The 72089-nt window shown below is 39.7% G+C and overlaps 2 non-coding genes across 2 annotated transcripts; one reads left to right on the top strand and one right to left on the bottom strand.

Annotated features, from left to right (window-relative positions):
* Positions 1 to 46607: 46607 nt before the first annotated feature.
* On the bottom strand, positions 46608 to 46679 carry TRNAG-UCC (transfer RNA glycine (anticodon UCC)). The gene has a single exon. It is a non-coding gene; the product is annotated as a tRNA-Gly (tRNA).
* A 302-nt stretch (positions 46680 to 46981) lies between these two features.
* LOC149141872 (U6 spliceosomal RNA) lies at positions 46982 to 47084 on the top strand. Its single transcript, XR_016265416.1, has one exon. It is a non-coding gene; the product is annotated as a U6 spliceosomal RNA (small nuclear RNA).
* Positions 47085 to 72089: the final 25005 nt, after the last annotated feature.

Here is a 72089-nt window from a genome sequence, read left to right as displayed (position 1 = left end):
TCTAAAAAGCGCACTCTGAACAAACAAGGACCTTCTCGCCTTAAAAATCACACTCTGGGAGCCTGAGCACACTTTCGAACAACAAGGGCACTTCGGGACCATGAGTGCACTCCTTTGACTAGAAGAATTGTGCCCTCCTTGAGTGCATCGCACAAGCACGAAGCATGAAGCTTCATTCTTCTCTTAGAGTGCATGGCACACTCACAAAGCACGAATCCTTAGAGAACATGGCACAATCACGAAGCACAAAATTGCATCCTTCCTTATGAGCACATGGAATAGTCATGAAGCCTAAATCTTGAGTGCACTCCTTTGGCACAAAGAATTGTTCCTTCTTTTAGCACATGAGCACATCCTGAAGGTTTGAGTGTTTCTCCTTCGTCTCTTTGGAATGCACCCTTGTGCCCTCCTTGTTATCATGAGTGCATGAGTGCACATTAAAGGCTTGGAGGCCTAAAGCCTCACTCCTTCATCTCTTTGAAGTGTGCCCTTGCACCCTCTTATTCTCTTTGAGTGCATGAGCACACCTTGAAGGCCTGAAGCCTCACTCCTTCATCTCTTCGTAGTTTTCCTTTACACCCTTGATGTTCTCTCTCTCTTGTTTGAGAGCACAAGTGCACCTTGAAGGCCTCTTGTGAGCTTTGTTGAATTTAGATGTGCCCTCCTAATCAAGCCTTCTTATCTTAACCCTCTCACACACCTATCATGAGAAGATAATTATTTGAGCTAGGTAGTCATAGAATAGATGTTTTAAGACTGATTTTTCCTTTCCATGAATGATATTCTCTCATAGGATTACTATCTCATGATGACAAGATGATGCTCAAAGTAGATAGCAAGAGGAAAGCTTAAATAAATGCCTATGGAGAAGAAGAACAAAAGGGAGCTATTATGGAGACATGAAGCATATCATGGACTGAGACACAAAGAAGACATTGCATGATGACTCAGAGGATTCTGATATTGATCAAATCCCCCTTGGAGAGTGAATATGAGAAACAAAGCAAATATTCCATGAAGATTGATCTATAATGAAACTTGAAGGTGATGGAAAAATTGCAAGTAAATTTTTTATGTATTTTAGGCAATGGATCACTTTGAAAAACACATAAAATATTGGTTTTTAAACTTATTTAACAGCATAAACAGAGACAAAATACCAAATCATAAACACATGACAACAAAAATTATAAAGGATTTCACCCCTCTATTGGGCTACATCCCCTGGTCTAACTTCCAATGTTGGGCCTCTTTCATTAAGTGCTCAAATTTGTATTTATGTGGATTTACAGTGCTTAAAATGTAAAAATTATGTCTCCAATGGCTTCAAAACAGTCAAAAACCCCTAGTTGGGCTTTTGTTGGGATCAATTTGGCCAAAACCCGAAGAAGTTATATTCTCTAGAAGTTTTCCCTCTTAACTAATCTACAAGTTGGACAGATTTTTTATCCATTTGTTGACGGTGCTGGACCCACCAACATGTCAGGGATCTCCCCGATAAAAATTCCCAATTATACCTCATATCGTTTGGTGTAGGACTCCCAACAGTAGGTCGTATGGTATCGCCTTGGCAGCGGTTTCACACAGAGGAAAGTAAGATGTCCCTGTTGGTAGCAAGGGTGTGACGTATGCAGCAAGTCAAGGAAGGTGCATGAGCAGTTCTAACACATGGAGGGTGAGGTGAGTGCGCCCCTTGGAAACCTGTGAAAGCACGAAGTTAAGAAGGGAACACACAAGCTAAGATGCATCACAACATGGAAGGCAAGTGAGACAGCAATCCAAAGTGATGGTTAAACCAACAACACGTTTCAGTGAGATTCATATATACATATACAGAAAATAGCTACACATGCATGCATAAGCAAACAGATACATATATCATTTAGAGGAAACAAGATAGCCGAAATACAATATGACATATGCATGAAACATGTTGGATCTGTTATACTAAGAAGTGTAAATTCCAGTCATACAATACATCCATGTCCAACCACTAGTTCCAATAACGAAACATTACAGTCACTACCGCCTGGTCCTCCAAAGTGATATACTAGCTCTGCACAGTGGAGAAGCCAAGGATCGTTACAATATTGTCCAAGCTCTCTCTAAGATAGTCCTATCGGAAGCTTAGCTTACCAATAGCCTCTACAATGAGTTATGAGGGACTATATATAGCAAAGAGTGGGGTGGCCCTTGACATTCCCCTTTGTGATTGTTCATCTATCCTCATGACTCTTCAACTACTCTATGATTTTTACATTCAACTATCGACACTTGAACTTCCACTAGACAAGATGTTACATTACAATGAACATGTGCCCATGTGAGACAAAATGGCTTGAGCAATCCATGCAAGACATCGCTGACACTCGAACCGTTGGCCAACTCTTTGACATCCTTGTGATGGTCGAAGGTGGTGAGCTGATGCCAAGCTAGGTCGTCTGTGCGCTCAGTAGTGACATCTTGCTGAAGCGAACTCTTACCTTTGTTGCATCCAGGTACACTGATATGGATCCTCCATCCAACTCGTCTGGTAGCATGCGCATGGTCATCTTGGGTGCGATTGGACCGGCAACATGTTGATGCATAGTGTCTGTGCTGATCTCCAAGCATGTGCTGGTGGTCATGCGCATCAACTTGTCAAAATACATGTTCAACTCCAGTTGGACTTGCTTCTTGTCTTTGCCTCGATGAGTGTGCCAAATGGGTGGGATCGCATGCGTGTGCACAATGACATGCATGTTGTTGAATTCCGTTGCATGCAATCAACAACACTACTCACCTTGTCTACTCCATGCCTCCTGCTGGGATGGATCTATAACTTGTACGAGTGTAGTTTCATCTGTCTATGCATGTTGCACCCCATGTTGTACCTATTCCTACTGCAACTCATTCTCTCGTCTTTGCAGCTCCTGTTCTTCCTTGAGTCATTGCTTTAGCACATGCAACTCCTTCTCTATTTTTTTCTATGCCTTCGCACAATCTTCATGTCTCACCGTCACCTCATGGCCTCAATCTCCAAAGCTATTTTCATCATGAGTGGATCTGATTTGAACTTGCAGCTTTGCTTTGCCTCTATGTTGTCAACAACCTTTCTCTTCCATTCGTCGCGTGTGGGTGTGATGCCTTCTGTTGCTGCTGATGGTGCTGCTAATTGTGATGCTACTGCCATTGATCTTGATATCCTTTTCCATGAACAACTTGATGTCTTTGTGGATAGGCAAGTTCATAGACACTTGATCGACTGCATCCCCAGTTGCGCTCTTAACAGTTTCTTTGACTTTGCTCTCCTGGAAGTCATTGTACTTGTGCTGCTGAGAGATGGACAAACACCTGTGATTCCTGAAGACATGGCAACACTCATGGCAAGCAATTTGTTAGTCGAACCCCAAAACAAACTTGAAGACTGACTTGCAACATACCTATGTGATTGAACGTGAAGGTTGTGCAATTTCCACCGTGAGGTCGGGAGACTGACTGCCAAAACTGCGTAAGGCATAGTCTGGGTTATCAAGAGGCTGACTGACTGCTGGAATTGCGCAATGCACAGTCCATCCTGGCCTGCTGAGGACTAAAACTGCATGATGCGCAATTTCAGTCAACAGTGACATGCAACCAGCAAACTGCATTGCGCAGTTTCTGGCACCAGCGGGACACTGCCTCAAATAATTTCGCAATGCATGCCTGGAGGTTAGTGCTGGGCTAGACTTGCGTAATTTCTAAATGGAAGGAAGAGCCTTCGCTTCCTGAAATGCACAGTGCTAGCCGGGCAAGGCACGGTCTATGCCAAGGCAACCCAGTTTGGCCGACGGATGACTGAAAACATAAGAAGTCTGAATGCATGGTGAGATGAGTGCAAATAAGAGTGAATGATCATACATGCAAATATCAAGTGCGGGATTCAGAAAACAGGAAAGCATGTATGTGTGTGAAGCGAGTTGCCGCAACGGCGACCGCCCGTGCAAAAACAATGTCATGCATGAGACAACAATGCGATGCAAATGAAAACTGAAACGATGCGTCTACAAGATAACATACATCAAAATGACAACAAACGCTCACTAAAATCAAGCACATAACACTCACACAAAGAGAAACACAAAAAGTGATAGAAACGCAATGCAAGACATGAAAGGCGGGCTTACCCCAAAACAATTGAGCCGAATGTGTTGACGACTCCTAGATGCAATGTGGGATGTCAGAGCTACAAGGTCAATGTGAGGAATGAGCTCTACAGTATTTGGTTGATGAGTTTTGATAAAATTGAGGTTGTGACGTGCAAGCCACAAATCTAGGAAAAGTGACACTTGGCGAGAGGTTTCTGAAATGATCCTTGCATGTAACCTCCAGCTACTAAAAATAGATCTCTAAATCAAGGAATGCCTTTGCATGCTGCCTTGGGAGAAGCAGTCCATGCATGTAAATAAGTTTTTCTTGGTCCCGGATGGAACTGGTCAACCCAATGGCACATGCAGTAGCCTGCTCAGCTAAGGGGAAAATTTGTGCATTTCTGGGAGGGAGCTAGCCTGGCTTCCCAGAAGGATTGTGTAATTTCTGGGTTGAGCAGCTAACTGCTGCCCAGAATTGCGCAATTTTTGGGCTGAGAAGCTGACTGCTGGGACATATTGCGCAGTTTTTCCAATGAAGGTTGACAAGAAGGATTGTGTAATTCTGGAGTCCAGTAGGTTGCCAGTCAGGATTGAACAATTTCTGGAGGGAAGGCTGGTTCCCCTCCATAATTGCACAATTTCCTGAGGAAGTTTCTCAACTTGCAGCTGGACCAAGTCCAGAGGAACATCCTATGAGGGGAATGTAACAAGCTATCATGCACAGGCTAGCAATCTACTAGAAAACCACTGAAGCTTGTGTACTTGACAGGGAAAGACATGTTGCTGAGGATGGTTGTTAGGGAGGCTCCAAAACAAAGCTAAGGCAAAATTTTAGAGGGTGGTTGTAGCCACTACAACACCATCCTATGAATCTACCTTTTTCGAGGCTCGCTAAGTGCCGATTTCTCCTTGCACCGACGAGATTCGCGTCGAATGGGGTGCAAAATGCCACTTACTTTAACTGCCCAATAAGGCCTGTGGTGGAAAAATTGGGCCACATGGGGCCATGCACCCAAGGGCTGGGGCTAACCGCCTGCCCCTATCGGCATAGCCCTCAAATATTCTGCAATTAGTTCTATGGCCGCCATATAACCAATGACGTTCCTGTTTTTTTGTGCACAAACAATGAACTCTGCCAAGCTCTCCGTTGTGGTCATATGGTAGCATTGAAATCGTGGGTTGGTCCTTATTTCTCTATGCCTGATGGTCGAGCCCTCCTCTACGAATGTGATGTGGTTACATGGTGATAAGGTGACTGAGGGCTAGTCCCCAAACTCTACCCAGCAATTGTTTGCGCTCTAGGTGTGTATGTTGTGGTCTGGTGATTATAACATGTGGTGTCGGAACCTTGGGCTAGGGTTAAGCCCAATCCCTTGACTCCCCTGCCTATTGTCTCATGGGCATGGGGTGATTAGGGACCAAGGCTTAGCTCCAACCCTGTCCCCCAATACCAAACTACATTCAATTTAAATATAATTCTGCCACTATACATAACAATAAACACCATGTGCACAAGCGGTAAGGCATTGCATTGTTTGTTCAAAGATCTTGTGTTCAAATTTCCCTAAGGCAGTTTGGATATACAAAAAAATTATTGAACCCTCAGGGTGCCACATGGCAACCCATGAGTGGTCCACTTGGCATCCCACCATTGGTCCAACTCAAAACTTCATTCACCAATCAAATGCACTGAAAATTTGACCAATGCGGTGAGGCCAAGTGGATGCTTGCCACTGGCCCAAGAAACATAGTCAACCTGTCCAGTCACCCTGCTCAGTCAAAGTACGATATTCCAAATCAGCAGTTCTGCAACCAACTTGCAAATTTTTACCTGTTTCGAAATATGATCAGAATGCGATATCGAGAGCATACAATATCAGTTTTGAGTGATTCAAGTTGCGTTGGATTCACGAGAGTCACATAGTCATATATGGACAAAATGTCTTTAGGATAAGTCCAAAAGTCACATAGAGAAGTCAAAAGGTCATTTATAAGTCCAAGAGTTGTTTAGAAGTCCAAAATACATATTGGAAGTCCAAGAGTCATGTGGATAGTTCAAAGTTCATGAAGATATCAAAGGTCATTCCTCTTGTTATAAAAGAAACCTCATAACTCAAGGAAATGGCTTTTTGGAGGCTAAGATTTGGATATCTAGTCATGGATTCTTTACTTGGCATAGGAGAGAATAACTATTCTTTGGAGAAGCAAGAAGTGACTTAATGTTCCACTGTTGGAACTAGTGCCTCATCATTGTAACTATGTACTTGGATCTTTCACCTAATTGGAGCTCTATAAGCCAACACATTTTCATGCATGTATTGAAAATTTTTTAGGACTATCATTGGGATGTTTACGATGTATGTTGTGTTCATACGTACAAGAGAAATTGAACTACTTCGATGGCTTGACTACCCATATTATTGAATGTGTGTTGTATTCACTTTAACATCACTATGTGAGCTATTTTTCTAATGAATATTTGTATGCTCTCATGTGTCTCTATTAGTTTAGTACTATTAATTTCCTTCTATAGCCTCATTTTTCTCTCCCCTCGTGAAATTCTCCTTTTACACATTACAGTTGGTGTTTCACAATGTCAACTTATTTTCTTATTCAAGGTTTATGTATATAATCTCTTATGTTATCCATTGAAACCAAGATGAACCTTTGTGTTATGTTGGCCGGGTTGATACTCTAGATGACTCTTCGATTCCAAACAGTGTGAGGTATAATTGGGAGTTTACATTAGGGAGACCTCATGTATGTTGGTGGTATCTAGCACCGTCAACATTTTTGCGCTAGAAGGAGGGCCAGATGACAAGATGTTCCCTTTGAGTTTGTTTTGAATCTCTTATCTTTAATGCCTCATTCTCAAATCATAACCCTAGAGTGTTTTTCTAATCTACCTGATGGTAGAATTTAAATCTCCATGAAAATTGTTCATGTCTTGTCTCAATTCAGGTTTTATGGCAAGGGTGGTACACTTTTGTCCAAACACATAAATGATTTTCTTGGTTTTTGTAAATCTCTTGAAGTCAATGATGAAGATGTTATTTGTATTCTATTCACCCTCACCCTTGAAGGTTGTGTTAATCAATGGTTTCATACCTTACCATTTGTTTCCATTCATTATTTTTGCTAATTTCTTAAGGAAATTCATCCAGATTTTGATAGTTATGATTATCAAGAAGTTTATAAAATAATTAATCGGCGTAGAATGGATCCTAATGAATCAATTAATGATTTTTCTAATAGATTCCTTCAATTATGTTATGAGCTTTGTGAAGATATGGATTGGGATTACTTAAAGAATTTTTTTAACATTTATCTCTTTGAATTAGTGTGAATATAAACCACCAAATGTTCCTATTCTTCCTACTTTCAGAAAATTTGAGACACCCCCAATCTTAAAGGAATAACCTATTGTTCCTTTTGTTCCTTGTCCTCCTCTTTTTCTCATACCAATTTGGTTGCCTCCTTGTGATAATGTTGAAGTTGGGAAATATGCAAATAAAATTCCTAATCCATCTTCTCAACGATCATCCATTTCCCCTTGATTTGCTTGATAAGGCTCTTCTAAATCAAAGTATCGATCAAGATCAAGGCAGCCAAATTTCACAGGTAGAGGAGAAGCAAGGTGAGGATCCATTCGATATTTATTTTCTTTGTTAGAATCCTCCATAGTTGAATTGAGGCTTCTGTGATCCATGTCAAGATTAAGAGAATTCTTCGACTAAAATAAAATGATAGAATATTTGTCGACGTGTTTTGAACCAACCAGTGTGGTTCATCATCAGGACAAGTTGAAGAATCAGATCTAGAATGCATGTTAAATAGTTAGAGCAGAACTTCCAACAGCTATAATTATTGACCAGGTAACGGCTAAATTGACTACCTAACAACTATATTAGACTAGGAAACGGCTAGTTTGACTGGACACAAGGAAAAGGGGGCAAAAGACCAAATTGTAACTGAATTTGACCAAACTAGCCATTTCCTTGTCTAATATAGTCGTTAGGTAGTCAATTTAGCTGTTACCTGGTCAATAATTATAGTTGTTGGAAGTTCTGCTCTAACTATTTAACATGCATTCTAGATCCGATTCTTCAATTTGTCCTGATGATGAACCACACTAGTTGGTTCGAAATGTGTCAAAAAATATTCTATCATGTGATTTTAGCCGAAGAATCCTCCATGTCGATATTACGATCTCTCATCCTTGGTGAACTTGAACCTAGCAATCTTGGTTATGTATTAAATGAAATTGATTTTTCTAATCAATCTGAATTCTTGGACAACCTCCATTATGTTGATTATGACTATGTTATTGTGTATAATGATGGTTTCCCTAGTGCACCTTTTGATCTTTCAGTTTCTAAAGAGAACTTTGTTTCAAAATATTTATATGTTTAACATAATTTATTTACAGAAGATGTTCTTATTAGAAATCCCTCTTCACCTCACTATCCCTTGTGTCCAACCTTTTGTAAGGCATTAACTTGTGATGGAGATACTCCATCGAATGAGTTGGATTTTGAATTGACACATGGTAGTGAGATCATTCGTGATGAAGAGGAAAGTAAAGAAATATTTGAGTCTCGTTTCCATCCCTTATCATATTTAATTTTGCATGAATAAAATTCTTCCATTCGGGTTACTCATGAGATTTGTTCATTCTATCCATCTTTGGATATGCAATTGGAATAACCTTATGACTTGGGTAATTTGTTTCTTGAAGATGTAAGTTATGACCAAATCAATGATGTAAATGGATACCATTTGGATAGTAGTGGTCTTAATGAAATTACTGGTAATAGTTTTCCCTGCACCATACATATTCTAATTCAATCCTCAAAATGCAATATTCTTGAAAGTCTGGGAACTCACCAAAAAGTTGAGCCTCTTCAACTTCTGTTGATGGTTATGTCAGGTTCTCGCAACTCTGGTAAGGCCCCCTAACCCAAAAATCTAGTGAGTTATTGTTAGTTGAACTTAGTTAATTGAGATGTAGTCATTAATTGATCTAATTGAAGGTAATTTGAGTAGTTAAGACTGTTGTTAACTCGCTAATCTCTCAGTTAACTACTCAATCAACTAAAAATAGACACAATCATGCATGGAATTCGAATTTCCTAGTGGAGGTGGAGGAAAAGGCATGCTTTTTTACTGTTGAGTGTACATTTATTTTGCACTAAGCAGGTGATCATTTCCTCAAACTATTGCACAATAGGGGCTAATTCCTCTAGGATTGCACAAGGAAATAGGAGATTAGTTGTGGGTTGAATTGGCTGAGTGTTGGCTAGAGAAGGTCAGGAAGCAAGAGAACAAGATTACAGTGCAGGGTGTGCTTCAGATTTGAGGCAAGACATTGCATATTTTTTCTCTTTTCATCTGAATTAATGCAAAGCAGCGGAGGGGTTTTTGCCAATTGGGTTCCCCTAGAAATCATGGTGTACTTTTGGTTTTTCTTATTCCATGTCTATGCATGTTGTTCTAAATAGTGATTTTCATTCCGCAGATTAATAGAGTAGAATTTATATCTCCTGATTTCAGTTTGATTTCTTGAGCAGTTGAAATTTCTATCAGATTTCTACAGTTCAATATGTATCATATTCTAATCATATCTACCAAAAATAGTATGCACAACTTAAAATTATTTTTCACCCCTTTTGAAGGGTTTTTAAAGTTTGAGCTAAAGGGATATTATAAAGAGATTAAAAATCAATATAATAATAGAAACTTTAACCATTTCCTCCAATTTCAAAACATATATGGACATTTGGAAGAATAATATGAAATTGGTTATTTACAAGAAAGAATATTTGCATGTGTTGGAAATGAAGGGAGCGAATAGCTTATAAAAATGTAGTTTTTGTGAACTAAGGATTGGAAATTTTTTGTTAACCAAGATAGGAGAGGTGATAGCAGAAAAAATAAGGGAAACCATGGGATGGATTGGAACACCAAACTAGTGGATCCATTACTTTTCTACAAGCTTGTATTGTGGCCTCTCTTTCCTCCTAGATATGGAAAATGTAGCCACATATTCTTGGGAAATTTTAGATGGAATGGAAGGTTTCGTAGATTTCCTCCCTCACTAAAATTAATTTGAGTATTTTTATATTGGTGCGATCAAAACATTATGTGAATTTTTCCTACTTGTTTATATGTTTATATATCTCAAAAATATATTACATATTTCAAAAGTTTGCAATTGCTTGTTGATAAATGGATATGTTGTTATTTAATGCCTTGCACATTTATTATTTTCTTCGATAAATTTTCTTGAAAATGGTTACATGCTTTTTTATAAATCCCATCGCATTTTATTTTTCCAATTCTTAATATCTAAGATTATCTCTCTTTAATATTTCCAACATTTACAAATATTTACATTTTCAATGTAACAACGCTCGTTAAAAAACTCATGTGAAAATATATTAGACCACGGTTGATGGGACACGTATTCCAAGTTGAATGTTGGGAAAGACATCCTAGGGGGTGTTAATTTGGTTTTTTATGGCCAAGGAAAATGGAAAAGGAAATGGCTAAGGATTTGGAAAGGAAAAATGGCATTTTTGGCACATTTATTTATGAAAATAATGGAAATTAGGAGAAAAGGAAGGTGAAAGGTCACAAGTTGCATGTGAGGAGGAAAATGAAGGAAAATATTGGAAAATGAAGAAAATAGAGGCCTCATTGATAAAAAGGATTATGAGGATCAGTGGGCAGGGCTTGATCAATTTAGTTTTGGATCTCTCTCATTACTCTCTCTCTCTCTCTCTCACTCTTGGACACTTAGAATTTTCTTGGAGCACTTTGGCATTAGAGCATAAAAGGAAAAGAAGGCAAGAGGAATCAAATATCAAGCAGGGAACGTCCAGATGAAGCAGCTACAATAGGCTTCATTGCAGGTATCGACTTGCATGTGTATTTTCCTTACTAGATTTGGCAAGCATGGGATTGCATGTGTTTCTTTTCTACGATGGCATGGGTTTTTCCAGGTGTGACAGTGTTCTTAGCCTAGCCTTGCCATTTCCTGATAGCTTTGATGAGATGGGTTCTCTCGTTTGGTTTATGTTGGATGGTCAGTTTGGATTCGAAGATGAGTGGGGTGGATCTCCGAATTGACAAACACATGGTCTAGTGGTTCCTGAATGGGACTATAGATCACGAAGCCACTGGCCTAGTAACCCTTGAATCGGACTTTGAGTTGTGGTAAAGCTAGATTGTGTGCCTCGGTGGGCCTAGGAATCCTTATCGGTGAATGGTGGGATATACGGTAAAGCCAAGAGGTGGATTTTCTATCTATTAGGCCTAGTGATCCCGAGATGGTATGCAACGTAAAGCCTAGAGATTATGCCTCAGTATAGGGTCTAGTGATCCCTGGATCAGATTGTGCATGCATGGTAAAGCCTAAGAGACTATGAGGCACTCAAATTCCTCACAGTGTAGGTGGAGAACTCCAATGGCATCCATGTTGATTGGTGTTTTTGGTGTCTTCTATGACTCCCACATTCATGCTTGGAATATGGCACGGGGGTGATTGGCTGAAGAGAGACTTGGCTCAACCAATCTATGGTTGAGTGGAATGTGGTAGTACCATCTCCGATTGGTTCATTGCATTCATTAACGAGAAATGAATTCCCTTGATTTTCATGTGTAAATTTATTGATGTATAAGTGGATTTTGATGGCTGATATGTTTATGGTAATTTTATTCCTATTATGCTAGTTATATGTATATTATATGACAATAGCTATGTATGCCTCTCAGCATGTTTTTACTTGTACATGAATGGATAATGTGTCTATGACCTAATAGATGATAATGCAGAAATTTACATGAGGGAACAATGGTTCGTAGCGATTCTCAGATAAGTATGAGATCCCTACACTTAATTATGTTGTTTACACCTGTAGGTTACATGTTGATGATATGTTTGATGAAATGCATGTCATGACTAGTAGGGGTATAGTTATGGTCTTGCTCAGTTTATTGCTTTTGCATTATTATTTCCATGTATTTTTACTAATTCTAAGTTATCACTCCATTTTGGGCAGCGGTCTGGGCTCTGGGCCTAAAAAAGTGGTTTAAATCCTGAGGTCCCTGGCACAAAACTAGAAATTTTGGTCCCTGGTCACTGGCAGGCAAGCCCGTGAGAGCGATTTTGGGTTGTTGGTCTCTCCCTTTCCCATAGCATGAGAGAGAATATGGCCTAAGAGAACCAGAACAACAGTGGGACCCAGGGATAGGCTGTCTGATTAGTTGGCTTGTCTCCTGAGTGTTTTGTTGATTATTTTGGATGACTATGTGTGATGTTCTGTCAATTCCACTTTGTTAAGGTCACATAGGAGGTTGAATCTGATCATAGTAGCCTCTTGTCTCATGTTTACCTCGGTTGGCATGGTTACTTGGGTGGATGTGGGAGGAGTGTGTTAGAGTGGTATCAAAGCGTGGTTGCACTCTCCTTGGGTTATGTGTTGATCATGCATTCATGTTAGTTGCATATGTGTTCCTTATGCATGTAGTCCATTTGCTTGTTGCATTTTCATGGTGTTGATCATGGTTGTAGTGATGTATTCATGTGAAGATTGAAGGCATTGTCATGGAGTATGTCTTCATATGTGTATGGTTGATTATGCAGTGTTAGGAACGTTAGTGTTCACATGTTATCAAATGCATGTAAGGTGGCTGTTGTTGTCATGCATGAGGTCATGGTTTGTGTAGTTGATATGGTCATGCATTGATGACTGGACTCTAGCTAGAATGATGTGTATATGGTTTTGTACTCATGTGTTATATGTCCATATGCAGTTGTTATGCATGTATGGCCTTGGTTATAGTTATGCATGAAATATAGGTCCAACATGCCTTGTGAAGTCATTGTATGCAATTTAGGTCATCATGTTGATATTGATTGTTATGATGCCAATGTGTTGGTTGAGATAGAATAGGAGATGCAGATCATCATAATGAGGTTGCAGTATTGGACTTTGGTGTAAGAGCAGATCGTCATATAGGTACTGTATGTTTGGCATGCAGGTATGTAAGTCAAGGATTGTTATATATATTAGGTTTATGTACATGTCTTTTGATGTTATGGTTACATTCATGATAGATGTTAGTTGATTAGTATAGTTATATGCACATGTGTCAGATAGTAAAGAATGATAGTAACATGTAGTTGTATGCATTGCTATTATTGTTTTATATTAGATAACTTGATGATTATGTTATATGTTGTTGAGGCAGTCTCTTATAGGTTAACGTGTTATTGTTAAATGATAGTTAGCTTAATGATTAGGGTTATATCATTTATATGTTGATGTTATATGTATCACACTAAGTTGGATCGGCCTATGCAGATGGTTAGGGTTATGACATTCAGGTATGAATCAACTTATTAGGTTGCATTGTGTTGTACTAATCTGGATTGATCGTACATATGTGATTGCTATGCATAAATGATAATTGTGTATGAGTTATGAAGTAAACATGTTAGCTAGTGACTATTTTGGGTATCATGATCTTATTTATGTTTGATTAAATATCTCGCAAAGCTATATCATGCTAACTAGATTGATTGTGCAAACAAAATTGCCTCCCCTGAGATACATTAAGGTATGAACTTGTTTATGTCATCTACCTTGTGCTTGACTTTTTGATTATGACATCTATTTGGTGTTTGAGTGTTTGGTGTCAAGTTAATTTAGTTAACATGGTATGTTTTCAAGTTGGTTGAATTTTCGATGAATTGCATAATATAAGTATGTGTTTATAAGGTTTCTTTCCAAAATGATCTTGTTTTAAGAGGATTGCACTAACACATATGTGTTGATACAATTGATATGTACTTGAGTATAGTAGGTGATAGTTGTAGCATTATGTCTAATGACTATGAGTTGACTATGGATTATGACATGATTGTTAGTCTTGGTAAAGGTTAGTTTAAAATTGATACATATGATTGTCTTGATGTTTGGAACATGTGGTTGACATGTGTGAGAAGTTGCTGGAAACATGCTTGGTATTAGTGTGATAAGGTAATAGTTGATGTGTTTATATAACTAACAATTGGGTGATGTGGCGGTGCATAATAAGCCTCGATTGCAACAAGGTAAAAAGGGAAAAAGAAGGGATTCGGAAAAGAATTCCTTTGGCTCTGTTTGGAAACCCTAATTCCAAACAAATGAGTGCTTTGTATACAGGGATTCTTCTTAACCTTAATCTCGTCTGACATTATGTGGATATGTGCTAGATTCATGAACATGTACTTGATAGGTATATTAGCTAGTATTTAGTTACAGGTGGATATGTCAAAGGATTGGAGTCCCTTGAGAGATGGCATGAATGTGTTCATTTGCAAGCAATGTGCTTGGCATAGCAAGGTAATGTAAGTAGTATGTTGTTATGTTTATTTGTGCATTGATAGTTTTGTGTTTATGGTAGTATGATGCAGGGGATTGCATGGCAAGACACTGCCATGAAATATTGAAGAAGGTTCGGGTTGAGCTTTCTGTTTGGTCAATTTAGTGTGTCCTAAATTGCTATTTAAAATGTCAATCCGGGATTCGTAAACTGATGAAGTGAAGTGCACTATATGTGCAAGATAACCATTTTCTTAGTCTTTTGTCGTTTTTGAGTTTATCTTCTGTGGATTCCCTAGTGTGTGATGGCGAAATTGAAGGTTAAGTATGGATGGTAATGGTGATTTCTACAGTGATTTTCCAAACTTAAAAGTTCTCAAAAAGAAAGTTTCAAACTGACTATAATGAAATCAATTCTCAAAAGGAAGTAAATGCACCAAAACAGTGAACTAGTGACAATGGCCCAATATCCTTACTGTTGTATGAAAAAGAAAATAAAAACTGAACTTAAAGCAACTCAAAGATTGAAAGCAAAGAAAACCAAATCACACTACTTCAACCCACGTTCTGACCCTTCACCTTTCGACTCACTCCGTCTATAGGAAGTAATCATAAACAAGCTGAGTAATATGATATCTAAATTGCAGGAAATTAAATTGCATAAAAGGAAATTAAGATTTAACTACTCATTCATATTTCAACTCTTGAAAATGACATAAGTAATCCAATCTCTAACTTGCAGGAAAGCAAACTAAATCATACTACAACAAGTAATATTCTGATTCCTTACTAATTGAGTCACTTTGCTATAGAAAGGAAATCATAAACAGATGATTAATATGATGTCTAAGTAGCAGAAAAGTAAATAAGCAAAACAAAACTTGAAAGAAATGACAGTGCTGGAATTAAAATCAGGAAATGAAAATCAGCAGAAAGGACAAGATGATCTCATGTCAGTAGTTATCAAAAATACGTAAATTTGCCCGGGCTGCCTAAAAAAAACCTGTAAAAGAAGCACTTGATCAGCTAACAGTTAGAAAAGAAAACATAAAGGAAATATGGACAGCAATGAACATCAGAACAGCGCAATATATATATACAAGCAATGATTATAAAAACAGTAAATGAAAGCAAGTAAGAAACTATACAAAGCTTTGGTGTACAGGGGCCCTCTGCAACCTCGGCCAGTCAATCACTTAGTCACAAATCAAATTCAGGAATGTTGTATTCTCATGTATTTAAAGTGTAGTAATAAAACAAAGTAAAGCACAGTACAGTGGGTTGATAACAACAGTCAGAATTACATCTCAAAAACTAACTATCCAGCGTATATCAACGCGTTATTTATATGTAAAAGTGCTGCAACTAATTCCTAGATTTTATGCTGCCAAGAGACACGTAAATCTCCTTGACCTGAGATCTAGCGTGATGGTCATCATGATAGTTGAATCCATGGAGTGGTGACTGCTCGATTCAGTTCACGGGCTACTCTACAGGTGTGCCAGTACCTCCGGAAACTAAGGATCGTGCCATGCAAACCTTCACATGGGCAAAACAGAGTCGTGCCACCGCAAAACTCCTCATTTGGCCCTTCCTTTGACCGTCGTAGACCACGACCGTTTATGAGCGATTTGGATGAACTGAGGGGACACACTCCATGTACACGTCACTTGCAGCTTACCCATGTGGCCGGTTTCTCCATTGGACATCTCTAACATAGCCTTTAACAAAATGGCTGCGGAAACTTGGGCTGGCTACGGAAAGTGACAAGTTTCCGCAGCTGTTTGAACAAAAATCTAAATCAAACAACAGTCATAAACATAGTTAGGAAACCATTTCATAAGCACTTTTTAGACTAATATGAAATGATTTGACAGCTTGGTGGATGAAGTAAACGGAAAAAGAAGGCTGAAAGGGTATATAGGGAAGTGCGGGTTTGGGACTCAACATACCCACACTGTGAAGGTGTTGCATGTCCTCATGCAACCAAAATTTAGTCACTCCCCTCTAATCCATATGTTCTAATGCTTCTGCTAGGACATCTAGCCCTCTTTTCTTCTTCTTTGGTGCTACCACCATCCTTGGTTTCCTTATTAGACATCTGAATTTGAGATTGATCAATGCTCTGCTCAAATTTTTGCACTTTTTCTTCAGTTTCTTGTTTTTCTTTTGCCATAGTCCTAAATGGAGCATAGTGTTATCATGAATAATTTTATCTACTTTGCTCTGCTCTTTGAGTGCTTCATTTTCCTGCTTGATATGCCTATTTAGGACCTCTAATTCAAATACCTCCTGCTTTAAGGACTGAACTTGTGCATCTAGTGGCAGAGTGGTACTTGGACCTGCAGCTGATTTTTCTAATGATTCCAAGTAGTCATATACTTCCTGTTGATTGGGATCTACTTCAGGTGTCTTTCTTGGACTGAGTTCAAAATCTGGTGGAGGAGGAGGACTGCTCTCTAGCTCTGGCCGAGAAGGGCTTTCATCATGTGGAGGACTAGTTTCAATGCTTGGTTGAGGACGAGGTGGACTACGGCCAGCTGGAGTTTTCTCAGGTGTCTCTCCACCCAAGTCGATGAAGTGGGGCTGTTTTATTTGTGTTTTACTCCCCTTTCCTCTTAGCCTTGTGCTTCTCCTTAAGTATGGTGGACTAGTACTCTTTTCTTGTATACTTTGTTTTCCTTTTTCCTTTTTATTTGCTATAGCAGCAGCCTGAAGATGTACTAATCTTTCTGACAGTGGTTGATAATCCTCCTCTATGGATGGCTCAGGTGATTGGTAGACTTCTTGGATGGTCCTTTTTCCTTTTTCTTTCCTCTGTTTCTTGTCTTTAGTTCTATCTTCTTCTTCTTTTTGACCAATTTCTTGAGTTTCTGTAGTAGGGGAGTCTTGGACTATGGTGCTCTTTTCTCTTCTCCTACTTTTTCTTGGTGTCTTTGGTGTACTAATTTCAGAGGCCTCAGATGGCTCTTGGAAGTAGTTTCTTATCAAGAATTGTTCCCATGTATCTTTGTTTTTCTTTAGTTGGTCTTCAATAAGAATTTTTATAAGTCCATGATGGTATAGATGAGGGTCTATATTGCCTATGTGTTTTTGGACTGTAATACTCATCTTCTTCAAACTCAACAGTAAGAAATAAGGAAAATTAAGAGTCTGATTCTCTAAGAAATTCATCAACAGTCTAGCATGGTACATGTACATCGAACCAAAGCGTCCTTCACAAGTGACAAATTTTTGGATAACTAACAGCAGACTAGCCCATTCTTCCTTCAATGCATGAACAAGAATTCCTTTAGTAAACACAGTGGTGTCCATACCTGGGTTTCTTAGCATAATTCTCCATGCATGTTCATCCACGCTTTTATTTTTGAACTATCTCTCACCTTCCTGAGGAAATCCTATGGTAGTTGCTACTGTTGTTTCCGTCACCGTGAGCTTCAAATCTCCAATCTCCACCATTTGACCATCGAAAGACCGTGCAAAAGCCTTGGTTACTTCTTTGTTATAGCCTTTAAACTTTTGAATGAAGCGTAACCATTTGGCTTTCTTCAGCAAATCCTTGGCTTGAGGGTAACCTTCTAAGTATTTCGGTCCTTCTGGCTCTGCCCTTAGTAGTTTTCCCATTCCTTTCTCTGTTTTAAATTTCAACTGAGGATGCAATTGCGTATGAGGATTTTAGCAGAGGGAAGGTAGCTCGGTTGCAGGGTTTATGGTAAAATGCAGTGGCTGCAATCGGTAGCAGGTAATGGGAATGCTTCAGATTATAGGCGGAACAGAGGATAAGCAATAGTAAATAAGTTCACAAATTGAAATGCGTGTGTATGAAAAGGAAGATCTTTAATGAAATGGTAAGTGAATGGTAGTGGAGGCGAGATCTTTTTTTGAATTAATGGCTGCGTACGGGAAATCACACGTTTTGATAGATGGCTGCAGGAAATACGGTGGAGAAGAGCCGTAAAGGGATTGGTCACATCTTATGAGCACAGGTGGCAAATGAAAGTGCAGTCAACTTGAGTTTAAACCCGAAAACCCGTCATGAGACCGTTAAGAAATGAATGCATTATGTATGGAGTAATATCGTGGAATAGGAGTGGGTAATGGAGCTATCATATCGAATCATTGCACATAGTAGAACTTTTTATGGTTTGATAACTATGCATAATCATGACTTTAATTGCTATTTGATAAAAAAAATTGCTCATACCTTTGGAAACTTTGTCATTTCTTGCTCATAGCTTTTAACCAACTGTTCTTTCTTGATGTCTTGGAGATGCTCCATGTCTTCATGGCATTTGGTCACTTACACCTGCATTTTCATGATTTTTGTACTAATTGTTATGCTCTTAACCTGAAAAACGATACCCAAATACAGAATATGCGAAGGGAAGATACCCAGAACACAGAACAACAATGATTTTATTATTCAGAGAGTAATGTTCACTTGCCTCTTCAAGGGGGCAACCTCCGATAGATCAGAGCTCGATTACAAAATAAGACATGATACTCCTCGCAGGGAGTCTCTATCATTTATATATGACTCATACATGCAATACCACGGATCAATACCGTGGGTTTTATTAATACCATCTATCTAATACTACGGCCCATTTGCAACTAACTGTGGTCCCGTCATTAATTGCGGGTTAACCACTTACAATTATTAATATGGGCTTTATTGACTCTTGACTATGACGTGATCCCATTACATAAATAAGGGGGTTAGGGTGGGACCCTAACATGACCTCCCCCTTAAGACTAGCCTTGTCCTCAAGGCTGAAGCTGCGGAAACTGCTGAAGAATAGTGGTTGGTTCCCAAGTTGCATCTTCTGGAGAGGTGTCTTTCCATTTGACGAGGACTTCCTTAATCATGTGGCCACACAGTTGCTTGTCTCGTGTGTCTAGGACCTGTTCGGGTTGAAGCCAGATGGACCATTCTTCGTCCAATTCAGGTAGACTGGTCTGAATTCTGCAATTGTTCCCAATCACTTTCTTGAGGCATGAGACATGGAAAACTGGATGGATTTTTGCAGTAGGTGGCAAGACCAACTTGTAAGCCACTTCTCCAATGCGCTGAAGTACTTGATATGGTCCGTAGAATTTGGGAGATAGTTTCTGACACCCCTTGTCTTTGAGTGATGTTTGTTTATATGGTTGTAGCCGTAAAAAGACCTGATCCCCTTCTTGAAATTGGCGCTCTTAGCGATGCTGGTGTACCTGTTGCTTCATGTGGTTCTGAGCTTGATGAAGATTCTCTCTAAGATGGGCGAACATGGTTGCGCGGTGTTGTAGGAGTTGATCCACTGCTTGTACTTTTGAGCACCCCTTGAGATACGAAGTAGGTGAAGGCGGGAGTCGACCATATACTGCTTCATAGGGAGTCATTTTGGTGGTGGCATGATAGTTGGTGTTATACCACCATTCAGCCAGAGGTAACCACTGTACCCAAAGGTGTTGCTTTTCTGAAGTGAAACACCTAAGGTAGGTTTCTAGACATTTGTTGATGGCTTCGGTTTGACCATCTGTTTGCAGATGATAGGAAGTACTGAGTTTTAGTTGAGTGCCTTGTATCCTGAAGAGTTCCTTGCCAAAAATTACTGGTGAAGATCGAGTCACGGTCGGACACAATAGAAGTGGGCATGCCATGCAATTTGAAGATCTGATCCATGAAAGATTGAGAGACCAAAGTTGGTGTAAACGGGTGGGGTAAGGCGCAGAAATGAGCATACTTCGATAGTCGGTCCACAACCACCATGATGACTGACTTGTTCCCTGACTTTGGAAGACCTGTAATGAAATCCATAGAAACCTCCGTCCAAATTGATGCTGGAATAGGCAATGGTTGTAATGTGCCTAGTGTGTTAACGGTTTCCCCTTTGTGGCGTTGACAGACATCGCATTCTGCTATGAAAGTAAGGATGTCCTTTTTCATGCCTATCCAAAAAAATGATCTTCTGGTGCGAGCATACGTCTTCTGAAAGCCCGAATGTCCTGCAATGGGAGATGAGTGCAATTCTGCCAAAACGCGACTTTTGAGGGTGGATGTTGGTGATATTACAACTCTGTCCCTGTAGCGAAGAATATCATCCTACCACGAGTAGCCCTTGGTGGAATTTAGATCTACCTGCAATTGAGAAATGAGTTGGGAGAGCCCGGGGTGTGAAAACCATTCCTTGCGAGCCTCTTCAATCCATTCTGGAATGGGGGGGGAAATTGCTAGTAGAGTACTTTCCTCCTCAAATTGGCGAGATAATGCATCTGCTACACTATTGTCTTTCCCTTTCTTGTAAATGATGTCATAATCATATCCCAGCATTTTGGCGAGCCATTTATTTTTCTGTGGGGAGGATAGGCGTTGCTCCAAAAAATATTCAAGACTATGATGATCTGTGCGGATTTGGAAACGTCGCCCCAATAAGTAAGGTCGCCAGGTCTTGATTGCATGTAAGATGGCCATAATTTCCTTCTCGTAGGTAGATTGGCCCAGATTCCTCCCACTTAGTTGTTGGCTTGTGAAGGCCAAAGGTTGCCCTTCCTGCATTAAGACCGCCCCAATACCTGTACCCGAAGCATCACATTCAATGACAAAAGATTTGGTGAAGTCAAGTAGTGCTAAGACTGGAGTGGAACACATGGCATTTTTTAGAGCTGTAAAGGCCTGTTGTGCTTCCTCATTCCAAAAGAATGAATTTTTATTTAGGAGTTGGGTGAGGGGCTTCGCTATGCGACCATAGTTGCGGACAAATTTACGATAATAGCATGTGAGACCCAAAAATCCTCTCAAGCTCTTCAAGGTCTTAGGTTGAGGCCATTCCTGCATTGCCTGGATCTTTTTGGGGTCCACCTTGACACCTTCACGCCCCACAATGTGGCCCAAATACTCAACTTCTACCATGCCAAATGAACACTTGGACATCTTGACAAATAATTTATGCTTGCGGAGCAGTTGCAATAGTAGATCTACATGCTGAAGATGTGCAACCCAAGTGCAACTATAGATGAGGATGTCATCGAAGAAGACAAGGACAAATTTCCTGAGATATGGTTTGAGAATGTGGCTCATAAGGCTCTGAAAAGTAGAGGGGGCATTACGAAGACCAAATGGCATGACCAGGAACTCATAATGGCCTTCATGAGTTCTGAAAGCAGTCTTGGGAATGTCGACTTCCTTCATGTGAATTTGGTGGTAGCCTGAGCGAAGATCTAGCTTAGTGAAGAATTGAGCCCCATTGAGTTCATCCAGCAAATCGTCAACCACCGGGATGGGAAATTTATCTTTGAATGTCAACTTATTGAGGGCCTTGAAGTCGGGACACATCCGCCACTCCCCATCTTTCTTGAGCACCATGACCACTGGGGATGAATAAGGACTAATGCTGGGACGAATGACACCTGCTTGCAAAAGTTCCTTGATTATTTTTTCTATTTCATTCTTTTGGGTGAACGGATATCGGTATGGGCGCACATTTGGGGGTTGGGCCCCTGGAACCAAGGTGATGCTATGATCATGTTCCCCTCGCGAGGGTGGAAGCTCATGAGGCTTGTCAAAGACCGGCAGATGGTTATTTAAAATCTATTGCATCTCAGGATGAATTGGCAGAGGCTTGCTTTCGACTGCCTGGATGGCATTAAATTGAGCTACAACTCCATGATTGCCCCTTTTTAACAATTTTTCCATCTTATGTGAGCTGATGATAGAGGGGGCTCCCGCCTGGAGTCCACGGAGGGTATGTGTGTAGTTGTTCTGCTTAAAACTCATATATAACTCCTGGAAATCCATTGTGATTGGCCCAAGAGTGCGGAGCCATTCAGCGCCGAGGACAATGTTGCAACCCCCATGTGTATGACAAACATGTGGGTTTTCAATTGATAATCCCCCATTTGAAGTTTAACATTTTCATAGCGGCCTTCACATTTCATGGTGCCTCCATCCGCAATTTGGACTTGGAAGTTAGAAACTGCTCGTACAAAACAATGCACTGCTTCTGCGACTTTTTGATGGATGAAATTATGTGTACTTCCACTATCAATCAAGACTACTACTGGGCGATGTTTAATAAAACCTCTGATTTTGAGAGTTTGAGGGGAAGAAATCCCTACCAAAGCATGCAACGAAATAACTGGTTCGTCAGAGACATTGTCCTTTTGGTTGTCTTCTTCTAGCGGCTCATGTTCCTCAAGTGGTGGATCTTCCTCTGTTGAGCTGTAGTCAGTGGCATCAATTTGAAAAAATTTGGGCTCCTCGCATTTATGACCTGGGGAGTATTTTTCATCACAGTAGTAACATAGGCCTTGCTTTCTTCTTTCAGCCATTTCCGCAGGTGACACCTTTTGGACCTTAAGTGTTTGAGTCGTGTTGTGAGCCTATGGGGGGCGACCTTTAGCGGAGAAATTTGGGTGACTGTATTGGGCTGCTAATGCACGTTCCACGTTACAAGCTACCTTGCAAGCCTCCGTCCATGTGGGAGGGTGGTGCAGTAGGACTTGGGCTTTGATATCTTCTTTAAGACCGCTGATAAAACATTCCGTGTAGAACACATCTGAGAGACCCCAAGTGCGGAAGGCTAAGGCTTCAAAAGCTGTAATATATTCATACACTGTACCAGTCTGTCGGAGCTTAGTAAGACGACCCAAAAAAGAAGATTCCTGGTCAAATCAGTCTTGAAGAGCTTTTGTGAATTTGGGCCAAGTCCTAAAAGGTCCATTGCAACGTTGATGCCATTCCCACCATTGCCACCTTTCATTGTCCAAGTACATGCTCCCCACCATAAGCTGAGTCTCATCATCTAAGATGCGATTCAGATTGAAATACTGCTCCATTTGGGCTATCCATGCTAACAGGTGAGAACTGTCAAATTTATGCATATCCAACTTGGGAGGTCGCTGACGGGGTTTTTGGTGGGTGTGCCAGACGTGAGGAGAGTGGCTAGACTCACCCTCATTGTGTCCATTTCCATTATACACCTCCTCGTGGGCTTGCTCCTTGCCGTTCTGGATCATGCCCTCGACCAGGCTATTTAGTCGGTTAAGCTGAACGTGGACGGTTTGCATGGATTCTTCAAGTCTGTCCATCCTTTCATTGGCAATCGCTTGAGCTCTAGTTTCTACCATACACCAACCTGATTTTTTTTTAAAGTTGGGACCGCCTAAAAAATTTTCACTAAGAACTAAATGGTACCACTGTGCTCAGCTCGTCGTCCTGATTCTGATGGGCTAGATCACCAATAAGCGCCCTGGAAGATTTCAGACTTTTTTTTTTTTTTGAAATCTCCCAACGGAGTTTTACTCCTTCCTTATCAATACTGCAGTTGCCAATTCCTCAAAATGTCAATGCGGTTAAAATTCCTGCGAAAATTATACCCCAGTATAGGAACCCTTCACAACGATTCTGATCTGGTGGATCTAAGATATCTGACTGGCGGATCGGATAGCTCTGGGCGGCGGAACAGACTGTTGTTGCGGATCTGATGGATCTAATAGATCGGAATGGCTAATCTGCGAACTCGAGACTGTGGGACTGATGTCTGCTGTTGCTGCACCCCTTTGCACAAGCGGATCTGGAAGAGATGATGTGTGATCCCCTGATAGAAAAGGGAACTATGGTCTTGAGGAGTGTCAGGTGCTACAGATCACAATATACATAAGGGTCTGGCAGTAGTACTCGGCCCAATGTTTCAGGGCTCTAACTAAGGAGGATCGATCGTACCCTTAGCCGTACAAGCCGACTACCCTATCGTATGGGCGAGTAATCTCTCCGAGAGCTGTTCTCGGTGTATTGTAGCCGCAAGACGGCCGATGGTTTATCTATGGCGAGGTTTCAAGGGAGCCTAGGGGGCTTCCGATATACCCAGAGGGTACGTGGAAGACAGTCCGTGCGCGGTTCTATCTAATGCGCTACTACTCGAAGGGGTACCCACAGGGGTTACAAGGGAGTCCAATAGACATGACCACCTCTTGTATTTCCTGCATGCATGCCTCCCTAAATCCGCAGGTTTATGCGCTCAACGACAGATCCCGTGGTTTAAAGACGCCGGAACACGTCTCTAGCCAAAAAAAAATTGCTAAGAAATGGAGATCCCACCGGCCCTGGAAAGTGCTCTGATACCACTTGTTATGCTCTTAACCTGCAAAACGATACCCAAATACAGAATATGCGAAGGGAAGATACCCAAAACACAAAACAACAATGATTTTATTATTTAGAGAGTAATGTTCACTTGCCTCTTCGAGGGGGAAACCTCCGTTAGAGCAGAGCTCGATTACAAAATAAGACACGATACTCCTCACAGGGAGTCTCTATCCTTTATATATGACTCATACATGCAATACCATGGATCAATACCGTGGGTTTTATTAATACCATCTATCTAATACTACGGCCCATTTGCAACTAATTGTGGTCCCGTCATTAATTGCGGGTTAACCACTTACAATTATTAATATGGGCTTTATTGACTCTTGACTATGACGTGATCCCATTACATAAATAAGGGGGTTAGGGTGGGACCCTAACACTAACATTTTGACTGTGAATTTGAAAACCAGAGTGGTGGTATCTACGGAAATCGTTTCTGGCTGCGGAAACTGTTTCTGGCTGCGGAAACTGCTTCCAGCTGCGGAAACTGGGACAGCACCCACTTAGCTGAACAAAGATAGTTAGAAAAGAACTAACTGAGTGAAAATAGTCCTGAAAGGAACTTTTATTGATGAAATGAAAATGAAATGAGTGGAATGGAGTGAAAATGAAGCGGAGTGAAGTGAAGCGAAAATGTGAATGAGATGGAGATGGAGTGGAATGGCAAATGAGGTGGAGTGAAGATGGAAAAAGAAGGAGAGGAGATTTTCATTTTTGGAAAATATAGAGTGTCAAGTGTCCCTAACTTTCACTCTATATTTTCTATATAAGACTGCCAATCTATGATTGGTTTTCAGGCTTATACAATTTTTTATTTTATTTTTTATTTTTTATATTTTATTTATTTTTTTATTTTTTTAACTGAAAGAAACAAAGGCTAGGCTGGTGGAGAAGAAGGATTCTTCTCCACCAGCCTTATTGCAGAATTCTCTTGGAACATCTTGACAAATTCTTCTTTTGAGAGTGGCTTATGATAAATTTTCAATCAGTGGCCATTCACAATAAGAGAAATCCGAAATTCATCAATGGTCTTGATTCTTACTGCTCCATTGTTAAAGACTTTGTCAATTTCATATGGCCCAAGCCAATGGGTCTGAAATTTACCTTTAAAGTCTTTGAACTTGGAATCAAATAATAACGCCCAATATCCCTCTTGAAACTTTCTCTCTTTGATATATCTGTCATGCCACTTAGCTCTTTGATGTTGAACTAGATCAGTCCTTAAAATTGCTTCTTGTTTGATCTCATCTAGCTCATTAAGCTGCTCTATTTTGTGCTTTTGGGCTTCTGATAGATTCATCCCCAACTGGACTGCCATCTTGAAAGTCTTGACTTGAAACTCAATGGGGAGCAGGACTTCTTTCCCATAAACAAGTTCATAGGGAGAATGTCCTGTTGTATTCCTCTATGTAGTTCTGTAGGCCCATAAGGCTTCAGGAAACCTTTCTGCCCAATCTCTTCTGTGTAGATGAACAGTTTTGGTGATGATGCTCTCAAGAACTTTGTTTGTAGACTCCACTTGGCCATTTGCTTGCGGATGGTAAGGAGTAGATTTTCTGTGCTTGATTTTGTATTCTTCCATCAACTTCTCCATCAAGTTAGATGTAAATTGACTTCCCCGATCTGTCACAATTTCTCTTGGGACACCAAAACGAGTAAAAATATCCTCAAAAAGAAATTGAACAACTGAATTTTCAGTGGCAGAAGGCAATGCTTTGGCTTCTACCCATTTAGTGACATAATCAGTGCATACCAATATATACTTTTTCTGTTTAGATGGTGGATTAATGGGTCTAATGAAATATAAAGCCCATTTTTCAAAGGGTTCGATGAGTACCTGTGGTTGTAATGGCATTTCATTTGAAAGAGTCGGTCTCCCAACTCTTTGGCAGCTGTCACACCTTCTGACATATTGTTTTGCATATTTAAAAAGGGAAGGCCAATAATATCCTAAAGAAAGGATTTTATAGGCCGTCCTTTTGTCAGCGAAGTGTCTACCGCATGGTTCATCATGACATGCCTTGAGGATGTCAGGCATTTCATCTTCCCGAACACATCTTCTGATCACACAATCTAGCCCTATTTTAAACAATTCATTAGAAATCCATGAATAATTTGAACTCTCCTGAATAATTCTTCTTTTTTCACTAGGAAATAAATGTGGAGGTAGCTTTCCTATAACCAAATAGTTAGCAATATCTGCATACCAAGGAGTCTTAGTAGTTACTGCAAATAAATACTCATCTGGAAACTTATCCTCTACAGGAGAATCTTCATTAGTATTTTGGATTCTAGACAAGAAATCAGCTACTGTATTTTGTTTCCCTGGTCTATCCAACATAGTAATATTGAATTATTGTAAAAGTAAGAGCCATCTTGTAACTTTGCCATTAGTAACAGGTTTGTTCATGAGATATCTAACTGCAGAATGATCAGTATGGACAAAAGTTTCATAGCCTGTTATATAATGTCTAAACTTATTGATTGCATGAACAACAGCTAAGAACTCTTTTTCAGTCACAGTATAGTTTAACTCAGTGGGAGTCAAATTTTTACTGGTGTAGTAAATGGCATAAGGAACTAAATCCTTTTGACCCAACACAGCTCCTAGAGCTGTATCTGAAGCATCTGTGGAAATATGGAAAGGAAGTTTCCAATTTGGCCCTCTCAAAATGGGTGCTTCAGATATTCTTGTTTTCAAAGTTTCAAATGCAGATTGACAATCAGGATCCCATTTGAATTCACAGTCTTTTGTAAGTAATTTGAAGAGTGGAGATGCTATTTTGGTGAAGTTTTCAATAAATCTTCTATAGTATCCAGTAAATCCAAGAAAACTTCTAACATATTTTTGAAAATTTGGAATAGGCAACTTGGAGATGACTTCAACTTTTGATCTATCAACTTTAATCCCATCCCCTGAAATATGATGTCCTAAAACAATCCCTTCAGTAAACATCATAAAGCATTTTTCATGACTCAATGATAGGTTTGTTTCTTTACACCTTATAAGGACTTTTTCCAAATTCTCTAATGCCTCTTCAAACGAATTACCATAAACTGTAAAATCATCCATATAAACCTCTACACAATCATGGATTAGATCAGAAAAGATTCCTAGTACTGCCCTTTGAAATGTTTCGGGTGCATTACATAATCCAAAAGGAAGTACTCGGTAAGCAAAAGTTCCCCATGGATAGGTAAATGTGGTCTTATCGTGATCTTCAGGTGCTACCTGAATCTGATTATAGCCACTGAAACCATCCAAAAATGAAAAATACTTTTTGCCTGATAAAGTATCTAATACCTGATCGATAAAGGGTAAAGGAAAGTGATCCTTCAAAGTTGCTTTGTTCAATTCCTTGTAATCAATGCATACCCTCCATTTACCATTCTTTTTAGGTATTATAACCAAAGGAGAAACCCATCGGCTATCTGAAATTGGATAAATGAAGTTTACATTGAGTAGTTTTTGGAGCTCTTCTTTCACTATCTCCCTAAGGTTTGGATTCATCCTTCTCTGAGGTTGTCTGATTGGTCTACTGTTTTCCTCGATGTAGATGTGATGAATGCAAGTCTTAGGGTCAATACCTTTCATATCAGTATGCTCCCATGCAAATGCAGTAGAATGTTTTTGCAAGATTTTGGTTAGTTCTTCTTGTTGTGATCTTTCCAAGTTTTTGTTGATATTCAATGTTTTACTTGGAAAGATCTCAATGGCGGAACTACCAAACTCTTCCATAGAGAAAAGAGACATTTGTCTAGATGATAGATACTCAATGTCATAATCTAACTGAAATTGTGTGTGGTCATATTCTGAAGATGTTTCAAAGTTTTCTAATGTGTTCAGAATTTGACTATCTTCACTGACTTCAGAAATGGTAAAGACAGGTTGTATAGTATCCTCATCATCAACCCACTCATTATCTCCTATTTCTGTAATTGCTTTTGCTGGAGGATACAAATTGAATTTCTTTGTCGAATTACCATCAGAAATATACATATCCCCAAACCTACAACTAATAAAAGCATCAGCTGTGGCTAGCCAAGGTCTTCCTAAGATGAGAGGGTGTCCTCCTAAATTACTCTTGGGAGTTAAAATCATGAAATCTACTGGATATTCCCAAGAGTCTAAGGAGACCGAAATGTCTTCTAATACACCATCTAGTTTGATAATTGATCGATCTGCAAGTTGCAGTAAAGTAGGTGTAAAAAGAAGATTAGGAAGTTTCAGCTGTTCCATAGTCTGTCTACTCATAATGTTGATAGCAGCCCCTAAATCAATTAAAGTATTTGGAATTTCTACCCCATTGATATGTGTTTTGACAATTGGACTACCGGGATCTACATACTTCTGCATAGTAATTTTTCCCATCATGATATATGCAATTTTTCCTACCAGGTGGATTCTTCTTGTATCTCTAGGTTTCCTTCCTGGTCTTTTAAGACTCAACTCCTTTATTGTTTTTGCTAGAATAGGAATCTCTCTAATGGCCTGTAACAAGGGAATCTTGATACAGACATTCTTCAATTCATCTACAAAATCATAGTCAGGCAACAAGATTTGTTTTTCCACCCCTTTGTCAATTTGTAAGCTTTCAGGAAAAGGAGGTGTGGATGAAGATGCAAGTTGCTCAACTATAGGAGTTGTGGGGGTTAACTCTTTTTCTTTTTCTTTCTGAGTGCTTGGGTTTTGAAGAGATGCTTCAGAACCTTTATTGGCTTCAAGAGAATCTTCCTCAGAAATGCTTTGCTTTTGGGCATCTATAGAAGGTTTATCTAAAACTCTACCAGATCTGAGTTGTACATCATTGAGAGGAACAATCATATAGGTAGGAAATTTTTGACCTTCTACCATGTAAGCATTTTGAGGGTTTTTATTATTGGGGTTTGGCAATGGCTGGGAAGGAAGTTGATTTGACTTCTGTTGGAATGGAAGCAAGAGTTGAGAATTTGGATTCTGTTGAGAAGGTTGTTGTTGTTGTTGTGGAAATGGCAATGATAGTTGTGGATTTTGATTTGGAAGTTGTGGAGCTTGTTGGTTTTGAAAAGATGGAGGATATTGATAAAATTGAGCAAATCTCCCATAAGGATTTTGCATGCCTTGTACCCATGATTGAAAAGGATTTTGAGGTTGGGACCAAGGTTGTTGCCAAGGATTCCAATTTGGTGGGGTTTGAAAGTTCATAGAGTTGTTAAACCCTTGGTTTTGTTGCCCCTGCCAAGGTCTCCTTGCAACAAAACAGAGAGACTCAATTGTATTTGGATCTTCTTGAAAGACAGCTTTGAGCCTAGGAATTGAAGGACAATCCTTGGTCTCATGATTTTCTGAACAAATCACACATGTTTCTACAACTTTTGCATCCAAGGGACATTCCCTTAGAGCATGTTTCTTTCTACATTTTTGGCAAAAGATGGCCAAAGCTTCAGCTTCTGCTTTCTACTTATTGTGTATCTTAAGAGTGTCTAGTTGCTCACTAAGACTCCCTAAGATATAAGTTTTTAATTCATCAAGCATATTGCCAATCTCAGCCCTACTTACTGATCCAGTTGCAGATTTGTTTGCTCTGATGAGAGAAGGATCTCTAGGCCCTTTTCCAGTTTTAGATTTTCCCCTTGAGAGATGGACACATAGCTCTGCTATATCATGAAGTGGAAGTTGAGATATATCTCCTTTTCCCATCATGTTCAAAATATCTATCCATTCATCTCTAATGGCTTTTAATAGAAGGGCTTTCAGGGTTTCCTCATCTAAGTTACTCATTTTTGCTCTTTTCAGGTTGTATTGGAATCTTTCAAGTAAATCCTCCAATTTTTCATCTTCTCTTTGCACCATTTTGAATACTTCATCCTTGTGATTGGTGGGCATACAATATTCCAGGTATCTATCCAAAAATGTTTGTTTCATATCATTCCAAGTCCTAATGGATTGAGTGAGTAATCCCATGAACCATTTCAAAGTAGCTCCTTTCAATGTTGAAGGAAACAGTTTGAGTTTTTGAGAGTCTTCTAGATAATCATAAGTTTGACACACGACCTCAAACTCAAATAGAAATGTTTCAGGATCCTCATTTCTTAACCCATGAAAGTTTGGGAGGACAGATGGTGAAATATTTTTCATTGTTGCTCGAGAATCCTCATCCACTATAGGAAATCCGAATGAGTTATCTCCATCCCTATTTCCCCCATTGTTACCTCTACCTCCTCCATTGCTTCCTCCTCCCCCTCCTCTACCTCTACCTCTACCAAATCCGTTAACTACCTCCTCTGTCATGATAGCTTCCTCAGAGATTTTAGAGTCCTCTGGTTCCTCTACTAATGGTGAACGAGGAGGAATTTTTCCCTCTTCTTCCTTAGGTGATTCTACTTCTTCAATTACAATGTGTCTCCCTGTAGAAGGAAAGAAAGGATCTTTTCCTAATTCAGATTCGATGGATGGTGTGGGAGAGTCTCCTAATTCAACTACTGCCTCTTGAATTCCAGGAATCCTAGGGCTAGGAGTGTGGGTTGGAGATGATGGAGGTGTCCCTTGTCTATTCCTTGAAGTAGATGGAGTTGTGAAAATCGAACTCTTGGCTCTAGCTAAAAACCTTCCCCTAGAATCTCTTGCTCTATGCATGTCATTTTTATTTTTCTTCAAGTCGGGCTAATAATTCTCTTTCTGATCTTCCAGGTCACTCTAGGTGCAAGAAGAGAGCATACTCAAGAAACTATTAAACCAATAACTTTCTCTTTTCTGATCCTCCAGGTCACACTAAGTGCAAGAGGAGAGTATACTTTGAGAGGTTAACAATTTTCCTTCCTTGAAATTTTTTCTTTTATTTTTTTTTTAAGAAATTGGCTACCTAGTTTCACTTCCCTGGCAATGGCGCCAAAATGTTTGGTCAATTTAGTGTGTCCTAAATTGCTATTTAAAATGTCAATCCGGATTCGTAAACTGATGAAGTGAAGTGCACTATATGTGCAAGATAACCATTTTCTTAGTCTTTTGTCGTTTTTGAGTTTATCTTCTGTGGATTCCCTAGTGTGTGATGGCGAAATTGAAGGTTAAGTATGGATGGTAATGGTGATTTCTACAGTGATTTTCCAAACTTAAAAGTTCTCAAAAAGAAAGTTTCGAACTGACTGTAATGAAATCAATTCTCAAAAGGAAGTAAATGTACCAAAACAGTGAACTAGTGATAATGGCCCAGTATCCTTACTACTGTATGAAAAAGAAAATAAAAACTGAACTTAAAGCAACTCAAAGACTGAAAGAAAAGCAAACTAAATCACACTACTTCAACCCACATTCTGACCCTTCACCTTTCTACTCACTCCGTCTATAAGAAGTAATCATAAACAAGCTGAGTAATATGATATCTAAATTGCAGGAAATTAAATTGCATAAAAGGAAACTAAGATTTAACTACTCATTCATATTTCAACTCTTGAAAATGACATAAGTAATCCAATCTCTAACTTGCAGGAAAGCAAACTAAATCATACTACAACAAGTAATATTCTGATTCCTTACTAATTGAGTCACTTGGCTCTAGAAAGGAAATCATAAATAGATGAGTAATATGATGTCTAAGTAGCAGAAAAGTAAATAAGCAAAACAAAACTTGAAAGAAATGACAGTGCTGGAATTAAACTCAGGAAATGAAAATCAGCAGAAAGGACAAGATGATCTCATGTCAGTAGTTATCAAAAATATGTAAATTTTCCCGAGCTACCTAAAAAAACCTGTAAAAGAAGCACTTGATCAGCTAACAGTTAGAAAAGAAAACATAAAGGAAATATGGACAACAATGAACATCAGAACATCGCAATATATATATATATATACAAGCAATGATTATAAAAATAGTAAATGAAAGCAAGTAAGAAACTATACAAAGCTTTGGTGTACAGGGGCCCTCTGCAACCTCGGCCAGTCAATCACTTAGTCACAAATCAAATTCAGGAATGTTGTCTTCTCATGTATTTAAAGTGCAGTAATAAAACAAAGTAAAGCACAGTACAGTGGGCTGATAACAACAGTCAAAATTACATCTCAAAAACTAACTATCCAACGTATATCAACGCGTTATTTATATGTAAAAGTGCTGCAACTAATTCCTAGATTTTATGCTACCAAGAGACACGTAAATCTCCTTGACCTGAGATCTAGCGTGATGGTCATCATGACAGTTGAATCCATGGAGTGGTGGCTGCTCGATTCAGTTCACGGGCTGCTCTACAGGTGTGCCAGTACCTCCAGAAACTAAGGATCGTGCCACACAAATCTTCACGTGGGCAAAACAGAGCCGTGCCACCGCAAAACTCCTCATTTGGCCCTTCCTTTGACCGTCGTTGACCACGACCGTTTATGAGTGGTTTGGCTGAACTGAGGGGACACACTCCATGTACACATCACTTGCAGCTTACCCATGTGGCCGGTTTCTCCATTGGGCATATGTAACATAGCCTTTAACAAAATGGCTGCGGAAACTTGGGCTGGCTGTGGAAAGTGACAAGTTTCCGCAGTTGTTTGAACACAAATCTAAATAAAACAACAGTCATAAACATAGTTAGGAAACGATTTCATAAGCTCTTTTTAGACTAATATGCAATGATTTGATAGCTTGGTGGATGAAGTAAATGGAAAAAGAAGGCTGAAAGGGTATATAGGGAAGTGCAGGTTTGGGACTCAACACTTTCCATGGGAACCATGGGGATTGAGTCATGATGTTTTTTGTTAGTCTTTTTCTTTTGGTCTTTGTGATTTTCTTATGCTTGATTTTCAGTTTTGTTATGTCTAGTGCATGGTCATGCCACTTTTTTTTGGTGTCATATTGCTTTTGGTTTTTATGGTTTTCTTCTTGCTTGGTTCTTGTGCTTGCATTTTAAGTTTTGAGTCTTGGGAATTGGTCAGGAAAGAGGAAAGTCGATGGAGCTCGAGGAGAACTGTGTGGTACCAAACATGTAATGTGATATTCAAATGAAGCTTTGTGCGTGAGTATGTGCAATGGAAGGTAAGACTATGACAATCGATTAGATTGGGTCAATCCATTGGTGTAAATCGACAGTGGAAATATAGCCATGAGAAAGGTAATAGGAAAGGTGAAGTGAATTGTTGAAATTTATAATTATTACCCATTAGAAATTTAATCTGTATTCTATGGTTTATTTCTCCTACTTGTTAATTAAGAACAAGTTATTTAAACATATAAATACTGAAATAAACACAATACAGTCTCAACCATCTACAGATCAATAGCTAAAAGAAATAGCAAACACACAAGTGACACCATTATTTTTGGACAACTTGTTCCTGGAAAAACCCAACTTGGGAAAACCGGTGTAGCAATTCTAAGGGTTATTTTATTATGCAGTGTTTCTGAGTACAACTGGGTGCTAAACTGGCTCACCTGACAAAGAAAATAATCTAGCAGTAATACCTCTCTATTCGAAAGCAAATATTCGGAAAGTCTACCCCAAGAAACCCTCTCCAGCACAATTTGAAGCTCAACGTCAGCCCTCCTAGCCTATGCGTCAGCCTGAAACCCTCTGCGCCAGCCTTCTTAGACTTTGTGCAGCCTCTACCACCCTCTATGTCACTCCTGCAGCCTCTGCGTGGATGACGCGGGCCCTTCTGGCCTCTTCGCAGTCCCTACTACCTCTGTGTGGCTCCCTCTAGCTCAGCTTCTGCCTCTCTATGCTTCTATGTTGGTCTCTCGACACTATCTCTGCCTCTCTGTCTTGTACTCACTGCCTCGCGCTGCAACTGATCACTGATTTGATTTCTTTTAGAAAACCCGCTCTAGAAAATCGAATCACTAATCACTCTGGTGTGTTCTCCAACTGACACTCAAGCCTCCTCTTATACTTTTCTTGTTGGTCCTTCAACATCTGAGATTACATCTCTAATCAACTGCTAAGATTATATTTGGCTTGATCCATGTCTTTTAGAACATTCTAACCCAGTTTTATATTAATACCCATTAATATTTTATTTTTTCTAAGTTTAGACTTAGGAACTCCATTAAAAATATTAATTATTTTAATATCTCCTAAACCATGTAAAATCTACCCAAACCATTTATGGGTCTTGTAGATCTCATGTGTTTTAGGCTCTCCACCAATTTTCATGGCTAGATATCATCTGATGCTACCCAAAATCAACACTCCCTCTTAGCAAGGACTGTGCTCTAGTAATACTCCAATGGAGCATCACTCTGATTATACAGCATCGGTACATGTGTTGATGCTATGCCTCCCCACCCAACATCCTCTGCACTGCTGCATCCTATACTGCTACCTATGGATCTGCCACTGCTACATATGTACGGAAGCTCTCTCTGCATTCGTGCTGCTGCTAGTCCTTTCTCCCAACACTACAACCCCTTCTCATCATGCTGCATCATCCTACTACTAACTGCAACTCAGTTACTAAGAAGTAAGTAATTGATCCACCCAACTACTGACATCCATATCAGGCTAGAAACACTCCCGATGCTGAAGCTCCCTCTGATACTATCTCGTGTTCCCTCTACTACCTCTACGCTGCTGCAACAACTCCCTGCCTCTCGCACTATTGCAACCCTCTCTGCGCTGCCAGGGACTTCTATACCTCTAGCACTCTCTGTCGCTTCATCTGCAACTGTTTTTACCGACATCTACCATCATGCTACTTCTCACTTCGGGGCTCCCGCAGCAAGGTATGATCCAAGAGTTTCGGTACCTCAAGGATCCTTCCCCTCATTGCATGCAGTCCTCCTGACTACAGATCGATGTCTCCCCACCTCTTCTCTAGAGGTACATGAGCACTCATGGCACAATCGTCATCCTCCTCTACCTCCTTTTCCACCTTCACTGACACTACCTTGGAGTCAGATGCCTCTGCCTTATTCTTCTTCCTCAGACACTGGTTCGTATAATGCCCCAATTCCCCACAGTTGAAGCACTTTATCTTGGAGAGGTATTTCTTCTTCCTCTTCTCCCGCTTCCCTGCAGTTGCCAGAGTTGCATCCTATTCCTCCTCTTTCTTGATCCGAACTCCTTTGTTGTTACTTCCTATCTTGGACAGTCGTCTGATCTCTTCTTGGCAAAGAGATGCCCACAATTCTTCCCAATCTGGAAGATTAGCCCTGCCCAAAATACTCTAGACAAATGTCTCCCACTCCTCGAAGACTACATTTAGGGAAGTCCTCACCATCAACTCTTGATCCGACGTGGCCCCTATGGAAGTCAGTTGATCATGAATCTCCTTCAATTTGTTGAGGAAGTGATCTATCTACTTCCCCTTCTGCATCTAGTATGACCTCAATTGATTCTCTAGTAACATCTTCCTCTACATAGAAGTATGCTGGTATAACGTCTTCAAGGTGTCCCACATTTCCTTTTCCGTCTCCTTCTCGGCAATATGTTAGACCACATGATCCTTGACCCCATCAATGATTATGCATTTCGCCTTGGCCATTTCTTCCTTGTACTTTTCATTGTCAGCTGGGTCAACTGGGATAGCCATTGTTCTCAAGGCGAAGGCCTTGATGCGATGTTTATCTAGAATGGACAGGATCCTAGCCTTCCAGATGACAAAGTTGGACACCTCGTCCAGCCTGTCCTAATCCCTCTGTCCATTCATGTCCATCTCTCTGCTCTTCCTTTCGACTCCTCCGAGTCTCTACTTCCCTCTGGAAGTTCTCTGCTAGACTCCCTCTAAGTCTCGATTTACCTCCTGGAAATATGCCTGCACACCATCAAGTCGCGCCTCTTCGATCTGATATGCACTTGCAACACTGATATGGATTTCTTGGCTAGAAATCCACCTAGGTAGAAACTCCCTCTACCTTGGTTTTTACCCATTAGGTATTGTTCTGTCTCAGCAACAACAATACCCCACAAGCTTCACTCCTCGAAATCCGCCACAACTTCCAATGCCCTAACAACTGAAGGACTGAGCCTCTAGGCTCTACAAAATCTCGGCTCTGGCTGAAATGTTCCCCTAGCAAAATCCGTCAACCCTCCTAGTCATTGTGTGGCTCTTCGTGAGCCTTTTTTGCCCTCCTCAGCCTTTGCGTTGACCTCTCTCTGGCCCGAATTGATGACGTAGTCCCTCTACGTCAACCATTCTCCACCGCTTTCTACTACGAATAACTTCTATCACTCCGGACAGTTGTTTTTGTTCCAAATTCTCTGCTTTAGCTAGTGCCTTCATATCTCTTGTGATCTGCAGCCATGCTCTGATACCATGTTGAAATTTCTAATTATTACCCATTAGAAATTTTATATGTATTCTGTGGTTTATTTCTCTTGCTTTTTAATTACGAACAAGTTAATTAAACATATAAATATTGAAATAAACACAATACAGTCTCAACCATCTACATATCAACAGCTGAAAGAAATAGAAAACATACAAGTGACACCGTTATTTTTGGACAACTCGTCCCTAGAAAAACCCAACTTGGGAAAACTAGTGCAACAATTCTGAGGGTTATTTTATTATACAGTCTTTCTAAGTACAACTGGGTGCCAAAATGGCTCACCCGACAGAGAAAATAATCCGGCAGCAATACCTCTCTATTTAGAAACAGATATTCGGAAATTCTACCCCAAGAAACCCTCTCCAGCACAATCTGAAGCTTAGCGTCAACCCTCCTCGCCTCTGCGTCAATATAAAACCCTCTACGTTAGCCTGAAACCCTCTTTGTCCACCTTCTAAGGATCTGCACAACCTCTATGGTCCTCTACATCACTCCTGTAGCCTCTGTGTGGATGGCGCAAACCCTTTTGGCTTCTTCATAGTCCCTTATACCTCTGCGTGGCTCCTCTGGCTTATCGTCTACCTCTCTCTACTTCTGTCTTGGTCTCTCTACACTATATCTGCCTCTCTATCTCATACTCATTGCCCCTCGCTGCAACTGATCACTGATTCGGTTTCTCTTAGAAAATCCCGCTCTAGAAAATCGAATGACTGATCACTCTGGTGTGTTCTCCAACTAACCCTCAAGTCTCCTCTTATACTTTTCATGTTGGTCCTTCAACGGCCGAGATTACATCTCTAATCAATGGAAAATATTAGATTTGGCTTGATCCATGTCTTTTAGAACCTTCTAACCAAGTTTTATATTAATACCCATTAATATTTTATTTTTTCTAAGTTTAGACTTAGGAAATCCATTAAAAATAGTAATTATTTTAATATCTCCTAAATTGGGTAGAATCTGCCCAAACCATTTCTGGGTCCTGGAGATCTCATGTGCTTTATCCTCTCCACCAATATTCATGCCTACATCACATCTGATGCTACCCCAAATCAATATGAATGGACCTGAGACATCAGATGCCTTAGCTATGTTGGGAACGATTGTTCTCAATGTTGTGCATGATGGGCATGGATAAAGGGAGTTCTCTTAACCTTGACCTTGGTATCTAGTAACTATGTAACTATGATTATGATTAGGTTGATGCTTATATATGTATACATGTAGGTGTGTATGTGTGTCATGTTGGATAGGGTCGTCATGGATCATGACTATTAACGCTAACATTTATGTGTATATATATGTATGTATGCATATCGTTGTCTGACAGGATCATGATCATTTATGCTAATGTTTACGTATATGTATGTATGTATCCATGTATCTATGTCATTATCTGACATGGTCATCAAGAATCATTCTTGTGGAGGAATGATTTGCTTACGCAAGCAGATGACATGAAGAGGTTCCTGGTCTTACTAGGAATCAATAGGGAGGAGTAGCCCTAAAAAATATATGAGGTCAGTATCATGTGTTTATGATTTGATATTATGTGATTATATTATGTCTATTCTATGGATAGGTAACTTGAGGGATACATTAGCAAAATGAAGACAGTGTGGTTTGTGACATGTTAGGATAAGCATGGATAAGACACTGGAAGCTAGTTTTCTTAGTAAGGACAATGTGATTTTGGATGTGTGGCACTAATGTTGTGCATATGGTGTATATGTCATACATGTTGCATTGTGATGTTTTTTGCATGCGATGTGGTGTATATTTAGTGTGTGTACATGTTGTTTATGCAATGTTATGTACAAGATGGTATATATAGTGTTGTGTGAATGTTGCATATATAGTGTTGTGTACAAATGATGCTATGTACATGTTGGATATGCAGTCCTATGTACATGTGGTGTTTCGTGCATGTTGTACATGTGGTGCTATGTTGTTGTGTGCATGAGTGTACAAGTGGTGATGTGTGCATGTGGTGTTGTGTACATGTTGTACAATTGAAATTATGTGCAGGTGGTGTTATGTACATGTCGTGCATGTGGCGTTGTGTACATGTGGTTTCACGTACATGTCATGTATGTGGTAATGTGTACATGTGGTATTGTGTGCACATTGTATAGGTGGTGTGGTGTATATATGGCGTTGTGTATACGTTGTGCAAGTTGTGCTTTGTACAAGTGGTCATGTGTACGTGTTGTACATATGGTAGTAGTGTACATGTGGGATTGAGTGCATGGCATACATGTTGTATTTCGTGCATGTGGTATTATGTATGTGTATTGTGTAGTTGTGGTGTCATGACATGCGTACTTGTTGTGTTGTACTCTGTGTGAGTACATGTATCGTGTGGCATTGTACATCGGGTACAAATGTATAAGTTGTGTTGTATATCGGGTGTATGTATATACATTTTGCAGTGTCACACGTTGTGTGCAGGTGTATGTCTTGTGATGTACATTATGTATGTATACGTGTTGTTTTGTGTCATACACCGGACGTAGGTGCATGTATTGTGTTGTGTTGTGCACTGGGTGTAGGTGTATGCGTTGTATGTCAGGTGTGAATGCATGTATTGCATGGTGTGGTATGTCGTGTGTGGTTATATGTGTGGGATGCACACTATGTGTGTGTGCACATGGTTGAGGAAAATTCATTGGGTTTTGTTGGGTGTGGCAATTGATTCGGTGTGCGTACAAAAATAACAAAGGTAGATGTAAGGATCGATGAAGGAAAAGTATCATTATTGTATGTAAGTTTTATTATGCATGTGATCTATGGTTCTGGTTTATGATGATTACATGTGATTTATGATTATGGTTTATGATGGTTACATGTGATTGTGATGTTGATTTATGATGGTTGTGTTTGAGCTAACCTAATGTGATATGTTTATACATGATGATTTGGTCAAAGATGCTAGTTTGACTTGTTGTGGCAGGAAGTAATAGGATTGAAAGTATACCTTATTGACGAGCTACCAATGAGGTATGATTTGAAGTTATTTCAATTTATTTTGAATCTAATGGAAGTTATGTGATTGGTACAAGAAGCATGAAATGCCCGGTTGGGTGGTTGAAACTGACTACAAGAATTAACAGTGTCGGCAGAAGGAATTGGAAAATACAATAGTATATCGGTAAAGAACTTCAGGAGCAGGGCCATTATGGGATACTGGTACCCAATAGTGTCCATTGATTTCCATGAGAATCCTATGACCTGTATGATGGTTTTAAGGCAGGGATATGCCTTGGTTTTTGTATCTTCCGATGCGAGGAAGGCTTGCCAAGGGATGGACTTCCCGGGATGGGAGTGGCAACAGAACTTGGAAGGTGAGTGACTACATGGAAGGGGTGATCGGATTCCCGAGGGAATGTCTAGCAGAGAAGGGAAGGTCATGGATATATTTGATTTGGTCATTGTCATTTCCATATGGAATCAGATGCACATTGGGAGTGTGCCCTAGAACAATGAGTTGGTAATTGTTCGCTAAGAGGACAAGTGGCACAAGATTGTAGTGCTAGACATTAGATGCAACTTTGAATGTGGTAGTGGATTATGGAGTTCCTGGGAAGGATGTGAATCCTCGTATTACTTTGATGGTGGAGGTGTGAGCCTCTGGATTCCCTTGTTGCGGATGTAGGCATCATATACTTATTTGTTGGTTTAGCAAATGTGCATATGTGTATATGTGGTTATTGTAAATATCGTAATGAGTTGTGTTATAAAGCTCCAGTATGCGGTATGGTTGTTAGTTGGTCATGTTGTCATGATGTTTTTCTTTGAGAAGGCCATTCATTATAAATATTGCAATTAGATTTGTTATAAAGCTCCATGGGCAGTATGTTTTGTTTTCAGCGGCCTTGTTGGTTATAGATGTCATTGAACACTGAGGATGGTGTTCCCCCAAGGGGGAGGGTTTTGTAAAAACCCTGGTTAAAAAACCCATGTAAAAACATATAAGACCATGGTTGACAGGACATGTATTCCAAGTTGAATGTTGGGCAAGACATCTTAGGGGGTGTTCAATTGGTTGTTTATGGCTAAAGGAAATTAGCAAAAGCAATGGTTAAGGCTTTGGAAAGGCAAAATGGAAATTTTGGCACATTTATTTATGAAAATAATGGAAATTAGGAGAAAAGGAAGGTGAAAGGTCACAAGTTTCATGTGAGGAGGAAAATAATGGAAAATGAAGAAAATAGAGTATCATTTATAAAAAGTCTTATGAGGATCAGTGGGCAGGGTTTGATCAATTCAGTTTTGGATCTCTCTCATTATTCTCTCTCTCTCACTCTTGGACACTTAGAGTTTTCTTGGACCACTTTGGCATTGGAGCAAGAAAGGAAAAGAAGGAAAGTGGACGAAAAGATCAAGCAGGGAAAGACAAGATCAAGCATCTATAGCAGGCTTCATTGCAAGTATCGACTTGCATGTGCATTTTCCTTGCTAGATTTGGCACGCATGGGATTTCATGTGTTTCTTTTCTACCATGGCATGGGTTTTGCCACGTGTGAATATATTTTCAACCTAGCCTTACCATTTCTTGATAACTTTGATGAGATGGGTTCTCTCATTCGGTTTATGTCGGATGGTTGGATTGTATTCAAAGTTGAGTGGGGTGGATCTCCGAATTGACAAACACATGGTCTAGTGGTCCCTAAACCGGACTGTGGATCATGAAGCCACTGGCCTAGTAACCCCTGAACCAGATTATGGGTTGTGGTAAAGCCAAATTGTGTGCCTTGATGAACGTAGGAATCCTTTTCGTTGAATGGCAAGATTTACGATAAAGCCAAGAGGTGGATTTTCTCTCCGTTGGGCCTAGTGAGCCTAGGATGGGATACATGGTAAATCCTAGAGAGTATGTCTTGGAGTAGGGCCTAGTGATCCATAGATCAGACTGTGGATGCACAGTAAATCTTGAGAGACTACTAGGCACTCAAATTCCTCACGATGTAGGTGGAGAACTCCGGTGGCATCCATGTTGATTGGTGTTTTGGTGTGTTCTATGAATCCCACATTCATTCTTGGAATATGGTTGAAGAGAGACTAGGATCAACCAATCTATGGTCAGGTGGAACATGGTAGTCCCATATCTAGTTGGTTCATTGCATTCATTAACAAGATATTCATTCCCTTGATTTTCATGTGTAAATGTATTGATGTATATGTGGATTTTGATGGTTGATATGTTTATGGTATTTATGTTCGTATTATGTTGGTTATATGTGTATTTTATGAAAACAACTATGTATGACTCTCAATAGGTTTTTACTTGTACATGAATGGATAATGTGTCTATGACCTAATAGATGACAATGCAACAATTGACATGAGGGAACAAAGCTTCATAGCAATTCTCAGATAAGTATGAGATCCCTACACTTAATTCTGTTGTTTACACCTGTAGGTTACATGTTGATGATATGTTTAACGAAATGTCTATCATGGCTAGTAGGGGTCTGGTTATGGTCTTGTTCATTTTATTGCTTTTGCATCATTTTTTCCCTGTATTTTTAATGATTGTAAGATATCACTCCATTCTAGGCAGTGGCCTAGGCTCTAGGCTTGAAAAAGTGGCTTAAATCGCTGGGTCATTGGCATGAAACTGGAAATTTTGGTCCCCGGTCGATGGCAGGAAAGCTTGTGAGAGTGACTTTTGGGTTGTTGGTAACTCCCTTTCCCATAGAATGAGAGCAACTATGGCGTAAGAGATCCAGAACATCAGTGGGACCCAGGGACAGGCTGCCTAAGTGGCTCACTTGTCTTTTGAGGGTTTTGTTGATGATGTTGGATGATTGTGTGTGATTTTCCGTCGATTCCACTTCCTTAACGTCACATAGGAGGTTGAATCTGATCATAGTAGCCTCTCGTCTAATGTTAAATCCGGTTGGTATGGTTACTTGGGTGGATGTGGGAGGAGGGTGTTACATTCAATTCTACTGGTTCAAACCAAATTTAATGTTGTGTAGATGGGCAGAAAGGTGTGTGGCAGGTAAGGTTTTAAATTTTTTGATATCACTCTCTTGCATACTTATATTTCATTCTTTCGTGGTCCTTATTTTTCAAAATTGGAACTTTGAATAACCTCTTTTTTTTTTTCCTTTTGAGATCATTGAAAAATCTATAATTAGATATTCACTTAAATATGGAATTTTCAAGTCTGAATAGTGAAGTTTCTGTTGCTAAGGTGAAAATGGGTAGCAATATTTATAGAAGTTAAAGTATTAAACCATCATCCCAAGAGCTAGCTTGAAGTGTACACTAGAATTTGGATCACATGGCATCATTCCTCACTCAAGGGGAATATAGTAGGAGATATCATCTAAATTGGTGCCATTGTTAGGGAGATCGATTTCCATCGTAGGAAGGAGTGAAAGTGAATGATAGTATTGTTATTCATGACATAGGAGGAAATATTATTTTATAATACTTTTAGATGTTTAATAAATATATTTTTAAGGAAATAAGTTTCTTTAGGTCACCTAGAGACTTCAATTACATCAAGTTGGAGGATAGTGGAAGACATAGAAATTCCTATTTTGATAAAAGAATTGATAGAAACTTATTTAAACATGGATAAGTATTTCACACATAAAGAAATCATATTTTTGAATCATAATTTCTTTAACATGGAACCGACTTTCTAGATTTGCAGTAGGTCCAAGCTAGATTCAAGTCAACGGATATGGTTCATTGTGGAAGATAGATTGATATATGTTTAACAGATATTTAGTGGTTAAGCGTCAACTTGCTTCATTAATTTAAGACATGACTGAGAGTTTGGTTTTATTAATGAGGATGATGGGGGTAAGTTTATCGATGTAAATTTACTACCTCCTTGTTAATTTACTATCGCCCCACAGCTAAATTTCTGGATCTGGGCCACTGTCATCTGTAGGATGCCTCGATTGTGACCTAGAGTGGGCAATTGCAGGGGACGACCAAGAAGAGCCCCAACGGATTCATCCTCCAGCGACTTGAATCATCCTCCAAGGAGAGGCCTCTCTTCTCGCAGTAGAAGAGGAAGGTCTCGAGCCTCTGACTCTCGACCCAGTCCAATTCCTGCCATAGGCTCCGCCATATTCACCTTTGACAGTGCTCTAAACAGGCCCAGGATCACAGCCTATTTTATAGTGGCTTTTCAGGAGGAAAGTTTAGCTGTTGACTTAAGGACTCAGGCAGAAAATTCGAGGGCAATCCAGGACCCCTCTTCTTCTTTTCAGCTGGCTACGGAGAACACTCCTCAACGGGAAACAAACAAGCAAAGGAGCAGTGCGCGGGAGGCGATGATGGTAGATCTGGGTCCTGATGCTCAGAATGTGACACAGTTAGAGGAACCTCCTGATATGGGCTGGTGTCGAATTACTGAAGAGCCCATTGATGAGTAGAAAGGCCATCCATGCTTCTCTTTTTGTAGAATGCCCCTCTCCACTGGGCAAGGTTGTAAGGCGACTCGGTCATGGGTTTCTGGTATTGTCTTGTGTTTCAGTGATCATTCCCCTCTGGTCTTTTTTGAGTTTTTTTATTTGTCTCATGTTTCAGAGATTATTCCCCTATGCGGGAAACAAAAATAGACATTTTTCAAATATGCCTGTTTTGGATAGAGCTGCCTCCCGCAGGAGCAGAGTGCTTGACCACGGTCATGATGTAAGTTTACTATCTACTTGTTAATATAATAGATATAGCTTTACGTAGAAAAAATAAATAAATGTGCCGGTCGATGTGAATATGCTTGTTAGTAAATACATGAAAGAAAGATATGGAGATACAAGAATTTGATTCTTATCTAGAATGATTGCTAAAGGATAATCTCCCAATGCTGAATTATGTACCATATGATTCTTTAGAACCTCCTATGGCGAACTAAGAATGCACCTCCATTTCCTTAGCTAGTTTGGGTGATTTCCATAAAGCATATGCTTTTGTCCTATTGTTGGTAAAAAGAGCAAGACTCTGATCATTTTGTTTTAAATGTGTTTGTTAGTTTAAAACAGTAAAAGTAACGAGGCCCCGAGAATTTGGTTTTAAATGCATTTGTTAGTTTTAAATGTGCTTGGTTTGTTGACTTTGAAATTAAAATTTGTAATTAGGTCAACGCCATTTTGGAAGTAAGAATGCATTGAAAATTGTCGTGGTCTAATTGTTCTATGTTTTGGATGTTTTGCGGGCATATCTTTTTCTCAAATTTGTCTGAAATGTGACAAGAATTTGTTAGAGTCACGGGTTTGAGCTGTAAACTCTACACAATCCAAGTGCCCCATGTGTTTTCCAGGACGTTGAATCCATTTATTAATTCAAAAGTGCATTTTAAATAATAAAAAGTCATTCCAGCTAAAAAATCCAAAGTATAAAATAGCTAGACAATGCCTTTAGAACTCCAAAACATAGAATAGCTGAACAATGCCTTTAAAATTTATAAGTTATTAAAAAAAGCTTTGTGTTAATAAGTGAAATTAAGGTTTTTCTCAGTTTGATTGATTGTGTGCGTTTGAGATTACTTGAACTTGCCATCTGGTGAAAAGTGACTCGGGAGACACCTTTGGCAAAGTTTTAACAAATCTAGTCGTGACCTGTAGAGCCTTGTCATTTGTTTCATGCTTGAGATCAAAACCTTCGCATGCCTCTTGTATATTTCTTATGAAGTTTTGGGTGATTGTATCTAGCATAGACATTGGAGTGTGCTTGTGATTATCTCTACCAATATCATACAACCCTAAAACTGCATAAGTTTGTTGGTTTGGTTTGTATCTTGTTTTTGTTTGATTAGATTAAGAGAACATTTGCATTTTAGAAGCAATATAGCATACAAGAAATTGAGTGCCTCTTGAGAGGTTTCATTGTTGTAAATATCTTCTTTTGTGGGTTGCATAAGAATTGTTCTGACATATATGGGATGGTTATTAAGAGAGTGCGAGGTCGTTGTGTTATTATACAATGTTGAATATGCAAAATATCTCTTCCTCCCTCTATATAGTTTCCGTTGAAAGAGAAAGTTGTGTTATTTGCATTCATTATTTTCTTCATTCTGGATTGGAAAGTGTCTTCACCCCAAGAGATTGCACAAGCAACCCCAAAGCCTCCTTCAAGTGGACATAAAGATCGAAAATTAGCATAGCTCCCAAGAGACCATGGTAAAAACCCCGAACAAGTGAAGTCCCACCTCCAAGTGACTCAATATTGTGACTCTAGTTAAGAGTTGAAGAAGTCAAAAGTAACCACTAATTAGATATCAAATTGTGTTATAACCAGGCCACTAATTAGGTATCATTCATAAACTTTCGTATTGTGAAAAAATCCATTTATACTAAAATTCAAAATTTTCATATTGTGAAAAAAATCCATTTATAATAAAATTCAAAATTCAAAATTCAAAATTCTAATCATATTGTGTATTCATAAATAAATGATTGAAATTCAAAATTCTAATCATTTATTAAAAAATGCACTTGAAATTCAAATTTGATTAAAAAATGCATTTTGTATTCATAAATAAATAAATGATTGAAATTTAAAGTGGTGTAATTGTTTAAATGCAATTCTATATCAGATAATGCATTCACTATTAAGCAAAGTTTCGTTTCGGAGGATAATGCATTCACTATTATATTAAGCAAAGTTTCGTTTCGGAGGTTATACATCTGTAGAGTTTCGAAAATTGGAAATTATGAATTGCGGAAAGAGAATGAGTCGAACCGGGTCTGTTTCGGAGGTTATTATACATTTCGAAAATTATTATAAATTGCGAGAGGGGTGCGTCTGCCGGGAGTCGAACCCGGGTCTATTGCTTGGAAGGCAATTATCCTAACCGTTGGACTACAAACGCTAGACACGAAAGATGGAAGTACTAAAGATGAACACTGGCAGATATATACATAGACGATTCGCCGGTGGGAAAAGTAATAAAATTCCGTCCATCCTGTAAACAAATAAAAGGAAATCACAATGGGAGTGGTGGTGGAAATGTCGTCCAATCGAATCGGAGGACTCCACTCACTCACTTACGGTTGACGTGATGGGGTATGTGGGCAACGGAGGGCGTGACGTGGACGTTCCAATTCCTTCCCACATGCATAACGCGAAAGATATACAAGCCGTTTAAATACGAATTCCACCACACTTGCTATTGTCTCTTCGTAGACATCCGATAAAATTGGAACGATACAGAGAAGATTAGCATGGCCCCTGCGCAAGGATGACACGCACAAATCGAGAAATGGTCCAAATTTTTATCATCTTTCCGGCTTTCACAGTTTCCGCTTAAATTTGCAATTAATTTCTTTTCCCGCTACAATTTTTCCCATTTTTGTTCCCCGCCACAAAATTTGCAATTAATTTCTTTTCTCGCTACAATTCTTTTCATTTTTGTTCCCCGCCACGAAATTTGCAATTAATTTCTTTTCCCGCTACAATTCTTTTCATTTTTGTTCCCCGCCACGATATTTGCAATTAATTTCTTTTCCCGCTACAATTTTTTTCATTTTTGTTCCCAGTTGTCGCTGGGATCTGCACTTTTCATCTTTGTTTCACAACTTAAAATGGCGTCACTATGTCAATTTTCCATTTTCTTTTGAGCAAGCCATTAGTGTGAGAGATGGTAACTCTTGTCAAAATGCATCTATCTCTATATATTGGATGGGTTCCTGTGGTGACATAAATGATTTTTCATTAGAAATTGGCAAGAATAATGTTGAAGGTTTTTTCTTTCAATGAGATATAATCAATTCACGAAACAAGAAAAAAGCCAATGCGATATAGGGAGATCATTCAGACTGGATTGTATTTCAAAATTTCTAATTTTTGAACCAATACCCCTAACAAATGAGAAGACACATCACACGAAGTTAGACGCATTGTGTGTAATTGGAAACTTGCGAGGAAATAAAATTGTTGTCGTTAGATATAGTAGACAAGCATGCATGAAAGGCGTATACTTTTCATAAATGGTGAGAATAAATATATTTATCAAATGGAAATATTATGAGAAACCTTGACATCTAAAGTTTGTAGATGAGTATAAAAATACTTAACAAGGATTCAGTGAAAATTTGAGGAAAATAGAGCATCCATTGCATCTTTATTATACTAAATTCTCGTGCACGTGCAATTTGAAAGGTGCGGGGATGCTTTAGATCCATTAGCAATGCAAGAGCAAATAGTGCGAAACATGAATGTTAAACAACAAAATAAATCAATCAATTATGATTGGATCTTTGTTGTGTTGAAAGGTGCTTTCTACATCCTAGTATGAGGGAGATGTGTAATTCCTTCCGTGCTCAACACGGAGTTCACATGCAACATCTACAAAATATTTCAATTTTAGTCATAAATATAACATTTTGATGTCCACCTTAAGGGAAATAATTCTCTCTCCCCTCCCCCCCACCCCGCCCCTCTCTCTCTCTCTCTCTCTCAAGTAGAGAGATGATTATTAACATCCATTGAGACCATAATTGCTTTATCAGGCTTTAAGAACGCTGAGGGATTACTTGGGTTTCTTTAGAATTTATTTTTTGTGCTCAAAAAACATTAACAAAAGCATTTCTAAACCACCATACTTTTGACAACTTTGAAGATTAGGAAGGTCGATATTGTGACAAATATTTTGAAATTGTAATCGAATGTAGGTATACACATGATACTTTAAGAGAGTGCTTTTAATCTTCAACCCTCCTAATGTTACAAAAATGATGGATTCATTCATTCTGTGGCATTTTACGATTCCTCCTTAATGTTTTGTATTTGATATTTTACTAACAATGACATGATATCCATTCTATTAACGAGCTTATAAGGATGATTTCATGGTCGCACCAAAGGCAAGCAATCCCAAATAAGCTACCAAAACAACAACAACAACAAAAGGCAATGAGGTTAAGCAATCAAAATAAAGTACTAGAGCCAACCACTAATGATATGTTCAATCATGAGATGTTGAATTTTATTGCTTAATGTCCCATTAATGCACTCAATTTAAACAAAAAGTAATTGAATGGGAAGTCTTATTCAAATATGTGTTCATAAAGGATTTTAATTCTTATTGGTGTCGTAATGAATAATTTATGCAACAATTCTATGCTTGTTACATTTCCTTCCCATTGAATGAAGAAACTAGGATCAACGTGCAGTCATTCAAAATTCTACCTAATCGAAGAAATACATAATGCAAAGGAAGAGTAGCTTATCTACCCATGGAGACATATTGGAGCACCCATCTAAAGGGAATCAAAGAGATGGAAACAAAATAGAAAGCAAGAAACCTTCAAATGACCACAGTTTGTAGGTGGATTTTTTAGGAAAACCATTGGGAAAGTGGCTTGTTCTTACTAAATCAATGTAGTGACTGTGCAGGGGAAGTTTGGACTTAGAAAAAATATATGTGAAGGACCAACGTTACCAACTTAACCAGAACTACGACCTCAAAACAAGAACTCTAGCCCTAGAAACCCATGTTTTTGCATAAAAAAACATGAAACATGCACCCCAAAATGAAAAGGTTGTGATCCAACATCACCCTTTTTCCACTTTGGAGTTAAAAATACAACATTAATCCACCATGACATCAAAAACCAAATCTCATGTCTATGAAAGACATGTAAAAAACATTTTGAAATGCAAAAGTAGTAAAGCAACATCAACTCTTTTTTAGTGTTAAAATTGCCACAATTTTCAACCATGGCATTGAATGACAAACATCATGACTATGAAAAACTTTTAAATTCAACACCTAAATTAGATAGCAGTTCTACTATGAGTAATTTTTTTTTTAAGGTTCGAATTTATAGCTCATTTGAAATCCCACCCTAGAACAACTTGACCCAATTTTCAATGAACCATTAAAATTGCAACATTTTTTTAACTTTGTTCTATAAAACTATCCAATGTGAACTAAATCATAAAATACCCATTTTTCCGAAAAAAAACAAAAAAACATAACACAAATTTTTGAAAATTTTAATTTTTTTAAAAGAAAATTCATATTAATTAGTTTTTAAAAAATGCTAATTTTGAACAAGAAAAAAAATCAATAAAAAATGATTTAAAAAAAAAAAAAAAAAAACAATTTATGGAAAATTTTGATAATAAAATACATTAATCTAAAAAGGGCAAAAAAACAATAGTTAAAAAATCTATATTGAAAAAATAAAAATATAGTTAAAAAAACTAAAGTATACCATAAAAATAAAAAATAATGATTAAAAAAATGTAAGGTAGGTTAGGAAGAACATATACTAAAGCATGTCGGCTAGGGAAACAAGAGATCAAAGAGCTTAGAGAAGAACCCAATAAAACAAAAGTTGCATGGCTTCAAGAGAATAGATGTTATTAAAACACTAAACCTAATTGTAATAATTTATTATAGATATGTAATAATAAAAGATGATATATTATTTTTGTTATTCTAATTATGATTAACAGTTTAATGCTTCATAAATGTAAAAATACTAATCAATGTATTATAACATTAATAGGGAACCTTTGAGAAATAATATACTATGTGTAGGAACATTAGTAAATTATAAATGTTAAAATTATAATAGAATATATTAGTTAATATTCAGTGACCTTTAATTAATGTATTATATAAGAAATAATGAACTTTTAAAAAGTAATACACAATATATAGAGATATATGTATGTTAATGACTTTTAAAATGCTAATATAGTATATTAATTAAAAGTATAATAAGATGTATAAATCAATACTTAGAAATGCCCCTAAGGGATGTAGTTCGATTAGTGATCATCGTATTAGACGTTGTGCAAATTCGAGGTTCAAATCCCTTGATTTATCGTGTAGACTATGTGTGGGGGTGTGTACAGGTTCATTTAGAGGTATAGTGGTAGTAGTCAAAATCGACCATGCGTCATGTGAGTAGGAGCCTAGCCCAATTTTTATTCCTCTAGACAAAAAAAAAAAAATTATTTAGAATAGAATATAAGTTAATGTATAAGGGCCTACTACAATTACTTGATCAAAAAAATAAAAAAGAGACAAGGGAACCTACAAGGGGAAACCTAAAGAGAAAGCTTAAGGAAAAAAGAAGTTCAGGGAAAGGGGAGACAATAGAAAGAAAGTTAAGGGATAGTAAGGCAGTGGATGAATAGATAATGACAAAAAGACGGAAAGAGAAGGGGGGAAACAAGGAGAAAGAAAAATGCAAGGGAAGGGGAGGAAATGTAAAAGGAGTGGATACTAGAAGAGAGGGAGGGGGAGAGGGAGGAAAGAACAAAGGGGAATGAATGAAAGAAATTTGAAGACAATCGAAGAGAGTAAAGGAGAGAAAGGAAAATAAAAGGAGAAGGAATAAGGTAAGGATAGAAATGCATAAAGGTGGGAAAGGTGACACAAGGCAAGGAGGAAAAGAGGAAATGGGTGGAATCCTAGGAGGAAAGGACAAGAGATGAGGCATAGGAAAGAGATGAAAGGAGGAGAGGAGGGGGGAAAGGAGGAGGGAGGAAGGGGTAATGCAATCAGAGAGAGTCAGGGGGAGGGAAGGAAGAGGGGGGCAATGGGAAGAAGAAACCAACCACCACAACTGGCTTGGCTTGGATTTCCTTTCGAGGCCCTGTCGAAGTTAATTTTTATGAAGTACACTTGGGTGGGGGGAGGGTAGAAGGAAGGGCTAGAAGGGAAGAAATTAGGGACAGAGGGAGTCTACCATAAGGAATAGGGGGAGAGACCCATTTTGGTTAGAATGATTTTTTCAGGTTGATTGCATTCCCAATATTTGGAGGACCAAGGAAGAGAAGAAATTGTTTCCCTTATTTTATTTAGGATAGCTTGCCAAATAAAATTTATGGAGGCCCTGATATTCTTAAATGTTTGTTTATTACGCTCCTTCCAAATATCCCATAGGATGAATCCTGGGATTAGTTTCCATGCTCTGTTGACAATGGTATTAGTAAAAGGGGAGTCACACCATAATTGTAGAGTGGAGAGGACATTATTTTTTATTGTGTTAGTTTGTCATAAGAGCATAGCAAGGTTGTCCTAGATAGAAGTAGAGAAACTACAACTATTGAGAAGATGATTGACATTTTCTAAATTGGAGAGACAAAGAAGGAATATTAAGGGCCCCCCAAAACCATGACTTTGAAGCTTGTCCCATGTCAAAGGTTTTCTCCATAATAGAAGCCATAAAAAAGAGTGATTTTGGATCAGTGTTTGAGATTTCATATTTTATACCATTTTCCTAAATCACACACCTCAAAGGAGCTTGTTGATTTTTGTAATCAGGCTAGGATTAAGAGAGATCTAATTGTACCCTATAATCCACAACAAAATGTTGTGGCAGAATGAAAGAACAAGTCCATTAAAGAATCTGTCAAGGCCATGATGCATGATTTGGACTTGTCATTTTTCTTATCGGGGGAGGCATTGCAAATAGATGTGTACATTCAAAATGTAAGTCCTCATAATTTTTTTTAAGGTATGACTCTTGAAGGAGAATTCTCTAAAATGAAACCAGAGGTTGGTCACATGAGGATCTTTGGTTGTCTTGTATATAGTCATGTTCCTAAGTATAAGAGGAACAAGTTTGAGCCTTTATGAAGGAAAGGCATATTTTTTGGATAGAACAAATCATCGAAGGCCTACATAATATACATTCTAGAGCAAGAAAGAATTGAGTTTAGCCAAGGTGTCATCTTCGATGAGAAAGTGGTATATTGGACGTCTAAGGAAGTCTCCATAGATTGCGTGGATGAAGTGAAGCAGGAGACCTCAAGGAAGGAGCATTATCGTTCTATAGAATATAACAGAAGGCTAGAAGGGACTTAAGATCCAACAGAACCACTCATAGTTCCAAAGATCAAGGAGAGACCAACATGGTTTAGATTCGAATTGGAAGAGGTAGAAGGACATGCAACTCCTGATGGCACATCTAGAGAGCTGAAGAAACCTAAGAGGTTTTCTAGCTATGCAGCTCTCATGAAAAAAATTATTGATGAAGAACCTTCCACATATGAGGAAGCAACTAGCCAGCAAGTGTGGAAGGGAGCGATGGATGAAGAGTATCAATCAATCAAGAAGAATGATCTCTAGGCAATTGTGCCAAGACTTGAAGGGAACTCAGTGGTAATTCCAAGTGGATATACAATATTAATCATGTTGCAGATGGCAATAACGACAAATACAAGGCACAGTTTGTGGATAGTGGATTCTTCCAGAAATAGGGAGAAGACTATGATGAGGTCATTTCTCCAGTTGTCAGGTACACCTCTATTAGATCCATTACTTATCTTGTTTCTTCATTGAGGAAGAGGAGTACATAGAATAACCTCAAGGATTTGAGGTATTTGGAAAGGAATCTCATGTTTGTAGGTTGAGTAGGGCCTTGTATGGACTTAAGCAAGTTCCAAGAGCTTGGTATGCTCATATTGAAAGTTATCTGATGAGATTGGGATCACCAAGAGTGATGTTGATCCAAACATTTACTTTAAGGTTGTGAATAATTCACCTATGATATTATTATTATATGTTGATGAATTTTTTATGACAGGTGTTGAGCCTCTTATAATTTAGTGCAAGAAGAAGTTGACTTCTAAGTTCGATATGGGGGACCTTGGGTTGACGCATTATTACTTGGGATTAAAATTATTGTAGCAACCTGGTGAAGTCTTCCTTGGTCAAGGAAAGTATGTGTTAGAGATCCTTCAAAGATATGGTATGATGGATTTCAAATCCATGGTGACTCCCACGGTGACTAACTTGAAGAAGTTAAGAGGCTTTGACTCTTGATTGGTAGAGCCATCTATGTATTGGTGGTTGCTTGGCTCATTGATGTATTTGGTTAATACCAAGTTGAACGTATTCTTTGTTGTGACAAGTTATATGTTTAACAAAGACATGAGCATTAAAATGCAAAAAATCACATTTTGATATATTTGTGTGGAATAGTGAATTATGGCTTGATATTTATTTCAAACAAGGATGTACAAGGTCAATGATATACAAATGTTGATTGGGCAGTAAGTGTTGAAGATAGGAAGAGAACCTCTGGAGTATACTTTAGTTTGGAATCTATTATCATATCGTGGATGAGAAAGAAGCAGAGGTTGGTTTCTCTCAGCACTTCTGGAGCAAAGTACATTGCAGCCAATGAGGCTTGCATCGAAGTTGTATGGACCTGGAAGTTGTTTGCAGGATTGTTCTTCGAAGAGTTGGAACCAACATTGATATGTTGCGATAATCAAAGTTGTGTGAAGCTCCCAAATAATCATGTGTTCCATGATAGGTCAAAGCATATTTAGATCAAGTACCACTACATAAGTGACATGGATTAGACGAGAGAAATAAGGATAAAATACATCTCCATGGATGAGCAGATAACTGATGTTCCGACGAAGTCGTTTCCGAGAGACATGTTCATGTACTTTAGAGACAAGCTGGGTGTAAAATTCCTACTAGGAATTTAACATTGATAATCAAAATAAAGTACTAGAGCCAACCACTAATGATATGTTCAATCATGAGAAGTTGAATTTTATTGCTTAATGACCCATTAATGCACTCAATTTAAACAAAAAGTAATTGAATGGGTGTTCTTATTCAAATATATGTTCATAAGGGATTTTAATTCTTATTGGTGTTGTAATGAAGAGTTCATGCAACAATTCTATGCTTGTTACATTTCCTTCCCATTGAATGAAGAAACTAGGATCAACGTGCACTAATTCAAAATTCTACCTAATCAAAGAAATACATAATGCAAAGGAAGAGTAACTTATCTACCCATGGAGACCTATTGAAGCACCCATCTAAAGGGAATCAAAGAGATGGAAAAGAATAGAAAACAAGAAACCTTCAAATGACCACAATTTGTAGGTGCGTTTTTTAGGAAAACCATTGGGAAAATGGCTTGTTCTTACTAAATCAATGTATTGATTGTGCTTGAGAAGTTTGGACTTAGAAAACATGTATGTGAAAGAATAATGTTACCAACTTAATGAGAAATATCACCTCAAAACAAGAACTTTAGCCCTAAAAACCCATATTTTTGCATAAAAAACATGAAAAATTCACCCCAAAGAGAAAAGGTTTTATTGCAACATCACCCTTTTTCCATTTTAGAGTTAAAAACAACATTTTTAAACCATGACATTAAAAACCAAATTTCATGTCTATGAAAGATGTGTAAAAAACATTTTGACATGCAAAAGTAGTAATGCAACATCAACTCTTTTTTGAGGGTTAAAATTCCCACAATTTTCAACAATGGCATTGAATGAGAAATATCATGACTATGAAAAACTTTTAAACTCAACACCTAAATTAGAGAGCGGTTCTAGTAGGAGTAATTGTTTTTTTTTAAGGTTTGAATTTATAGCTCATTTGAAATCCCACCCTGGAACAACTTGACCACCTTTTCATTGAGGTATTAAAATTGCAGCATTTTTTTAACTATGTTCTATAAAACCATTGAGTGTGAACAAAATCATAAAATACCCATTTTTTTTAGGAAAAAAAAACAAAAAAACAAAAAAACACAATTTTTTTAATTAAAAATATGAAATTTTTTAAATTTCAAAAGAAAAATCATATTAATTAATTTTTTAAAAATGCCAATTTTGAACAAGAAAAAAACAATAAAAATTATATTTTAAAACAAAAAATTAAAACAATTTAGGGAAATTTTTGATAAATAAAATGCATTAATTTAGAAAAGGTCAAAAACAAATAATTAAGTCCGCTTGGGGTAGCTCAAGTGGCAGTGGTCGTAGAAATGAAGTCTCACCAAAACGGAAGGTTTGGGTTCAAATCTTGTGCTACCCTCCCCCCGTAGTGGGGTGAATAATGGACATGTAAACACGAAAATTGGAGAGTCCTACCAAGCTTATATATATATATATATATATATATATATATATATATATATATATATATATATATATATATATATATATATATATTAAAAAATAAAAATATAGTTTTTTTTTGTAAATATGATTAGATATATTACTGTAAAAAATAAGTATTTACAATGGTAGGATTGTGCGAGACATAGTCTCCAGCACTAGAGCCTTCTACATTGTCTGTTTTAACCATTAACTTGACCAAGATACATTGAAACTTTACAAAATATGGGTTCTGTTTACTTTGAGAATTACAGAGATCAGTACACGGAAAACCAACAGAAACCAGATCTGCTGTAAACTCCAAAAAGAGACCAGAGGACTGGGTCATGCTTGGGAAGACAACGCTGAGGGCCTTTATTCTCTGCGTCAGTAATGTAGCTGCATTATCTACCACGGCCTTGCATCCACGGGGGATGTTGAACAAAAAGGTACTTGCAACAATCATTCCATATTTGCAGTGACTTGGTCATCATCTAGACTAATTGGGCATTCCTGAGTGCTCCCCTCCTACAGTGCTAAGGTGGACGGGCGGCTGGAGAAGGCACCTTTCATCTCTTTCTTGATACTTGGAGAACAGTCAACAAGTGAATGGACCTTGGTCGTGGACTTCTTTAATACTGTGTATTACAGATATTCTCAGGTTATGAAGCAATAGTGGTGAACTGCTTCGATGAAAATGATAAATTGTTTAGTGAGGTTGTCAATTTTATTTTCAACCACCTTGGAACGCTCTGCCTGCTCCTACAGAGCTAGGCCCAGTATGGTCTTCATCTACCACCAGATATCAATGGAGCGAGCATAGAGATTCTCTCTAGCTCTGGTGAGAGTGGGGTCAGGTATCCAAGCAAAGTCGACTTACACTTCCTCCGAGGGAATGCCTCTATGAAGAGATCTAGCTTGAGCCTCAAGGCTAGCAATTCTCTCTTGGGTTTCAGGGTTCACTGCCATAGTGTAATTTAGAGCAGCTCGCCTCACGAAGGACTCAACACGGGTAATGGAAGGTGAACCTAAGGAATTCCAACGAGAAGTCGCTCTACCTCCCCTGCACCCCTAACTGGGAGTCAGGCTGGAGCTGCACTTAGGAGCCATGAGAGATGGCGCGAACAACAGACTACGAACAGGGGAAAGACGAAAAGAACAGAGAACATGAACATAGGAAATGACAGGAAGGAGAGTGCGAGGGATGATATTCACAGGGGCAGGTGAACCTCGGGGGGTGAGGAGATGAGGAGAGGGGAGTTAAGATTCCACGTGAGAAGTATGGGAGTTAGGTGGTAGAGAGGGTACTACAAAAAGCTGATTGGAAAGGAGGGTGGTGTCCCCACTTGTGAGGGGGGTATGTGTGGGTTATCAAGCACGGTTGTCAAATAGAGGACGACCCTGGGCATATAAACGTCAGAACCATAATCCTCCCAATTCCTAGAGCCATCATTGATGTGACTTGGGATTCTCGAACATTTATTGTTCATTTTTCTGGTTTTCCTTGGCATTGATAGCTTTACAGTGCTGACGTAGATCTCCTTCTTCATGATCGCGCCTTGACCTGGATCTTAGACGTAGGCTTCCTGTTATCCCCTTATTGGCCAACCTATCTACCAACTTGTTCCCTTCCCTTCTGATTTCCTGGAAATGTACATGCTTTCAATGTTATTTTTAATTTTCTGCAGGATTTTATTTAGGCGCAAATTATCTGAAACTTTGGTCACTTCCATCCACTGTTGGAGTTTCCTGTTGACCTGTGTTGCTAGAGATGAATCACCTTCAATGATCAAAGGGCTTAGATTGTAGCTTTTCGTGATGGTGATTCCGTGTTCCAAATCATTTAATTCTATGGTGTTATCCATCTACACAGAGTTTTTGCTCCCAAGGCCTTTCCTAAGAGCTTAGTGTCCTTGAGTCCAAGGCCACCATATTTTTTGGGCCTACACATTTTTTCCCATGCGACTAGAGCCCATTTCTTCTTTCTCTCTGCTCCTCCCCATAAGAATTTCCTTTCCAAATTCCGGATTGCGTTGGAGATTTCTTTTGGGGAAGCCAAAGATGAATATAAGTAGTGTGGGATCACCTATAAGAATGATTTTACAAGAACTAGACGATTTTCTAGATTTAGCGATTAGAAGGTCTAGTTAGACAGCCTCTTTTCTAGTTTGTTTATCAATGATTCCCAAGTGGAACGGGCTAGTGGCCTGTCTGTGGGGGGAACGCCTAGACATTTGGAGGGGAGAGTACTTATGGGAAAATCAAGGATTCTTGCAATGTTTCTTCAAATGGCCAGAGGAATGTTGAAGAAGAACAATTTAGATTTTTCTTGATTGATGGAGGTGCCAGAGGCTGCAGAGAAGTCAAACATAATGGTCTTGAAGGAGGAAGCTACTTTAGCAGTAGGGAGACCCATGAGCAGGGTGTCATCCAAAAATTGTTGGTGCATGGAAGGAGGAGTTGAAGCATAAGTCTTAAGACCAGATAAATCATTGGAAGATAAGGGAACAATAATGGGGCCACTAAGCCCTTCAACCATTATTACAAAGATAAAGGGAGAAATTGCGCCCCCCCTGCCTGATGCCTCTTGAGGGTTGGAAAGGCTAAGAGGGGGAGCCATTTAGGAGGATGGAGAAGAACACTCCTAACACCATCTCCATTATCCATTTGATACTCTCTTTTGCAACCCATAAGCAACTATAAATTATCTCATGTAGGGCCAACTTATTTTGTCAAAGGCCTTGGAAATATCTAATTGGATCATCATAATGGGTTTATTTACCGTATTGAGAGAGTGGATTAGTTCATGGGAGAGGATAATACTATCCATTATTTTCCTACATTCCACATAGTCAGATTGATGATGTGAGATGAGAAGAGGCAATAAAATTTTCAAACAATTGGCCAAGACTTTGGAGATGATTTTGTAAATGAAATTGTAGAGGGTTATGGGACAAAACTTGTCTGGGGAGTTTGCTGAATCACCCTTGGGGATAAAAGTGAGAAAGGTGGCATTGAGGGATTTTAGGACATACTTTTGGATTATGGATTCTTCTACTATGGCATGGAAATCATGTTTTAAGATATGCCAACATACTTTGTAGAAATCGATGGTAAACCCATCCGATCCAGGAGATTTCCCATTGGGCATACTCATGACTACTTCCTCCACTTCCTGAAGTGAGACCTTTCTCAGAAGAATTTTGTTATGATCCTTGGAGAGGATCTTGGGAATGTGATTGGTAATTTTTTTATGTCCTCTTCCTGATCATTCCTTGGCTCTTTAAGGAGAGAGATGAAGTACTAAGTTAACTCTTCTTCCATTTCCTCTTGAGAATGAATGAGGTGTCCCTCTCGGTTCTTTAGAGCCAAAATTATGTTATTCCTTCTATGTTGGATCATCGATTTGTGGAAAAAGGAAATTTTCCTTTGTCTACATTTTAGCTAGTTTATTCTGGATTTCTGTTGCCATAGCTTCTCTTCCTGAGTGGCTCTTTCCTACCTCATTTGTTCTAATTTTTTCTCTTCTTGTTTGATGTGGTTTGTGATACCTTATTCAATGATATATTGTTGGAGGAGAGCCATTTTGAGCTCCAGAATTATTATTATTTTCCTCTTTTTTATTTCCTTTTTGATGTCTTTTAGTTTTTATTGAAAGATGTACATATTGTTTCCAGATCTGGTTATTGATTTATTCGACCATTGTCTCATTTTTCCCAAGAAATCCGGGTGATCCAACCAAAAGGCCTCAAATCTAAAAGGCTTGTTTTTGGGACCAGGAGAGATATGAAACTTAAGTGAGATTGGCCAATGATCATAGCCAACTTGTGGGAGAATGCAAGATTCCGTTTCCCAGGAGGTAAGGTAGGCTTCCTTTGAGAGAAGGAAACGATCTAGCCTGGAATCTATTTGACGATCACCACCTCTTCTGTTATTCCAGGTGAAAGTACCATTGTTGGTAGGGATGTCAATGAGATTGAGGCTTTCAATAGTGGATAAAAAGGCTTCTGAGTCCTTGTCCAGTTTCTGGATTCCTCCCCTTTTTTCCCTCAAATTTGATATCATATTGAAGTCCCCAACAATGATTTTGTAAGGTGTGTGAATGGAGTCCATCAAATTAGAGATACATTGTAGCATCTTGATTCGGTTGATCGCCTTATAGGAGGCAGGGATATTAATAATGCAGATGTTGTCATTAGTGCTTATAATTCTCAAGACCAAAGTTATGGAGTCATGGGTTGCCATAGAGGAGATGAGGTTGAACTTCGAGATTTTCCATAAGGTCATGATTCCTCTCGCGGATCCTATGGCCAAGTTGGATAAGTAGATATATTACTTGAAGCAAATTTTTTGGAGGAGAGGAGAGTGAGCAGACTCTAGTTTAGTTTCTTGAATAAGGAGGATGTCAGGTTTATCAGACAAGATTTTGTTCTTCAAGATTAATTTTTTTCCAAGACCTTTTAGTCCTCTTATATTCCAATAAATGCAATTCATAGGTAAGAAGAGGGGGTTAGGGCTAGGGCTTTTACCTTTCCTTCATTGATGAGCTTGGCACCCAGTTCTTGGAGAAGGTGGGTAGTGTTCTTTCTTCCTATTTTTCGGCTTGGTCCTTTTGGGTTGTACCCTCTTGTTGGAATTTTTGTCGTGATGCCTTTAGATGTGTTGCTTTTCAGTGACGGGTGGACTGCACTATGATTTAGTTGCTCTTGGAGGAGGTTAGCTCCTTATATTTTTTGAAGTTGATGCTATGGGATTGCTTCTATTCCATTTATCTTCCATTCTTCTGCTATGGATGTTAGGCCTACCCCTTCCAATGCTTCTTCTATAGCACTCTCCTCTGGGGTTTCATTGGTCACTATTTGTTCCATTTTGGTATCCTCTTGTGAGGGCTCGTTTTCACTAATGCTATGATTTGCTTCTCTGTCCTCTTGTTCCATATTCTTCTGCTTCATCGCCTGATGGGTAGTTTGGAACTGACTGTTCTTGTAGATTGACTAAGGCATCGAATTGGTTTTGATTTAATACCGTTTGCTGATCCTTCTTAAGATTATTTTTCCTGCTATTCTTGTTCCTAGTATTGACTTTGGTGAAGCCCTCGCTGTCCTTTTTGTTGCTTTCATGTGCAACATTTTGAGGGGCTTTGTTTAGAGGACAGTCCCTAAAGATATGGTTGTGTTCATGGCACTTCCTGCACCTGAAGGGGATGTGTTCATAATCTATACTTTGTAGCCAAACTTCATCCCTGAAGATTAATTTTATTGCTTCTAGGAGGGCTCCAGAGACATCTATATACGTGCATATCCTGGCATAGGATATGTAGTGTCCTTTGTTTGGTGCCTTCTGAACTTTTTATGTACTCCTCTAATTGGTCTCCTATGCCTTTTAGGACCGAGGGAGCCCAATAGTCTGTTGGCAAGGAATAGAGACACACCTAGACCGGGACTCGAGTGAAGTCCTCCTTCTCTAGAGTGAAGTTTTCCTTCCAAAATCTCATGTATATGCCTACTGAGTTGAAGAAGTATGGGCCTCCTTCAAAAATATTGTCTCTGTCTTCTAAGAGGTCGAATATTACTGTGAAGAATCCTTTATATCCCAATTGGAGTTTAATTTCCCCCCTAGGTTTCCATTTGTTTTGTCTCCACCAGTTGAGGGATTTCTCTGTCGGCCAAATGCCCATGAATTTGCAGATGACTGCATGTTCTTGCATGTATTCTTTGTAAACTGCTACTCCTAAGTCCTGTATTTGTAGCTCCTGAATTTTCTTGGATATGGGGTTGCAGTTACTCGTTTTTTTTTTTCTTCTTGTCGCACCTGACCCTTAACTGTGTTTTCCTCTATTGATGAGGGGATTGCATAGGTGGTGCCCTTTGCTAAGTGAATCTTAGTCTTTTTCCCTTTCTCCTACTTCAATTTTTTTTTTTTGGGTTCCTCTCCTGAGGAGCAGAAGGCTGAGATGGAGGCAAACCTAGAGAAGAAGGAGTCTTGGTTTAGAGGGCTACCTATTACAGTGTCCTTGAAGGAGAGAACACCATGGTTTGAGTCCAGCTCCGCAATTGGGGGAGGAAGGTGAGGAGCACAGGTAGACGAGGCTAGGCACACCTGAAGCAGCCGTCGCGGGAGACGAGGGGCCTGGTTAGGTTTCCCCAAACAAGGGTTCGACCTTTGAGCAGCACCTAAAATTCTCGCATCCGTTAATTTTCTTCTAGGCCTCTAGAATCATCATGAAGTTAATGATAATGAAAAATAAAAATATAGTTAAAAAAACTAAAGTATACAATAAAAATAAAAAGTAATGATTAAAAAAATGTAAGGTAGGTTAGGAGGAACATATACTGTTGGGAACGGGTTCCCCCAAGGACAATTTTGGGGCTAAAAGCCCATGTTTTGGGAAAATTTTGTAATAAAGTTGTAAAGTCTCTAAATTTTGTGGTCACAAAGCGTGAAGGTGTCAAGAGTCATAAAGGGTTGTCCGCCCTTATTTTGTAAAGTGTAAAGTCAGCTATAAAGATTCACCCATGGTCCGCGGACCATGGGATTGTATAAAAAGGAGCTAAGTAAGTAAGCTCTAAGTAGTCAAAAGTGAAGAGGGAAGAATGAAGTGAAGATTCTTGGTAGAGGAGTCTAAATTTTCAGGTCTTAGCGTAGGTAGAAGCTCTGCAGCTGAGTGCGCAGAGGCCTAGGGTGGAAGTCCGTAGCTGAGTGCATAGACCCTTGCAGCTGTTTGCGTAGGGCAGATATAGTCTGTATTAATCTGAAGATATCAATAAAGAGAAGTATTATGCAAAATTCTGTGTATTTATTTCTTGTTAATGCATTTGGTTATATTGTGTTTTGGGTTTAATTTAAAATGTTCATGTGATGCGTGAATGTATTAGTTAATTAAACACAAGGATATTAGTTTACACAACACTAACTATGGTTGATTAGTAAGATAAGTAAAACACTTAAGATAACTTGGGAACCTATACAATATGTTTTCATAGTAGCACGGAAGTACCTAGATCATGGGTTAAGGCTGTGTGAAGGTCAATCGTACACCTTCGCGGAGGTACTAAAGGGCGGAATAAAGGGTAGACTGATATAGCCCTAAAGCTTAGTGACCCGTGCGAAAGTAGGAATAGAGGGTATAAGTCGACATCACGACCATCTTAGGGTGTGGAAAATTGGTTCCAGCATCCCCCCATACTGCTTCGGGTGAGACTCCAATTCGAGCTCTGCGGGCTGATGTCGAAAGGGCCAGTAGTGTAGGGATTTGTTTGGCTAACTAACATTGAACCTGGGTTAGGCCCAACAAAGCCAACAAATGGTTCTGTTGCCAAGACCGGAATCTGCATAAGAGATGCGTGATGTCATGTCACTAGAATCCAACTAAGAAAGAGGTCGAAGACTAGTTGGATAGGAAGATCCATGAATTCATGGCACAGGAGAATAGAAATCCGCGACTGACAAAGGAAAAATGGCTGGATAGGTACCTGTATACAGAAATCCATGATATCTTCTTTTGTTTCTTTCCAGTTGAGTTATACGAGTGGATCACAAAGCTAGCGGATAGCCAATGTAGGTGGAGGCTTGACGGTCCTATTGTCTGGACACCGGAGTTAGTACAGAGACTAGAAGCCTCTGAGGAGAAGATCGGTTGCACTGTCAATCATTGAATCAATAACATCATAGGAGGATTTGTGAATAAATTCACGATCGACACCTCAGTTAGTTACAACAAAGTGGAGCGACACTTTTTCAAAGGTCCGCAAGGTAAGTACTTAACTTCTTTAAATACCTAGATTAAGATGTTATTATGTGAAAAATGGGTTATGTAGCTACCTTGATGTTCAAACCTACGTGAAGTGGAAAGACTTACAGAAATGAAGGAAGAAAGCGTCCTGAATACAACCCACTGATTTCACCGTCATTAGGTGACGAAGAAGGAGTAGTGCAGGCTTCTCCATGAAGTGCAGTTCAATTAAAAAGACATGGATTCCCGTGACTACGACGTCCACCTACACCACCTCCACCTTCACCACTGTCACTTGCGACTTCTCCCATACCACCGCCACCTCCACTGCAGTTCAACATGGCAAATTTAGTGAAGCTACCTTTGTTTAAGGGCTTGGGAAATGAGGACCCGGACCAGTTTTGGTTCATCGTGAAAGTTGTATGGGAAGCTTAGGGCATCACAGATGATCACATGAAGAAGGAAACATTGGTTAGTGCTTTGCAAGATCGCGCTAACTTTGTACATCAAGTACTCTAATGATAACCCAAACACTGGGTTGGCAGAGATCTAGACCGCGCTGAATAAAGAGTTTAGTAAGCCTAAATATGAGGCATAGTCGATTGTGGGGTTCAAGGAAATCGCGATGAAACCAGGTGAGACACCTTGGGAATTGGATTAGAGATTGAAGTGTAAAATCTGCAAAGCTAATATGAACTTAATAAATGGACATCACCGTGAATGGTTCATGGCTTCGCTCCTGCCACACCTAAGGGTTGCACTGTCACAACAGAAGATTACGACTCAGGAAGAGGCCTTGGAGATTTCCATAAGACTGCATGAAACACTGATGCAAGATCCGAATCTGGGGGTTCAACAGATCCATGCGCAGTTGCAAAATATTTGCCTTGAAATGCAAAGTTTGAAATAGGACAGAACAGTTCGATCGGAGGTGTACGAATAAATATGGTTCCTGAAATGTAAAGGTCAGGGGCATGACAAAGACCACTGCCTGGTATTTTCGAACTATATTTCAGGACGAGGACCGATGCCTTTGAGGCTGGAGCCCAAGCAGGACCAAGTGTGGGGCCTGCGTTGTGGTGCACTATATGTCAGGTAGCAGGAAAGCATATGACGGATAACTGTGATTTGCTGCAGAAGTTTGTACAAACGCCGCGACAATTTTTCTGCAACTTCTGCAGGTCGGTAGGGCATGATGAGCGCAACTGCCAAAGTTATGAATTGATGATGGATAGAACACCTGCCTATAGAGTCCAGGTAGAAACGTGGCCTCCTGAACAAAGCACTAGGATGGTGCAAATAGGCTTTCAGGGGCACGGACGAGGCCGAGGTGGAGGAGGACCTGGTAGAGGTCGGGGACAACTGAGCTACTACAATTGTGGAGGAAGAAGACACTATGACTGTTAATACGCTAGCCCAACGTGCTTGTCGTGCAAATATTGTACTTAGTTTGAATATGAGACAAAAGACTATCATATGCTGATAGCGAGGATACGCGACAAAAGGGTGCTACCACCTCAGCCGACTTAGAACCTGCAGATGATGATGGCTGAGCCTCATGAGGAGGATTTGAATGTGAATATAGTGCTTTGAAGTGGAATTTCAACGGGCGATGATAAGGGGAAACAACCCGAAGACGGTGCACGTGTTCGCAAAGCTCCGGAGAAGTAGGTTGAATTTGATTTGGAGCGCGCACACAAAATGTTCATGGAAGCAAAGAAGAGCTTCGCTGAGGTCTCTACCTTAGGGAGCAGGGATAAGCCTAATTAGGAAATGGACCCCTCTATGCTTACGATGTTTCTATAGACCTACATGAAGTTGTTGCACGATAGCAAGGTTTTGAAGGGGTTACAGGAACTTATAAATAGATGCACCGTAAACACTCTGGGTGAACCATGCGTTGTAAAAAATATTGGTAAGCATAAAGCAAGGACAGGATGAGAAATGAGACTAACCATGCAGATAGGAGAATATGAAATGGATAAGGTTATTTTGGATTTGGGGTTAGACGTGAATGTTTTACCAAAGCAGACTTGGGAACGGATGGGGAGACCCGCGCTGCAGTGGTCTCTGATTCAGTTAAGGATGGAAAATCAGTAGAAGATCATCCCCATGGGACGGCTGCAAGGAGTAACTATAGATATTGAAGGCACAAGTGCATTGGCTGACTTTGAAGTGATAGAAATTGTGGATGACAACAACCCCTACCTTGTGCTCCTTCGCATTGATTGGGCTATTGACATGAATGGGGTAACCAACCTAAAGAAGCAAAAGATGGTATTTGAAAAGAAATCACTTCGTGTAATAGTACCCCTAGATCTTGCTAAAGGATCGCGCTATACGGAACCAGTCCGTGATTACGAAAGTGATGACGATTTGGACTGCATATATAAGATAACAAAGTGAGACCAAGATTGGGTGAATCTGATAGTGGATGGACAAATTACATGGGACCGCGAGAGTTCCTGCACCTTAGACTCTGATGAAGAATTACAACACTGGTAGAATCTGCTACATGAAGTAACCATGCTGAGTTGTAAAATGCTGACCGGGTCGCTGTGCTGTGTATCGTCCGAGGTAAGAAATCTGCCCACTTATGATGGATTGAATGATGTAGATGTATTTTTGGATGCAATTGAGAGGGAAGTACCAGAGAAGTAGCGCTTCCAGACTTTGGACTAGGCACTGCGCGCTATGCCTATGAGATGGTGGGGTACGCGCAAGGGTAGTTTTGACGATTGGCACAGGTGTAGGAGGATGATGTGAACACGCTTTGGGAAGATGAAGGTACGATTGAAAAAAAAATATGATGGGAAGGATTATCCGCACGCACACTTAGCCAAATGGGATAAGGCTTATGGAGCGAAGCCCCAACCTGAATGGGTGCACTTGTTTTGTCACACCTTGGATCATCCTGATGAAATAGTACTTGGAAACAGAGCTTTTCCATGGTACATGTGAATGGGATATTCTGTGTGAAGGATTCATAATGACGTTCAACTTCGAAGATGGGTTTGACTGTATTGACGAAGTGCTACAAGAAGTTAAAGCAACAATCTTTAGGATACTGCAAGATCCTTTGGATCTGATTCAACTCGATTGGACTACTCAGCTGAGCCACGCGTTGGAATGCTATAATGTGACTGTTGAAGAAGAATACAAGGATCCACGAAAGATTAATATCCCTGAAACCGAGGGTCACCGCGAGGTCGAGGGACCATAGATTGAGAATCCTGATATAACTGTGCCACTAAAAATGAAATAGGTAAATATTGGTATGGAGGTAGAGCCCAAATTCACGAAGATTGGAGATTACTGGGATGATGCGACAATAGATAAGGTCATCGAATTGCTCCGCGAATACCAGGATTTGTTCCCTACCAAGTTTACAGAGCTAAAGGGGATAATAGGAGACCTGGGCATTATGAAGATCACGTTAAAACCTGACGCGAAGCCGGTTAAGCAAAGACCTTACTATCTCAATTTGAAGTATAAGGAGAAGGTCCGCTTAGAGCTAGACAAGATGCTCATGGAAGGCATCATTGAGCCCGTAGAAGAATCTGATTGGGTGAGCCCAATGGTGGTACAAGAAAAGAAGCAGAAGGATGAAATAAGGATATGCGTAGATCTCAGGAAGTTGAATGATGCTTGCGTACATGATCCTTTCCTGACTCCGTTCACTGATGAGGTATTGGATAATGTAGGTGGCCAGGAAGCGTACTCCTTCATTGATGGGTTCTATGGGTACCATTAGATCAAAATCGCGCTTGAGGATAGAAGCAAGACAACCTTCATGACTGAGTGGGGATGTTTTCAGTACACTGTAATGCCTTTTGGATTGAAGAATCCGCCTGCGATTTTTTTGCACGTAGTCATTGCTACATTCAAGGAATTTATTCATAAGTTTCTGGAGGTGTACTTCGATGATTGGATTGTGTTTGGGTTGGTAAAACGCCATGTGGCAAGTTTGCGCCTAATGCTAGATACTTGTTGAAGGTATCAGATTGTGCTCAATATGAAGAAATGCTTGTTTTGTGTTCCTTTTGGAAATCTGCTGGGTCATGTGGTTTGTAGATAGGGAATGATGGTAGATCCTACGAAGATAGCAGTGATACTTAACTTGGAGGCACCGAGGAGTGTGAAACAGCTGCGTGCAACCTTAGGACATATTGGGTATTACAGGAAGTTTATCAAGGGCTATGCCTAGATCACCACGCCTATGTGGAATTTGTTGAAAAAGGATGTCATGTTTTGCTGGAACGAGGATTGTCAGAAGAGCTTGGATGTATTGAAAGGAAAAATGATCACTGCTCCGATTATAGTCTTCCTGGATTGGAAGGAGGAGTTTCATGTACATGTAGACACATCATGTATAGCACTGGGAGTAGTACTAACACAGGTTGGCGAAGGAGAGTTGGACCATCCTATAACATTCACAAGTAGGAGGTTATCCAAGGTTGAGAAGAACTATTCCACCACTGACCGCGAAGGGTTAGCCATGGTATATGCACCCAAATAGTTTAGAAACTATTTGCTAGGTGGACATTTTAAGATGTATACGGATCATTTTGTGTTGAAATACCTAGTCAATAAGCCTATGTTGGGGGGGAGAATCTGTAGGTGGTTGTTATTGTTCTAGGAGTATGATTTTGAGGTTATTGTGAAGCTTGGACAACTAAACGTGGGACCCGATCATCTGTCGTGCATCGAAATTGGGGAATAGCCCACTATTTTGGAGGAGGGATTGCCTGGCGTGCAACTATCTGCAGTGCGCATCGCAGACGGTCACTTTGAAGACATTGTACACTTCCTAATGACAAGAACCACCCCGGAAGGTTACACCATCTAGCAGAAAAAGGAGTTAGTGGTGCATGCGACAAACTTTTTTGTCATTGCCACACATTTGTACAAAATGGGACCTAATGAAGTATTACAACGATATGTACCAGAGTTCGAAAGGAGCAGTATCCTCACGGATGCTCATGGGGGCACCGCGGGAGGCCACTATGCAGGAAGAGTGACTGCACAGAAGATTCTATGTGCAAGGTTGTGGTGGCCAACCTTCCATCAGGATTCAAAAGCTTACTGCAAGGTGTGTGATGTGTGTCAAAGGATTGGTAGGCCATCATGGAGAGATGAGCTATCTCTGAACCCACAGATGATGTTGCAACCTTTCGAGAAATGGGCAATAGATTTTGTGGGACCCATTCAGCCCCAAGGAAATAAGACGGGAGCGTGGTACATTATCATCGCGACTGAGTATTTGATTCGATGGGTGGAGGCATAGCCTGTGAAGGATTGCATAAGCACGACTGCTGTGAAGTTCCTCTTTGAGTATGTACTGATGCGATTTGGGGTTCCAAAGATTTTGATGAGTGATCGTGGTACACACTTTCTGAATGAAACGATCAACGTGCCGACGGAGGAATTTCAGGTATATCACCAGAAAAGCACGCCTTATCACCCACAGGCTAATGGGATGGTGGAAGCATTCAATAAGGTGTTGGAGAATGCACTGACCAAGGTTTTCAACGCTCAGCGAAGTGATTGGGACCTGCGCATAGCTGCCGTACTATGGGCCTATCAAACAACATGCAAAATTTGACTGGACAGACACCCTTTAGGCTTGTATATGGTGTTGAAGCAGTGATGTCCATGGAATACATTATGCCTAGTCTGCGCATAACGGCACTCACGGGTATGACGAATTCCAGATCCTTGGAAGAGAGGTTCACGCAGCTTGCTGAGCTTGAGGAAGAGAGATTTCTAGCTAGTTTTAACGAACAAGTCCAAAAGTGGTGCGAAAAAGCATGGAATGATCGACACATTAAGTTGCGCACCTTTAAGGTCAATGATCTAGCTTTTTTATATGACAATAAGTTTGATAAATTTACAAGGATGTTTAGAATGCACTGGTTAAGGCTTTATGTCATTAAGGAGATTACCGACGGCGGAGAAGTTTAGTTGGTTAAATTGAATGGAGATCCCTTCCCAGGAAAGGTGAATGATAGCCGATCGAAGCCATACACCAGTGATACTGCTAGATGACTATATGAGGGTAGCATAGTCTTAGCGCTGCAGGTAGCTGAAAGAAGGCGTGGGACTATAAACTACATTGCCGGGGTTGGGAAAATACGTGATTGGAGGATTGCGCGGAACGAGGAAATGTCACAGGGTTCATAATAGCGCGAAGAGAGTTGCGCTACATAGGGAGAAATCACGTAGGTCAGCTAGAAAGTGATCGTTAAAGTCACTATTCATGATTTGACGGTAGGAATGCGGCCAAATGGAGTGGGCAGTCGACATTCTGAAGGGGCTATGCGAGAGGTTGTTGGGGATGTAGAGGGAGCTACTCCAGAGGTTGCATAGGTCTTATCTAAAGTCCGCAAATTGCCATGGATGCCTAGAACGAAGCTAACCCCAACCAAGGAGAGTGCGAAGGACAAAAAGGGCAGGTAGGCTACGATACCGGTGTGTGTGTCACTGAGAAAAAACCCACAGAAGGACAAACCCACCTAACACAAAAAGGGAAAAACCATTAACCTGGATCGAGAGGAGGAAGAAATTGAGGACATCCTGATGGATGGTGAGGACTTAGGGGTAGAAGGGGAGGAAGTTGAAGTCGAGGGTTCTTACCCTATCACTAAGTTGCCCAAGTATGTCCCTCCGCACAAGGGTAAGACCAATGTGATAAAGGACATTGACGAGAGCAATGTTGCCTTGCACACCCCTCTGTTGCCAGATGAGATTGTCTTTGAAGGATCGCGCTTGGGGCGAGTTCCTCTGTTAAAACTGGAAGATTGGGACTTAGCCGACCATGAGAAGTTCCTGCACTTGGCAACAAAGCAGCTAATGCGTCGTGTTGTTGACACAACCACCGGGATGATTGCATTAGAACTATGGAAGTGGCTCAGGGGAGTAGACGAGGTAGGTCTGCTCAACCTGCTATGGGTGCCACACTACAATCGCACCCCCATTATAGTATTGGTCATCAAGAAGTTGCTATGCTTGGTGCATGATGGATGTCGGTGGCTTGAGGAGCCAATACCCATCACTGACAAATTGATCCATAGGATCATGTGGCTGCCCTACACAGGGGAAAATCCGGCCATGATGTTTGGCGGAAAAGGTGGTGAGCAGGCCCTCATGGAGGCCATGAAGGAGAAATTCAAGCTTGTAAAGAAGCCGCGAGGCTATGCCATCTTGAGTATCTGTGACTCTACAGTCAAGGTGGGCACGCAGATTTTGGTAGGAAAGGTTATGAGGAAGTGTCGCACAAATGAGGTGCCGACACCAGTCGTCGCGCTAGCAGCTCAATGCACTGAAGGAGTCCATTTTAATTGGGCACATTTTCTATGTGGCAAGTTCCTTGTGAACTGTCATGAGGCACAGGAGCTCAGCAAGACCTTCCATTATGCATGGATCTTGCTGTCTAATGTGCTGGTAGCCTGGGAGTTGCTGAAAGACAGTCAATTCCCCTCGATCGCGCCAGACCTGCTAGAAGAAATTAAGTACACTTCGTTGTGGGTGACCAAGGATGCTCAGTACATCAAGGTTAGAAAGATATTATAGATCTTGATGGAAATGAACATTTTCATGGCTATCAATTGCAAATCGTGTTTCTCACCTACTGTGTTTACCCAATTGCAGTACACAGAGTTCAAGGCAGACTTTCACTATGTATCGATCAGGGCATGGAAGAACCCTGGGCAGACATGGTATGACTTGCCTTACTTGGCAACGGATGATGCGATTGATGCAGTACTTGATCGCTAGCCAGAAAAGTGGCGCACTACCTCAGACTTGGCGGTGGGGTCAAGCAAGTCCACCGCGCAGCGCAAAATGGAGGAGGCCAAGCTCAAGATGGTGTAGCTGGCCGAGAAGAGGAGGAATGAGGCCACTAACAAGGCCCAAGTAGAGCGCGATGCCGCCTAGCAGAAGGAAAAGAAAACAGGCGAACCAGAGCATGGCTTTGATAAAGGCCCGAGGTCACCTTCGCCCAAAACAGAGGAAGAAATGGATGAGCAAAAAAAATAGCATGGCACGAACCTGCAGACGACGTCAGACCACATCAAGCGTCTAAGGTAACAAGAAAAAGTGGGGTCCAGGAAGAAATACAAGGCCAACAAGGTGTCACTAGACCCAATCACCCTAATAGAGGGATATTTGCATGACATTGGTGTTACCAGGAAAAGTGTCTATTTAGAACGACTCTATCCCACTAAGGTGTGACAGTTACCTTAGAAACAAACAGAGAAAACTACTTTTGTATTTCCTTTATGAATTAAAGATAGAGGGGGATAGGAAGAACTGACCTGTGTCTTGCGCTATTCCTTTGATCCAATCCCTCTCTTCTTTGACAGCTTCCAGCTACCTGCTTCCTTACTTGCCCAGTTTCACCACGTTCCTGTAAGATCATAGAAGAAGAAAACTACACAAAGACATGGATCTATATTCATAAAAAGCTTAGGATCAGATTTAAGCTAAACATACAAATGTAACAAGCATCAATGATACACAAGCATGTAGGAGAAACTCAAATAGTTTTATTGATATAACAAGAAGATCCAGGAGGAGTTACAACCGATGATTCCTGATCCAGCATCAACCTCCCAGCAAAGAAGCCCCTCTTCACCTCCAACAAAGCATAAATCACCCAATAAT

Source organism: Pinus tabuliformis, chromosome X (genome assembly GCF_031772625.1).
Source record: "Pinus tabuliformis cultivar Carrire ecotype Pingquan chromosome X, CPIR1, whole genome shotgun sequence".
Classification (NCBI taxonomy): Eukaryota; Viridiplantae; Streptophyta; class Pinopsida; order Pinales; family Pinaceae; genus Pinus; species Pinus tabuliformis.
The sequence above is the reverse complement of the archived record's forward strand: the minus strand, read 5'-3'. Positions and strand labels throughout refer to the sequence as shown.